This window comes from Hyperolius riggenbachi, chromosome 3 (assembly GCF_040937935.1).
Source record: "Hyperolius riggenbachi isolate aHypRig1 chromosome 3, aHypRig1.pri, whole genome shotgun sequence".
NCBI lineage: Eukaryota > Metazoa > Chordata > Amphibia > Anura > Hyperoliidae > Hyperolius > Hyperolius riggenbachi.
In genome coordinates, this window is record NC_090648.1 from 286,926,593 (window position 1) to 286,991,442 (window position 64,850).

Below are 64,850 nucleotides of genomic sequence, written 5' to 3' on the forward strand. Positions count from 1 at the left end.
TCTAAGCTCCTGCGTCTGCATAGTAGAGTGGACTCAACAGAGATCGGCTAATTCCGCCTATTTCCGAGCGGAGAGCCACAACTGGAGCTTGAGCCAGAAAAGGTAAATATTGCACAGCCTGACAAATTGTCGGCTGTGCGTTCCGTGAGCTGCAGCAAGACCGCCGTGGGACACAGGAAGACGGGGGAAGCCTTGATAGGATCCAGAGGCTTCCCCTTACTGAGGTGAGTAGCCCCCAGGGGAACTTTTTTCGTTACAGAGCCTCTTTACCTAACAAGTGGCGCGACCGGCGGAAAACAACCCGCAATCACCCGTGTGAACCAGTCCTAAGATGCCTCTTCTTTGAATGATACTGCAAATATTTAAACTCTAAAAAGGACAATTACTGTAATTTTTAAAGTAAAATGCTGTCTAATTGTTGCATAATATAGACTTCATTTTGTGATGCACCCAATGTTTTCAATAGATGGCAGGTCTGGATTGCTGTGGAACCATGCTGTTGTAATATGGGCAGTATATGAATGGTTTGGCATTGTGTTGTTAAAATGTGTAAGGCCTTCCCAGGAAAAGGATGTCATGCCATATTTTGCTTCATAACCTCTTAAAGAGGAACTCCAGTGAAAATAATTTAATAAAAAAAGTGCTTCATTTTTACAATAATTATGTATAAATGATTTAGTCAGTGTTTGCTCATTGTAAAATCTTTCCTCTCCCCGATTCACATTCTGACATGTATTACATGGTGACATTGTTACTGTGGGCAAGTTATGTAGCTGTTTCTAGCTGCTCTGGCTTTTACAGACAGCTTTAAACAGCCATTTCCTGTCTGTGAACCTTGTTACATTGTGGCAGTTTGCCCAGAGTACCGCGGTATTCAGAGCCTCTTGTGGGAGGGGTTTCAGCACAAAATTAGTCACACAGCGCCCCCTGATGGTCTGTTTGTGAAAATCATTCTATTTCTCATGTAAAAGGGGGTATCAGCTACTGATTGGGATAAAGTTCAATTCTTGGTTGGAGTTTCTCTTTAAGCACACAGGATTGGCCCACACGATTGAAATGTAAAATTTTGATTTACTAGCCCACATAATAGTTTTCCATTTTGCTTCAGTCCATCTTAAATGTATGTTGGGCATATGTTAGGACTGCTCCTTATCATCTGCTCCTTTAATTTATCTTCAGACGTAAAACTACACACAACAAACTCTACAATGTTGCCAAAACTGGAAAACTGTGTGAAATTAATAAAGTACACTCCATGATATGTCAACTCCTGGGAAGAGTGGTTACTTTGTTTTCCACTTTTGAATAATATTTCTCATTGTAGAATTGTTTGTAAATCACTTTTTCTGATGTCTTTTCTCCATGGCATTGTGTTATCTCACACCTGAATATTCTATCCTACCAAAACTTCTGATTTTATATTGGTGGTCCCACTTACTGATGATAATTTAATCAAATGCATTACATTAGCAGCACCTGGCTGCTACTTACCCTCTTAATTCATTTGCACCTATGTTAATTTGATATTTTTTTTTGTTAGAGGAAAATTCTACTTTGAGAAAAACTCAATGCTTTCAGTTGAGCTTTATACTGTATATTGCCAGAACTAATGACAGTTTGCTTACAATGATTTAATGTGCAAATAAAACACACATACAGTATTCCATTGTCTTTTCAGCCAAAACTGGTAGATAGGAGCATTACATCTTAATTCCAGCCTGTGAATTAGTACAAGTATTGAAAATAAATAGCAAATATGCTAAATTGTGCACCTAATTGCTCCAGCAGCAATTTGGGAGTTTCCGGACAGTTATAGTGGGACACTATTCTAGGCAGTGCTATTGAAATTGTTACAAAGATGCAGTTTTGGAGGTTTCTGTTGGGGTTCACAATGTTAAGCTGAGTGCAAACTGAAATGGAAAGATCATTTTCAATAACATCAAACAACAAAAGACTTGCACAGCACATACATGTTACATATTCATTGCAATTTTATAACAAAGTAGATTAATCCTTATAAAAAAGAGAGTGAGATTGAGGTTGCATTTACAGTGGGACTTTGAGTTGTAATGCGACGTTAAAGTCACAACGCAGCATTACAACGCAACAAAAAGTGGTAACGCACATTAACGGTGTGTTACCGTTGCATACAGTAGGTACAGGAAAGCATATTTTTCTTTGCTTGTACTGCTGCTAATGTAATGCATTTGATTAAATTATCATGGTAAGTGGGACCACCAATATAAAATCAAAAGTTTTGATAGTATGGAACATTCAGGTGTTAGTTAACACAATGCCAAGGAGAAAAGACATCAGAAATGATCTTACGGAAGCGATAGTTTTTGCTCTGTAGTCTGGAAAAAAATATAAGGTAATTTACAAACAATAGAGTACAGTATGCTTTCCTGTACCTGGTAACGTGTGCGTTTAGAGGTAACGCACTGCATAATGCTATACGTTACAATGCGATGCTAACGTCGCACTGTGAACGACCCCTAGGATAAGCATTGCAGTGCAGTAAGCTGCGTTATAAGACTTTATAACGCAGATTACGCAATATCCCACTGTGAATGCGACCTGAAGCACAAAGGCAAAGCTATTTTTTTCAAACATGATTGCTACATGTTTGATTTGACCAATGAGATTGCTCTGTTATTGGAGTGCTATGATTAGTTCCTGATATAACCAGTCTGAGGCTATTAATGGCAGACTGGTGTAAGCCTTTAAAGTAGCATTCTGACATATGACAGCCAGAGTGCTACCAGGGGCAAAACAATAGTCCTTGTGACTCCTGCCATTGAGTGGGGCTAAGGGGGCCCAGTCCTGAGCCAAGGAGAGCATCGCAGCTGCAGTGTAATATATTACCTTCATCCAGCAGAGTGACAAATCCTCCTCACTGTAGCCACTATACAGACTATCTCCTTGTGGCTCTTCATGCATGTCACTTAATGTTCACAAGTCACAAGTCACAAGGAAATAGCCACCGTAGAGTGTACAGTGAAAAGAGGAGCGAGGAAGACATGTCCTCTGCTGGATTAGAGGTGATGTATGATGCTGTCACTGTTCTGCACCCCTCAGCCCCACCCCATCCTAAAGGGGGGAGGGGGCACTAAGGCACTGAGATCTTGTGGGGGGTGGAGGGTGGGGTGAAACAGGCTGGCCCAATTGGCAGTGTTTTGCTGGGGAGAGCCTTCTGGTATCTACACTGCTATTGCTGTAAACTTGATTGCAAATTCATGAAAAATGCAGCAGGACAGATGTTTGTGATCAAGTAATGCAAATTACATTGGTGTAGTAACACCCAGCGTTTTCAATTCACCAGTGATTACATCGCAATCTGCTGCTAGTGGAAAGCAACCCTGAGCCCACACTTGTCACACATTTATCACTTGCTGCTGGATTCCTTCATGTGCATCCACCAGCTTTTGTTCTGCACAATGAGAGGTCATTTATAAAGATTGAGGGAATCCACACAGATTTGTATTTTGCCCTTATTGAGACTTATGTCTGCAGCATACTCCTTCAGGTAGAGTGATTGCTATAGGATGCTCATGCCTTTAAACAGCAGTATTTAGAGTTTTACGATAACAGTACATCTATGAGGACAGCTGCATGTAATGTATTAGCGGAGTGCTGGCATTTCTGCCTGTGATTCATCCATGAAACCTCCAATTGTGTGTGTGTGTCTTTCAAATGATGCATGTCCCCCATGGGGGGTTACACTTTATTGCTAATTTCTCCTTGTCACAAACCTAATAGCTCCTACTTTCTGTTGAGGGCTGCTTCAATAAACATCTGTTACTTATGATGACAATACAAACATCACTGGGCAAACAGTGCATTATCCATAGGCAACACAAGCATGTACAGCTCAAAAGGTTACAGCCAGCAATGAACATCTCGGAAACCCATACAGATAAATGTACAGTATCAGTATAAAGAAACCTGGAAATTAGAAATCTGGATTATTATTATTATTATTATTATTGATTTATAAAGCGGCCAACATATTCCGTGGCGCTGTACAATTATATTTTAAATTACCGGTAATTTGAAAATTATTTTAAATAAATTTAAATATTAATATTAAATATATAATAACCTAATCAAAGTCAGCTACCATCAGGTGTCATATATAATAATAATAATATACAGTGCATATACAGTATATAATTAATATTTACATATACCTAGAACAGTGGGATTATATTCTAGATTATAGTCTAGATTTCTCCTTTAGGATAATTCTGCATGTCATCTCACTGCCCATTCAATTCTATGTGCCTACTGAATTGTAACAGCTTGCATCATTCTAACTCTGAATTGTAACAGATTGCATCATTCTAACTCTAGGCTCTGAATGAGTGTCTATGTTCAGTCTGCATTGCAGTTCACACGCATTTTAATATGTGCTTTATGCAATGCACCACTGTGTGAATCCAGCCTGAAGGTATCTCTGAATGCTACACAAAGAATGTCACACATTTTTATGAGCCCATCGATCCCCTGCCCCTGAACATAAAATACAGGATTCTCCCGATAGTAAAAACAAAATGCTATCATACAGTATGTACTGGTGATTTTATTCATTTAAAATGGAGCTGTCCAACATTCTTAAAATTTCAAAAGTATTGAGGAATGATAATTTATGTAATAGAAATCTGCATTTAATATAATATTAACGTTGAATTCAAATGTGCAAATTATTGGATGGTTGGATATTATTAATAGTCCGTTGTACAATATATGTCTTAAACTGAATGTTTATTTATTGCTAGCAAGAAAATAGCTAAAACATGGATTGTGGTCTTTGTGGATCAATTCCTGCATATAGTGGCTGAATAAAAGCTTTTACTTATAATCTAAATTTGGAAAAAGTGTATGTAGTGTATGATCATAGAGGAATTCCAAGTAAATAAATTCTTACAAACTTGTATTGGGGGGCTGATCTAGTGATCTGTTTAAATCCCGAACCATGTCTTTACATATAATTGTATTTTCTTTACGTCTCTGTTATTATAGAAAATGTAGTTCTGTTTCTTACATTATTTTCATTTTCTTTTAAAAACAAAAATGTCCATGTTCCTTTTTTTATTATTTACAAGCAAATAACATTTTTGGGGGAGAAAAAAATGAGTTAGCCTCAGTAAAATGCATTCCACAGTGTTCTGTCATTTTAGTCAAATGGGTTTGTAAAGTCAAAGTAATAGTTAAAGTGAATGTTTACCTACTTAAAAACCAGAAAGTCAGATACTCACCTAAGGAGAGGGAAGGCTCGGTCCTAATGAGCCTTCCCTCTCCTCTCCCGGTGCCCGGTCCCGCGCAGGATCCCGCGTGGCAGTATTTGACCAGTTCGGTCAAATACTGCCACTTCCGCATGCCGAAGGGAGGTTTCGGAAGCCTTCGGGGGCACTCGGGCTCCCGAAGACGGGCCGCTCCATACTACGCATGCGCGAGCGCCCTCTATGACGCACTCGCGCGTGCGTAGTATGGAGCGGCCCGTCTTCGGAAGCCCGAGTGCTCCCGAAGACCTCCGAAGTCCCTGCGGCGGCGGACGCGAACGGGGGAGCCAGCGCAGCACCGAGGGCACCGGGAGGGGAGAGGGAAGGCTCATTAGGACCGAGCCTTCCCTCTCATTAGATGAGTATCTGACTTTTTGGTTTTTAAATAGGTAACCACTGGCTTTAAGCTAGTTGAGTTCCATATTGCCCAGTAATACCAGCCATTACATAAAAGCGCCGATAGGAACGCTTGAAGGTGAATGGGCTGAGACAAGGAGAGAAAGTTGAAACATTGTAAACTAGGCATTATATCTAATTATTATTATTATTATTATTATTATGCATGTATGTAGCACTGACATTTTCCACAGTATTTTACATATTGTTTAAAGCGGACCCAAACTCTTGCACGGCACACAATGAAAAGTCTTTATTCCACATATAATTGCTAAAGAAATGCACTTTGTGTTCTGTGTTTGTTTAGGCAGATACACGTTTTAATTAGTTCTTATCAGCATTTGGGGATAGTCTGCAGTATAGCTTTGAGAGGCAGCTCTCCATAAGGGAAACACTGAGGCTTAACTCTTTCAGTGCCTTGTCCAAATATGAAACCAAGATAAACATAATTTTTCCATAGTTGGGCTGTGGCAACTGCTTCACAATGTCTCTGCTCTGGAAGGTGGCATCATATAAATGTGTGATATGGGCCAACTACACATGAGCTGGTATTTCTCACTAAATACATTCTACAGCAAAATGAAATGTCATTTAAATTGAAACATAAATTATATTTGGCTAATTGATGTTATTTTTCTTCAGTCAGTTAGTATAGCTGAAAAGGTTGTTTCAGACTCCTTGCATGTCCCAGTATCCTAAAGTATTATCTATAGCTACATACTCACGGGGGACAATTGTCCCCCGTAGCATGCGCGCACGCGAACAGGGAGCGACAGCTCCCTGCCGGCGACAGCTGTCCACACGTCTCGCCAGAAAGGCAGAGACGCGGCGGAAGCTGTTTGTGAATGGAGCATCCCGCGGCCGGATGCTCCATTCACTCGCGTAGGTCTCCTGTTGCTAGCCCGCGTACTCACGCGGTACTAGCGACAGTTCCGGCAAAGTCGCGGCGACAGCTGTAGCCGGCAATTGAACATGTCAATCGCCTGGCGACAGCTGCGACGGGCGACGGTTCGGGGTGCGCGCGCTATACACAGGGGCGACCTGTCGCCACAACACGCGCGTGCCACGTGGCTGCGGCGATGGCCGTATCCCGTGTGTATGGAGCTTATGTCAGCTTCTCTATCCCAACAGCTTCATGTCACTACAAATTAGTATAGGATCATTACTCTTGTCAGGCGTGGGAAGGCTGTATATGACACAGCAGTATATCTCCTCCTCTGAGGGCGCCACCTCAGGACTACTAGCCTCCTTTATTCAGCACTAGAGTTGGGCCGAACCTCCGATTTTAGGTTCGCGAACCGGGTTCGCGAACTTTCGCGGAACGTTCGGTTCGCGTTAAAGTTCGCGAACCGCAATAGACTTCAATGGGGATGCGAACTTTGGAAAAAAAAAAATAATTATGCTGGCCACAAAAGTGATGGAAAAGATGTTTCAAGAGGTCTAACACCTGGAGGGGGGCATGGCGGAGTGGGATACACGCCAAAAGTCCCCGGGAAAAATCTGGATTTGACGCAAAGCAGCGTTTTAAGGGCAGAAATCACATTGAATGCTAAATGACAGGCCTAAAGTGCTTTAAAACATCTTGCATGTGTATACATCAATCAGGTAGTGTAATTAAGGTACTGCTTCACACTGACACACCAAACTCACCGTGTAACGCACCGCAAACAGCTGTTTGTACTAGTGACGGCCGTGCTGGACTGGTGCGCACCATGGCGAGAGTGCAGGTTTTGGTGGCTTTACAGCCCATATGGTCGGCCTGGCTGATGTAGCTGAATGACAGAACAGTGACTGTCCAGCTGATCAAATTTGGTCTGACCACAATGAAGCAACGACCTTATTATCTTTTGTGTGCCCCCCGAGACACTCATCTAGGCGCCGGTCATTGCTTCATTGTGATACGCAAGCCCCTTCACCACGGCAAGGTAATGATCACGAAGGGGAATGGGCGCATGTACATGCCTTTTCTTTTGTTGTTGCAGCTGCCCTCAGTGCAGCCAGAAAAATTAGGCAGTCATGTACACGCACCATAAAAATTATTACAGCGGCCGCTGCTAGCAGCGGCCTAAAAAATTCAGCAATCCGCCTGGAGTCCCGGACCCTGTTGGTGGTGGCGGAGAAGGTAGTGAAGCGGCCTGCAGGCAGACATGCTGTGTGGAGGGACTGGGAGCGACTTAGTCTTTTTGGGGCAGGCCAGGCAGCCAGTCACACGGCGTGCAGGCAGAGATGCTGTGTGTGCGGGGACTGACTTAGTCTTGGGGCGGGCAGCAGCCCTCCGGGATCCATGCCTCATTCATTTTGATAAAGGTGAGGTACTTAACACTTTTGTGACTTAGGCGACTTCTCTTCTCTGTGACAATGCCTCCAGCTGCGCTGAAGGTCCTTTCTGAGAGGACGCTTGCGGCAGGGCAGGAGAGAAGTTGGATGGCAAATTGGGACAGCTCTGGCCACAGGTCAAGCCTGCGCACCCAGTAGTTCAAGGGTTCCTCATCGCTGTTCACAGCAGTGTCTACATCCACACTTAAGGCCAGGTAGTCGGCTACCTGCCGGTCGAGGCGTTGGTGGAGAGTGGATCCGGAAGGGCTACGGCGAGGCGTTGGACTAAAGAACGTCCGCATGTCCGACATCACCATGAGATCGCTGGAGCGTCCTGTCTTTGACTGCGTGGACACGGGAGGAGGATTAGTGGCAGTGGTACCTTGCTGGCGTTGTGCTGTCACATCACCCTTAAAGGCATTGTAAAGCATAGTTGACAGCTGGTTCTGCATGTGCTGCATCCTTTCCACCTTCCGGTGAGTTGGTAACAGGTCCGCCACTTTGTGCCTGTACCGAGGGTCTAGTAGTGTGGCCACCCAGTACAGCTCATTCCCCTTGAGGTTTTTTATACGGGGGTCCCTCAACAGGCAGGACAGCATAAAAGACGACATCTGCACAAAGTCGGATCCAGTACCCTCCATCTCCTCTTGCTCTTCCTCAGTGACGTCAGGTAAGTCAACCTCCTCCCCCCAGCCGCGAACAATACCACGGGAAGGTTGAGCAGCACAAGCCCCCTGCGACACCTGCTGCGGTTGTTCTCCTGCCGCTGTCCCCTCCTCCTCCTCCTCCTCCTCCCCCAAAGAAACACCTTGCTCATCATCCTCTGAGTCTGACTCGTCTTCTGCACACGACCTCTCTTCTTCCTCCTCCTCCCCCCTCTGTGCTGCCGCAGGTGTTGAGGAAACAGCTGGGTCTGATGAAAATTGGTCCCATGCCTGTTCCTGCCGTAACGGTTCCTGGTCACGCTCATTCGCAGCTTCATCCGCCACTCTACGCACAGCACGCTCCAAGAAGTACGCGTAGGGAATTAAGTCGCTGATGGTGCCCTCACTGCGGCTCACCAGGTTGGTCACCTCCTCAAACGGCCGCATGAGCCTGCATGCATTTTTCATCAGTGTCCAGTTGTCGGGCCAGAACATCCCCATCTTCCCAGACTGTTTCGTTCTACTCCAGTTGTAGAGGTACTGGGTGACGGCTTTCTTCTGTTCTAGCAGGCGGGAGAACATGAGCAGGGTCGAGTTCCAGCGAGTGGGGCTATCGCAAATGAGGCGTCTCACCGGCATGTTGTTTTTACGCTGAATTTCTGCAAATCGTGCCATGGCTGTGTAAGAGCGCCTCAAATGCCCACAGAACTTCCTGGCCTGCTTCAGGACATCCGCTAAGCCAGGGTACTTTGCCACAAATCTTTGAACCACTAGATTCATGACATGTGCCATGCAGGGTATGTGTGTCAGCTTCCCCATATGCAAAGCGGCAAGCAGATTGCTGCCGTTGTCGCACACCACGTTGCCTATCTCCAGGTGGTGCGGGGTCAGCCACTCATCCACCTGTTTCTTAAGAGCAGCCAGGAGAGCTGCTCCAGTGTGACTCTCCGCTTTGAGACAAGCCATGTCTAAGATGGCGTGACACCGTCGTACCTGGCATGCAGCATAGGCCCTGCGGAGCTGGGGCTGTGTAGCTGGAGAGGAGAACTGCCACTCAGCCAAGGAGGAGGAGGAGGACAGCGAAGAGCATGTAGCAGGAGGAGAGGAGGTGGCAGGAGGCCTGCCTGCAAGCCGTGGAGGTGTCACAATTTGGTCCGCCGCTTTCTGCTTGCCATCGTTCACCACCAGGTTCACCCAATGGGCTGTGTAGGTAATGTAGCGGCCCTGCCCGTGCTTGGCAGACCAGCCATCCGTGGTCAGGTGTACCCTTGACCCAACGCTCTTCGCAAGAGATGACACCACTTGCCTCTCAACTTCACGGTGCAGTTGGGGTATGGCCTTTCTCGAAAAATAAGTGCGGCCTGGCATCTTCCACTGCGGTGTTCCGATGGCCACAAATTTACGGAAGGCCTCAGAGTCCACCAGCCGGTATGGTAACAGCTGGCGAGCTAACAGTTCCGCCACGCCAGCTGTCAGACGCCGGGCAAGGGGGTGACTGGCCAAAAGTGGCTTCTTCCGCTCAAACATTTCCTTCACGGACACCTGACTGCTGCTGTGGGCAGAGGAGCAGGAACCGCTCAAGGGCAGAGGCGGAGTGGAGGAGGGTGCCTGTGAAGGTGCAAGGGAGAAAGCGGCAGAAGCAGATGATGCACCTGAAGGAGGAAGAGGAGAAGGAGGGTGACTTTTCTTTTGTGTGCTGCTGCTGCTTTTGCTCAGGTGGCCATCCCATTGCTGTTTGTGCCTTTTCTCCAGGTGCCTTCGTAAGGCACTTGTCCCTACGTGAGTGTTGGCCTTTCCACGGCTCAATTTTTGTTGGCAGAGCGAACAGATGGCTTTGGTCCGATCTGAGGCACACACATTAAAAAATTTCCACACCGCTGAGCCACCCTGGGATGTGGGCACTATGGGGACCTCAGCAGCTGATGCTGAAGGGCAAGTTGGCTGGCTGTACATAGGTGGCGATACATGGTGCCGGACTCTGCCACCAGCTGTTTCTGACGAAGAGCTGCCCCAGCTTCTTTCAGCAACTTCTCTCCTCCTACTACTCTCTGACTCCCCCTCTGAACTGTCCCCCTCTTCATCTCCTCTATTGGGAACATACAGAGGATCCCTATTACCGTCATCATCGTAGTCATCCTGCCCAGCTTCGCTTGCCTCAGACAAATCCAAACTTGCACCATCAGTAGGTCCTTCATCCTCCTGACACGTTACATCCATAGTGTTGCCGCGTAACTCAGACATATTAGCTGGTGAAAATTCATCTGGCTGTAACAACAATGGCTGTGCATCAGTGATTTCAACACTAAATAATTCTTGCGAAGTGTCAAATGCAGCGGAAGTGGTGCTAGTAGTAGCGCTGGTGGCTGAGCAAGATGAGGTGTTCTGTGTCGCTAAATACTCAACCACGTCCTGACAATCTTGGGAGGTGATGGGACGTGCCTTCTTCCGAGCACTGTACTGTGGGCCAGGTCCACACGAAATTACATTTACACGACCTCGCGCAGACCTGCCGGGTGGCCTTCCTCTGCCTCTGCCACTACCTCTTCCTCTTCCTCTACCTGTTTTGTCCATATTGGGTATGCACGGAGTGGTATATCACACTGCGTGCACTCACGTAGGTAGGTGGGTTCACTTAACTGCACAGGTATGCGCACTGATGCGGTGGGTTCACTGAACAGAACAGGTATACAGTGGCGGGTTCACAGAACAGGTATGCAGTGGCAGGATCACTGAACACAATAGGTATGCAGTGGCGTGTTCACTAAACAGGTATACAGTGGCGGGTCCACTGAACAGAACAGGTATACAGTGGCGGGTTCACAGAACAGGTATACAGTGGCGGGTCCACTGAACAGAACAGGTATACAGTGGCGGGTCCACTGAACAGAACAGGTATACAGTGGCGGGTCCACTGAACAGAACAGGTATACAGTGGCGGGTCCACTGAACAGAACAGGTATACAGTGGCGGGTCCACTGAACAGAACAGGTATACAGTGGCGGGTCCACTGAACAGAACAGGTATACAGTGGCGGGTTCACAGAACAGGTATACAGTGGCGGGTCCACTGAACAGAACAGGTATACAGTGGCGGGTTCACAGAACAGGTATGCAGTGGCAGGATCACTGAACACAATAGGTATGCAGTGGCGTGTTCACTAAACAGGTATACAGTGGCGGGTCCACTGAACAGAACAGGTATACAGTGGCGGGTCCACTGAACAGAACAGGTATACAGTGGCGGGTCCACTGAACAGAACAGGTATACAGTGGCGGGTCCACTGAACAGAACAGGTATACAGTGGCGGGTCCACTGAACAGAACAGGTATACAGTGGCGGGTCCACAGAACAGGTATGCAGTGGCAGGATCACTGAACACAATAGGTATGCAGTGGCGTGTTCACTAAACAGGTATACAGTGGCGGGTCCACTGAACAGAACAGGTATACAGTGGCGGGTCCACTGAACAGAACAGGTATACAGTGGCGGGTCCACAGAACAGGTATGCAGTGGCAGGATCACTGAACACAATAGGTATGCAGTGGCGTGTTCACTAAACAGGTATACAGTGGTGGGTCCACTGAACAGAACAGGTATACAGTGGCGGGTTCACAGAACAGGTATACAGTGGCGGGTCCACTGAACAGAACAGGTATACAGTGGCGGGTCCACTGAACAGAACAGGTATACAGTGGCGGGTCCACTGAACAGAACAGGTATACAGTGGCGGGTCCACTGAACAGAACAGGTATACAGTGGCGGGTCCACAGAACAGGTATGCAGTGGCAGGATCACTGAACACAATAGGTATGCAGTGGCGTGTTCACTAAACATGTATACAGTGGCGGGTCCACTGAACAGAACAGGTATACAGTGGCGGGTTCACAGAACAGGTATACAGTGGCGGGTCCACTGAACAGAACAGGTATACAGTGGCGGGTCCACTGAACAGAACAGGTATACAGTGGCGGGTCCACTGAACAGAACAGGTATACAGTGGCGGGTCCACTGAACAGAACAGGTATACAGTGGCGGGTCCACTGAACAGAACAGGTATACAGTGGCGGGTCCACAGAACAGGTATGCAGTGGCAGGATCACTGAACACAATAGGTATGCAGTGGCGTGTTCACTAAACAGGTATACAGTGGCGGGTCCACTGAACAGAACAGGTATACAGTGGCGGGTCCACTGAACAGAACAGGTATACAGTGGCGGGTCCACAGAACAGGTATGCAGTGGCAGGATCACTGAACACAATAGGTATGCAGTGGCGTGTTCACTAAACAGGTATACAGTGGCGGGTCCACTGAACAGAACAGGTATACAGTGGCGGGTTCACAGAACAGGTATACAGTGGCGGGTCCACTGAACAGAACAGGTATACAGTGGCGGGTCCACTGAACAGAACAGATATACAGTGGCGGGTCCACTGAACAGAACAGGTATACAGTGGCGGGTCCACTGAACAGAACAGGTATACAGTGGCGGGTCCACAGAACAGGTATGCAGTGGCAGGATCACTGAACACAATAGGTATGCAGTGGCGTGTTCACTAAACAGGTATACAGTGGCGGGTCCACTGAACAGAACAGGTATACAGTGGCGGGTTCACAGAACAGGTATACAGTGGCGGGTCCACTGAACAGAACAGGTATACAGTGGCGGGTCCACTGAACAGAACAGGTATACAGTGGCGGGTCCACTGAACAGAACAGGTATACAGTGGCGGGTCCACTGAACAGAACAGGTATACAGTGGCGGGTCCACTGAACAGAACAGGTATACAGTGGCGGGTTCACAGAACAGGTATACAGTGGCGGGTCCACTGAACAGAACAGGTATACAGTGGCGGGTTCACAGAACAGGTATGCAGTGGCAGGATCACTGAACAGGTATGCAGTGGCAGGATCACTGAACAGGTATGGAGTGGCAGGATCACAGTACAGGTATGCAGTGGGCTGAGGGCTCACTGAACAGAACAGGTATGCAGTGGCAGGATCACTGAACAGGTATGGAGTGGCAGGATCACAGTACAGGTATGCAGTGGGCTGAGGGCTCACTGAACAGAGCAGGTATGCAGTGGCAGGATCACTGAACAGGTATGCAGTGGCAGGATCACTGAACAGGTATGCAGTGGCAGGATCACAGTACAGGTATGCAGTGGGCTGAGGGCTCACTGAACAGAACAGGTATGCAGTGGCAGGATCACTGAACAGGTATGGAGTGGCAGGATCACAGTACAGGTATGCAGTGGGCTGAGGGCTCACTGAACAGAACAGGTATGCAGTGGCAGGATCACTGAACAGGTATGCAGTGGCAGGATCACTGAACAGGTATGCAGTGGCAGGATCACAGTACAGGTATGCAGTGGGCTGAGGGCTCACTGAACAGAACAGGTATGCAGCCAGGAAGAAGTTAAGCCTAACTAATCTTTCCCTATATGAGAGACTGCAGCAGCTCGCCCTACTCTCACTAATGCAGGCACACGAGTGGCCGTAATGGCCGCCGCTGCCTGCCTTATATAAGGGGGGGTGGGGCTCCAGGGGCTAGTGTAGCCTAATTGGCTACACTGGGCCTGCTGACTGTGATGTAGAGGGTCAAAGTTGACCCTCAGTGCATTATGGGGCGAACCGAACTTCTTCCGCAAAAGGTTCGCGTGCGGTATCCGCACGCGAACCACCTACGTTCGCCGGCGAACCGTTCGGCCCAACTCTATTCAGCACTAGAATGGAATTCTGTGATGCAAACATCCTGGTCTGAGTAATCAGTTTTGCTGATATGTCAAAGTGATACTAACGTGAAACAAGTGTCATTGGTCAAGGAGATGAGAAGCAGTAAGGGAAATCTGACAATCTACCTCTTCCTCACTCAACATTATAGAAAACTATTTATTGCTCTTTCACACTAGATATTCTGCGTTTTACAGACAAGACCATAGTTGGCATTTTCCAAGGTAAAATAAAAGTCCATAGACTTTCATTTTACCTTTCGCACCTAAAGCAGCTTTTTTGGGCGTTGTGGTTTAAAGTTCCCCGGAGCTTTTTCAAAGCTGTTTACAGCCGAAGTCGGTTTTTCGCGTTTCAATGATAGTCAATGGAAAAGGCCAACTACAGCTTTTTTACAGATTTTTTAAAGCGTTTTACAGCTGATTTGTTGACTTATTTTTAAAGTTTCATATGAGCACGTTTTCATATGAGCTGTAAAACGCTATGAAAAAGCTTTGAAAATGCTATGGAAAGGCTACAAAAATGCTGACAGCAAAAGGCAGCCTTTAAACCTTTTCTACCGCAGCCTCTAGTGTGAAAGATCTAAAATACTTCCTGTCTGGGCGGATAGCCTTGAAAAGTAGATGTTTTTATCACATCTGTAACAACGATTACTTTCTAGAGCTGTACTATGGACACATTTTAAATATCTTTTGCCAAAAACATCAAAATCATCTTGGGTGATAGTTTATCCACAGTAGTTGCACAGACTGAAGAAAAAGAAGAGGGGAGAGGGGACATAAGAGTAGGGCCCCCACTAGCATATGTTAAAATGGGTACAAGATCTACCCAATATAAGGATATTGGTAAACCAAACGGTAACGCTAACGTACCCCTATACCTAACACTAACCTATCCCATGACTACCAACTCTATGGAGAGCTGCTATCCTGACTTCTTTCCACTAACTCAAACTCCACTGCTGCTAACAGGACTGCACTCCATAGCAAATCACCATCTCTATCACTGCTAACTGGAGCTCAGCTACATAGTAGCCATACTCCACTCCATAGCTAATCATGGCCTTTCCTGCTGCTAACCAGAGTTCAGCTACATAATAGTTATACTTCATAGCAAATCACTGACACTTCCGCTGCTAACCACAGTGCAGCTACATAGTAGCCATACTCCATAACAAAACACTGACACTCCTGCCACTACAATAACATTGTAAAGTGCTTTTATCCCATAGGACTCAACGTGCGTAGATATGTCTCAGATCAATACAGGGTTTCAGGCTGGACTGTGTTACAGAGGAAATAGTCAGGTGTTCATAAATGCCAAACTAAAAAGGTATAGGTATAGGAAAAATGTAATGTAATTTTTTTTATTATTGGAAAAATGTAATCAGTTAATTTACTTCAATGTTTCAATAATCATCTATTGGACGTAGTAGAAAATTATGAACACGTTTTAGAAACATTGAATTCTGTAAGGTTGATTGGCTTGAATTTTCAACAAATACAATCAATCAAGAATATTGATTGAATGTAAAAGATGTCAGGCTGTCCTGCTGATCCTCTGCCTCTAATACCTTGAGCCATAGACCCTGAACAAGCATGCAGATCAGGTGTTTGACTGAAGTCTGACTGGATTAGTCGCATGCTTGTTTCAGGTGTGTTACTCAGACACTACTGAAGCCAGAAAGCATGCAGCTAACTGGTATTGTTTAATAGGAAATATATATGACAGCCAGCACACCCCTCTCAGTTCAGGTGTACTATGAGGCTGATAGTAAAAAATCAAGGTTAGCATTAGTGTCGCATTTAAGTTAGTGTCAGAGTTAGTGTGAGGATTAAAATCAGTGTTTCAGGTTGTACGAGGGTTAGTGTAATGGTAATACTGTGGGGGTTAGTGTAATGGTTATACTCAATGTTAGGCCACAGTTTTTCACATGATTCTCAGCAATGGCACGTCCAAGCTGATAGTTGCCAAAAACAACAGTACATGACATTCACTGATGGGCATCTCTCTTGCAAGCCATTACATGTTTCCTTTAGCAGGGGAAATTATATACATTGCATTAAAAAAATACCCAAGCAGCAGCAATAAATCCTCATTTTACCAGTGCACTGAACAGACTGACAGGCCAGCAGACCAGTTGAAATCAATCACTGTGGATCTGTCCCAGTGACATAGCTAAGGAGTTGTGGGCCCCGATGCAAGTTTTACAATGGGCCCCCCAAGCAGTCTATACATAACAATTGATACAGCGCACCAAAACCGGCCAATGGCAACTACAGTGTCAGAGGTGCAACAAGGGGATGGGCAACAGTTTGTTAATGATTACCAATGATTACCTCTATTCAAAGCATCTATAGAAGTGATTATTATGAGCACAGGACCAATAGAGAGCTAATACTGTAGTTGAGGGATTGCCCTTCAGGACCCCTCTGGCCCAAGGGCACCGATGCGGTCGCAACCTCTGCAACCCCTATTGCTACGCCCCTGATCTGTCCATTATGATGTACAGTACATCCTGGTCCTGGTGGAGTGATAGGCTCAACTCCAATTATCAAGTATGGGCATTTTCTACACGTTTTTGATCTACTTTTGCCAATATGCATAATTAGATTGCAGCCACTAACACTTGGGGAAGTGGAAAGAACCTTAACATTAAAACATAACATTATATTTATTATGCAGTCTGGCTCTGCTAAGTATCATGAATATTGTACATGAGCATTGAATGCCTGTTAAATATAGTATATGCACTACCGACAGATGACTGTTTTCAAATATAGGTCATTCTTTATATATATGTGTGTTCAAACAGTATGTACAAAATAATAGGAGGACTGTGCTGTGTGCTTTCATGTTAGACATGTATTTTCTTTTTCAAAGTGCAGATGGTATGCTTAGGCAGGTTTCCCATTAATATGGCCTATATACTGTATGTTTGGCTCTTAAAGGGGATATTAAATATTTCCATATGCTATTATAATGAAGCAGTTATACAATACAAACAGTGCAATACTCCAGCCTGGATAAACAGTGAGGTTTCATTCTGAAGGAGCGCATACAGAGAACAGAGAGCTGGGCCTTTGATAGTTTCTTCATTCTGTTCTCATGGCGGGGACACAGGAGGACACAGCCGAGTGACATTGATTTAGGAGCTGTTACTTGTGATCTTTTCAGATGTCTTATATTGTTTTCTTACCTGGTGTGGCATGTCATGCAGTGAACATTTACTGAATCAAAAGATCCCCAGCTAGAAGTGCAGCGTTACATTGTGCAGTGTCTGTCAGCCAATATCACACTACAGTTTCATTTTGAAATAACGTAGACTACCTGTTACTAGTCTAATCCTGTATTGTAATACTTAAAGGGAATCTGAAGTGAAAATAAACTTATGATATAATGATTTGTATGTGTAGTACAGCGAAGAAATCTATGCAAAAGAGCTTATCTAAGCTCTACGACTAATTAAGTCAGAGAGCAGTGCTCTTTTCTGAAGCACTTATCTCAACCTGTCTCTGTTTCTTGTTTGTTTAAGGTTTTACTGCACAACTAATGACCTTTTGATCTTTTCTGCTCTGTTTGATAGTTTAAAATACAGAGTATAGTTTGTAAACTGAAAGTATTACAGAATGATGCAATGTTACTAAAAAAAAGCTATATAACTAAAAAAAAAATATAAAACACTTTTCTTTGCTATTAAGGTTCTATGACTACTATACATGCAATTAATTATATCATACATTTTTTTTTTACTTCAGTGTCACTTTAACCACTTAAGGACAAGCAGGTGTATTAAAACGTCCTGCTAGAGCCTATTAATGGCTCCAGGACGTTTTATGAGTTAAGCAGCGCTGCTGCCGCTGTGCACGTGCACGCGTGCATGCTTCTGCACGCTCCCGTGCATACACGTGCGTTCCCACGAGCGTGCACGTGACATCAGTTAAACAAAAACCACAACAGAAAAAATACACCTTTATTTCCAAATAATATATTGTCACCATACTTTGTACTAGGGACATAATTCAAATCTTGTGATAATCAGGACAAATAGGCACATAAAATCTGTGGGTTTTATGTACAGTAGCAGTGTATATATTAGAACTATAGGGAATGAAATTGGAGAAATAGTGTATTTTTTCTTTTTTTGTTTTCCTTGCTTTTCCCTTTAAAATGCATAGAAAATAAAGTAATTACTGAAAACAAATATCAACCCCAAAAAGCCTAATTGGTGGTGAAAAAACAAACAACAAGATGTAGGTCATTTCATTGTGATTAGTAGTGATTAAGCTATTGACATATGAAAGAGATGAGCACTGAAAGTTGAAAATCGCTCTTCTCCGTTAGGGTAAAAACCGCTTTGGGGTTGTAATGATCCGCTCAGCTGTCTGCACAGGCAGACAGCTGTTTGACCATTCCTTAGGTCTGAGTGCTGCAGGTCTTTGGAAAAGAGACCTGTCTTCACTTTGCAAGTTTCAGAGTTACTCTGCTGGTGAGGAATTTGCTTACACTTGTCATGCAAATGGCTTAGCTGCTTCCTTTGATGGCTTGCAGTATAAATACCTTTTGCTCTCAGAATTCCCTGCTGGTCATAGAGGTTTGTTCCTGCTAAACTCACCTGGAGTGTCAGCCATTGCTATCTTAGTATAGTTAATTCTTTGGGAGTGCTCCTTGCATTCCTATTTAGTGCAGTCAGCTAGTGTATATTTGTACTGCCTATTCTGTCTTGTCTGTGCGATTGCAGGTCGCCAGCGGTTGGCGATAGTGAATCGTTCTGTCTTGAACTTAGATCGCATTTGCCCTAGCGTTAGAGGCGGTGGATCTTTCTAGTCCATTTCTTGGAGTATAACCTCGGCTGCGGTTGCTGCTGGTTGCTCCTTCTGTCTGTCTTGTTGTGTGGACCGCACTCGCTCTTGCGGAAAAGCAGTGGATCCTTTTCAGTCTTGTTCCTGTGTGCGGATCGCACTTGCTCTTGCGGAAGAGCAGTGGATCCTCGCTGTCTTGTTCCTGTTGTCTGTTTGTCCAGAGTAAATGCTTGCTGTTGCCTGAGGTAAGGCAACCGATTAGCAAGCGTTTCTGTTATTTGTTTGTTTGTCTTTCTGAGTTCATTTGTTAGTTAGGGTGGCACGCTTATCACTGGGCGCTTAACGCGCAGCTGTTGCGAATGAGTGCGGTGTTCACGTTTAGCTAGCGTTTGTTATTTTCCTTGACATTCTGATCATTGTTATTTGCTATGTCTTTCTTGCTACACTTGTGCTCTGTCTAATTCGGTCTTGTGTCACTATTGGCAATCACCACTCTTGCGATTGCGTTCCCACTTCGTTTCCGCTATTGTGTGTTCACCATCGCTAGGTGGCGACTAGATTGGTGGACGCACATACATTCTGTCTCTGTGCTCTCTCTCTTTAAGGGCTATCTTGCCCTGCATTGCTTCAATTCGTACAATTCCCACCTGGCATCTGTGGCAGTGCAGAGGCTGTGTTCGTCTGCACTCCACAGCTCCGTCTGCCAGTGGGAATTTCCCTCTACAGGTGCATAGCACCATAGCTGGGTTCTGTCAAATTACACGCTTGTGGAGGATTTCCGCAGTGTCAGTGTGCATTCTGTGCGCTGACCACGGAAATAATTCCCCAATCGTTACAGGGGTGAAGTGGTTAAGGAAACATAAATATTAATGCAATATTAAAATAATTTGCAGCCAATATATATACAAGGAGGCATTTGGATTAAAACAATGAAAGATAATAAAAGCTTTAAAGCCAGTTTAGGGTCCTATTTTAGTCATACATTCTGTTTCTCTATATTTTAAAGCTTTGAATTGTTTTTTTTTTTTTAAAACTTTCAAGCATTTCATTGTTTATTGTCAAAGTTTAGCTTAAACATAAAATGGAAATTCTACTTGGATTTACAACTGCTACTAGGAAAGGAGAAGAGGTGACATCTAATTACTTTTATATTCACTGCCTGGCAAGTACATAATTATAGGTAATTCCCCATTAAATGTCAGCTGAATGTTCACCCGGCACTAGAGTAGAATTGCTACGGATTCTGCAGCCCATCACCAGGAAAGCAGGTGTAGCTAGTGACACACAACAATGGTATCTCTATCATGTGATATGGCTGGGGTGGTCTGGAAAACTGCCTAGCCAGTAAAAAAAAAAGATTATAACTAGCCATTTACTGACACCGCTAAAGCTTCCTCTTCCTGGAACTGTTTAGCTGTAGCCTAGTTCTCACATGTTTAACGATCTAAAAAAAACAATGATTAATCAATCAGTTTCATATATATAAGGATAATTGGTTTTAGGTGGTGGTTGCTTCGCTTCTTCACACCATGGCATGCCGCAATGAAACTGATTGCAGTTCAATACGCGTTGTGACTTTTTGGCTGCAGTGTGGTGCGATTGTTCTAAATCGCACTGCAACCACAGCGCACCAGTATAAAAGGACTGGGGTGCGGCGGCATAGCTAGCAAAGTTGCCCTAGTATAGAGAGTTTAGTTGCCCCAGTGTGGCTAGCAAGGATACCCCAGTATAGATAGCATAGTGCCCCAGTATAGCTAGTATAGTGCCCAGTATGGGTAGGTAGTGCCCCAGTATAGCTAGTATAGTGCCCAGTATAGCTAGTATAGTGCCCAGTATGGGTAGGTAGTGCGCCAGTATAGCTAGTATAGTGCCCAGTATTGCTAGTATAGTGCCCAGTATGGGTAGGTAGTGCCTCAGTATAGCTAGTATAGTGCCCAGTATGGGTAGTGTAGTGCCCAGTATGGGTAAGTAGTGCCCCAGTATAGCTAGTATAGTGCCCAGTATAGCTAGTATAGTGCCCAGTATAGCGCCCCAGTATGGATAGGCAGTGCCCCCCGAGGCCGCCGCTGCTATTACCTTATCCATCGGCCACTTCCTCTATATTCCCCTCTCTCAGTCTCCTGCCCAGCGTGTAAGTGATTCACAGCAGCGCGCCCCGAGTGTGATGACTGATGAGGCAGGAAGCAGGAAAGAGCGCGGCTTCCTGTAGCGGCGATGTGTATCGCCGTTACCATGGGAACCGCTCTCCCTCTCCTGCTTCCTGTAGCGTCATCATACAGCAGCGCGGGGCGCGCTGCTGTGAATCACTTACACGACGGGCAGGAGACTGAGGAGGAGGGAATACAGGAAGCTGCTTCCGGCTAAGGTAACACAGCGGCGGCCGCGGGGGAGCGGGGGCAAGAGGACAGTCCTGGGGCCCAACTGCGAACGTCCCACGGACCAGCAGTGGGCTTGGACCACAGGTTGGGGACGCCTGTTTTAAGGATACCATAGTGGAAAATAAAATCATAACGGCAGGAGCAGGCATGTTTAGTGGGCTCTCCTCATGCCCACTACTCCCCCCTCCTTCTCTGTCCCCCTCCATTACTCAGTAGCGACTCCCCAAACTTACTTCAAGGTTGGGGTGGTTGCAGCTTTCCTGCGCAGGTGCTGCTTGGCGAAGCATATCCTTGTATGCATTCACGCAGCTGGAAGGAAGCACTCTGTGCAGGTGCACTACGTAGTTGTGATGTCACAACTACATACTGCGCCTGTGCAGATTGCTCCTCGACGTCTGTATAGCAAACTGCGCAGGAGCGGGGAGCGATAGGGAAATACTGTATCCGAGTCAGCCATCCTGACCTGGGAGGGGTTGGGGCCTGGAACAGAGTGTTTAGTGGGCATTCAGAGGCAGCTACAGTCTAAATTAAAGCACAGACCACCTCCCAGCAGCATCATTAACATTAAAAAGGGATTTTTTTTTATGACGTCCTCGCCTTGTGGACCCTATTTAATGCCAGCGTGTTGGAGGGGAGGGGCCCGGGCCCCCTAGAGGCCCTGGGCTTCTCACTCTAGTGTCAGTTATCCCCCCCCCCCCCCCCCCGATGGCTGCCCTAGTTAAAGGCCCATACACACGTCGGATTTGCGCGAACGACGGGTCGTTTGAACGTTCCGTCGTTCGCACGTTTCCGCATGAAATCCGGCGTGTGTACAGACTATCGTTCGGGAGATAAGACTGGTTACCAGCGATCCGCCCGGCGGATCGTTGGTAACCAGTCTTATCTCCCGAACGATAGTCTGTACACACGCCGGATTTCATGCGGAAACGTGCGAACGACGGAACGTTCAAACGACCCGTCGTTCGCGCAAATCCGACGTGTGTATGGGCCTTAAGGTTATTGAGGTTAATTGATACTGGCCGAATCAGTTAAAGTTAGGTGAGCAAAAAGGAAAGTGAATGCCAAGAACCCTATGCTACTTAAATAAAAAATCTGAGGTTATCCCCACAATGAGGGAATGGTTCGAAAGGTGCAGGGCATTGAAGAAACAGTCATGACTAGAAGGGACCAATTTGATAAATATTATACTATTTGGACAGTCTGGATGGACTTCAAGGATGAATATTAATGACATATGTCACAAGGAGGGTAGATATTTTAGTTAACTGTAAACTTTGCAGCTGATATGTTTATGTTTTCTTTTTCTTGTTGTTATACTGGTTATTTTCTGATTGTTATAGACATGTCAATATAGCTGAATGGTTTCAGATAATGTGTTAAACTGTTTAGATATGATCAGTACCTGGTTGTCAGGCTATTGAAAAGAGTGGCAGAACTGTGCTTAGAAATGGACTCTATTTTTCCTGTTTACTATGGTGCTGAATGAAAAAAGCATTTAAAGGTTTTTTTTGGATATACTGCCAAGCAGACTGTAACCGATGAAGAGCCCACCTATGGGAAATCATAAACGTGCATATGCTTTGATAAACCCTGATGTATCACCTTTCTTCAAATAAAAGATTATATTTAAAAAAAGGAAAGTGAATGCAGTGAGGAACAGGAGGGAAGGCATCGATATAGGTTAGATAACACTCTGCTGCAGCCAGCACCCACCAGCACAGGTGAAACTGAATTTGATTCTCACCCTGAATATAGATAAATGTGGGTAATTTAAAATGGTTCACCATCAGACATGTCAATGGAATTGTGAGCACCTGTATTATTTTTACCTATAACAATCATGAACATGACTAAAAAGTAGCATATTTTTCAGACTATAAGACGCTCCTGACCATAAGACACACCTAGGTTTAGAGGACAAAAGCCAGTGTAAAAAAAATATAGGAAACCTGGTGCATCCATGGTGAAGGGACATCTTGTGTTTTATGCCCCCTTTGTACCTCATGCCCCCTTGTGTCTCCCTGTGTCCTCCACTGACTACTTGTGTCCTCCTGCGTTTCCCATGTGTCCTCCTTGTGTCCTCCTCTATGCCCCTTTGTGTCCTTCTTGTGTCCTCCTCTATGTCCCTTTGTGTCCCCCGGTGTTCTCCGTTTGTCCCCCTGTGTACTCCTCTGCATGGGCACAGTACAGGGAGTCCCTGCCACAAGTACCCATCAGGCGTTAACTCCCTGCATTTGGACTATAAGATGCAGTGACTTCCCCCCCCCCCCCCCCCCCACTTTTGGGGGAGAAAAAAATGAGTCTTATAGTCCAAAAAATACAGTAAGTAGAAAAAGTTAAAGGAATCACCAGGCAATTTGACAAAAATCTGTTTTACTTACCTGGGGCTTTTTCCAGCCCCTTGCAGCCGTCTGTCCCACACTGTCATCTCCACAGTAAGGGTGAAAGCGAGGTCGCCCTTACTGCGCCTGCATCAAGCGTTGCTGTCAATCATGGCCACGTTGTCCACGGTTTACTACGCAGGCGCAGAACTACTGGGGCAGCAGCGCAGAGCGGAGGTGACATCGTGGGACAGTCGGCTGCAAGGGGATGGAGAAAGCCCCAGGTGAGTAAAGCAGATTTTTGTAAAATGACCTGATGATTCCTTTAAGTTCAGCACACTGTTTAGCAAGGTAAATCCAGCATAAACAAATTGTTCACTCACCCTTCTACAAGGTAGGCTTTTGGTTGGACGTGCTCCCTAGACAAGCATTCAAAGGAAATAATAAGATTCACAGTTTCCAAAAAGGATCTGGGAACTTCCACAATATGGAGGCTTTATTGCAACTTCAAAAGCACACTGGCAAAGTACAACATAGTATAGAGTTCAGTGGGTATAGCGGAGAGGGTGCAAGGCAAAAGACAGGCCAGCACTATGTCGGTTTCATGTCAAGAAGGATGCTTGATGGATGCAAAATGGCTGTAGTGTCAGCACGTCTTTTGCCTTGCACCCACTACCGCACTTAGTGCCCGGATCCTTTCTTCTTGAGTGACTAAAAGGTAAACCTGATTTCAATATTTATTCAATAGATCTTATCTGTGTCATGCTCTACATACCTAAATAATGTTGCTTAATTGTGGTTAACATTGCTTAATACACATTGCTGTTTAATCTTGATGGCCAGAGATGAAGAATGTATTGTTTTCATTTTATGTAGCCTGCCACTTTTCATTTTGAAAATGACATTACCTGTATCTAACACTCTGTTTCTGACTCTAATTTCTGCCTCTAAGCTCTCAGACATAAACATGTTTACATAAGCATGTAAAAGGATAAGGGCAGGCTCTGAAGATACTGCTGCGGACTAGCAGTGAATTGACAAGTAGAATGTGTGACTATCTGATGAATAGGACTTCACAGATACAGTTTAAAGGTATGTACCTTATCTTGGCTCAGGGCAAAATGCACAGATAAAAAAAGACAGTTCAGGTTTACTTCAAAGAAGAACCATGATGAAGTGTAGTAGAGTGTAATATTTTATTCCAGACACCCACTCTTATGTTAATTATCTTGGTTTCAGCATCAGAAATACTGTCTAAATCTGCATATTGCTGTATATTGGTATCCCCCCTTCCCCAATGATGCTTACTCTAGGCTATGCTGTCATAAAACATTCTTCTCCCAGTCAAACAAACACAGTGATGCACCGTGCCAACAGAAAAGCTATCACTATCTGTGATAAATTAAAACAGAAGTTTGTCTTCTTAATACAGAAGGTATTTGCGATTATTCAGGTTGGAGTGAGCTTTGAGGTGTCCCAGAGTGCATCGCTGCTAAATATGCAAATCATCCCTTTGTTGTCCATGTAAGCTAAACACACCTCCAGAACCGCTGCAATGCAATGATGTGTCAGCTTGTTAATATTACAGAGTCAAACCAAATGGACGATGGACGAACACTGGCTAAATAATTTAAAAAATTTATATTGTACAAAATAAACAATTTTATTCATTAGGCTATATTCAGTAAAGTTCCTCTTTAAAGGACAACTGAACTGAGAAGAATATCTTTTTAAACAATACCAGTTGCCTGTCAGTCTTGCTGACCTATTTGTCTGCAGTGCTATTTGTATAATGACCAAAAACAAGCATGCAGCTAATCTTGTCAGATCTGACAATAATGTCAGAAACACCTGATATGCTGCATAGTTGTTCAGGGTTTATGGCTAAAAGTATTAGAGGCAGAGGATCAGCAGGATGGCCAGGCAACTGGCATTGCTTAACAGGAAATACATATGGCAGCCTCCATATACCTCTCACTTCAGTTGTCCTTTAAAGGGACTCCGAGCTGTAAATAGAATCAAAATCGGAACTTACCTGGGGCTTTCTCCAGCCCACCGTAGGTCGGGAGGTCCCTCAGGCTCTTCTTCCAGGCCTTCACTCAGAAATGGCTCCCGGCGACACTGGGCCCGAGTGTCGGGCTCCTTCTTCCTGAAAGGTGATGTCAGTCGTCACCATGCCGGCGGCCGCCTCATGTCAACACGGCGGCCGGCGTGACAGTACGGCACATGTGCGATTAAACCGCGCATGCACCGTACTGTCACGCTGGCCACCGTGATGACGCGAGGCGGCCAGCGTGGTGATGACTGACGTTACCTTTCAGGAAGAAGGAGTCCGACACTCGGGCCCAGTGTCGCCGGGAGCCATTTCTGAGCGAAGGCAGGGGAGAACAGCCAGAGGGACGCCGAGGGACCTCCCGACCTACGGTGGGCTGGAGAAAGCCCCAGGTAAGTTCAGATTTTGATTCTATATACAGCTCGGACTCCCTTTACGTCTCTGAACTTTACTGATTCTGGACATAAGACAAAAAAAAGACAGGATTTTGTGCTTCAGTAGCCACAAAAGAGAGTAACGTGTGCCTTAGATGGATGCTAATCATTTCCCACCCTGTTGTTTCTTATCTGTATGTTTAGCATTGCTTGTAACTAATTCAGAAATGCTCTGTTCAGTGTGTTGTTTCTAAATGTTTTTTTTTTTTTATTTCACATTTCATCAACACTTTAATTTTAGCCGCATCGTCTTCCAAGATAGATTTTCCTTTTATGGACTTTACTAAGGATGCCTTTATGCCTCTGGGTAACATTACCCTCGATGATTAGAGACTACTTAAACTCTTCAGTGTCTAAGCCAAGTTCAGCTGCAGAAGGATTCTCTTTGAGATTTTTGTTTGAATCTGGTTCTCCTATGTTACTTGCTCTCTTCTGGAGTCTGGGCTCAATCTTTGCAGCATGTTTTATTAAAGGGAACAAAGCTGTTGGGTTATTTTTTGGCAGTTATGTGTGTTACATGTTGAAAGCTCTAAAATGTTTCTGGGAAAATGCAGTGTAACCTAAACTGGCTACTATGTTATTATTGCTTACTGTATACTGTATATTTTTTATATTGTATTTTTGTTGATATTTTGGTATTAAAGTTACTCCGCAAAAAAAAAACCTTCAGCTCTCACATTTTTAATGTGTACAGTATTAAGGTTCTTTTAAATAACCCCCTTGGCGTTATTATTCTTTTTGGATTTTAGGGTCTAAAAACAGTGCAATTTTTTTGCATGGTTTTAGATCCTAAAACCTGGAAAAAATCATGCTGCTAGGGAGTTCTGCAGCAGTCCAGCACTCACTCACCTCCCTGAGCAGCGCTGCAGTTTTCCCTCTGTCCTCTGGGTGGCGCTGTAACCCTATCGTGAGATTACTGGCTGTTGTCATGACCACAGACAGCAATCTCACCAGGGGGAAGCAGAGCCTCAGAGGAGAGGAAGAAGAATGGCGGCCGACGTCGGGATCCCCCGAGAGGTGAGTTAAAACACCTGCTGCGCGCATTGCATAGACCTCCCAGTAGCTACCAGGAGTTCAGCTCGGGGATACCGCTCCTGGCATGTTTTTTCCACCCCAAGCTGAACTCGTGATTACCGCTAAGGAGGTTAACAGTGCACAAAGTGTTGTACATTTTATGTGTGATGCAGTACAAAGCTAAAGACCCTCTGACAATGCATTGCTCTCACCTGTGCTCTAGTCATGATGACTGTAATAAAAACAGCCATCCCTAATCCACATTAAGTAAACTAAATGAGCAAACACCTGTAGTTAAACAGGGCTTCATTGAGCTAAACAGGGAAACAATGCATGTGCATGTACATATAGCCAGCCATCACAGTGCCAGATAGTGGCCAACCTCCTAATCAAATTTTTAAATAAATGTGCACAGGCTGGGCAGTATGATGATTGGCTATGTCCCTTTTGATGGCACTGTGTATGCAGGTGCAGCGTCACAAAAGTGATTTTCTTTTGTGAAAAGTATTGAATAGAGAGAACTATAAAATATCAGGCACCGCGTCTTCCTGCTATGCTCCGCCTTTTTTATTGGGCTCCTCCCTGCTCCCAACTTTACTCTCATTGATGCAAATCGTGGCTTTTGGCGCCTAACTCTAAACCCCCTCCTGGTGTCACCTGACCCTTAACTGTGCTCTCCCCCCGTCGTGCCTCAACCTTAAATCCCCCAGCCGCATAGCCGCAATTTGCAGCAATGAAGTGCAATGGGTGCCTAGAAACTTCAGCAGATTTGATTTTATCTACCCAACTTTTGCTTCATTGTGGTAGTTCCCGGTGCCCAAATTTTCCTTCTTTGCCTCTAATTGCAGCTTTTATAATGGGCACCTATGGCTGAACCGTTTTTTCTGCTGATGCTCCTGCGCCCTTATTTACTGTTTTGCTTGTTTTTCAAATCTGTGCACATCTTTTTTCATCTGTCTTCTGTATACATCTATTCCCTGACATGTTTTTTCTTTTCTTTTTCATTCTTCTATTCTTAGGTTCTTTTATACTTCTGTTTTCTGCCTTATTTTCTTCAGTTATTCGAATAACTTGAAAGAAATGTGCCCCGTGCCATCTATCTAGAGGTATGAGTGGTAATATACAGGTTAGTGAATTGCTAAACAAGCATGTTTGGCCTCGTACTATGCATACACCTGGCCAGATTTTGGCATGCACACCTTTACAGAGCATTAGTAAATCATAGTAATATTTGTCATGCACTTTACGTCTACAGTCTTTCCGTTTACTTATTTATTTATGAACCCTCATAACTGTCGGTGCTGAAAGAGTCCAATGGGAGGAAGGGGGAGTAGGAGGAATTTACTTCACTGCATTGTATGAAAACATCTCAAAAGTAAATAGCAGGTCCCGGGGCTATGCAAAACTGTGGCTACAAACACAAAACACAACCGTGTTTTAAGACTGGGTGCCGTGGAAATAACTAACTAACTAAACATAGGCAAACACAGAACATTTATATCGCTCTTTTCTCCTGGCGGACCAAAAGCGCCAGAGCAGAAGCCAGTAGGGCGCGCTCTATAGGCAGTAGCAGTGTTAGGGAGACTTGCCAAAGGTCTCCTACTGAATAGGTGCTGGCTTACTGAACAGGCAGAGCCGAGATTTGAACCCAGGTCCCAGTACATTACAATGAACTAAACCCTGCCTGATGTGATTTACAAAAGTTTGAGTTTAGTGAAACTTGTTGAATTAAACTGGTATTTGCCTCAAACATCCAAAAATGTGAAAATGCATTTCTGTACAATGCTGCGTGGATATTTGAACTGAACACAGATTCAGTTCACCACAATTTATCTTCAATAAATCACCCACACACTGCAGAGAGTTTACATCTTTATTACTGCAGTGGAGCACTTTTCACAAGTGTCTAGTTTGTAATAAAGTTCTAATAATACCATGAGTTCATTCATTATTGGCTTTACTGATGCTAGAATTTTACTCTTCCTACCTAACAAAGTGAATTACACTGAGAACTCTGTTACATTGCCATATATGTAGAATTTATTGTAAGCTTTGTCTTGCACTTAACACCTTGGAAGTTTATTAAAACTAAAGCTTTTGTTAACATAACTCACCTACCAATCACAATATGAGCATCAGGTAGTCATCTGTGTACACTGTGAATTATTGAAGAGCTGTGCATGTGCTGCGGAACAAATAGTGTTGACATTTCTCTATTTTAAGCCCTGGTAATTTTCCACACATTTATCAAATACTGAACACTGAAACATGTTAAACCTTTTATTGTGCACATCTCTACCTTGTACAATACATGCGGTATGTGTTATACAATTTTGGTATGTTTACATCAACATCAGCATTTTCTTTACACTTCATTAAAAAAATATATTAAGAGTACATCACAAATACTGCAAAGCTCACTTGTTAAATTGGAGGTGGTTTACAAAGGTTTACAGCCCCAGATAACCTATCTTTCTTCAAAAAAGTAAAGGTCATCAAGGGTGAACTGCAATCAGTTAACCCAGTTAGCTGTTTGAAACTGATGGGTTTGTGGCTCCAGTGACCCACCTTCCAGCCTCACTGTATTTATCTTTTAAAGATGTTTTTACCTAAAAGAAAATATTTTCTAATATGTACATTAAAACACAAGAAAATCTATTTCAGTCGTATATTTAGTGTAATCAGTTGCTGTAAATGTGGCAGGAGTTATTTTTTCCAAAAGATTAGAAATGACTGTCACAGTTTAAATTCACAAAAATATGTTAAAAGTTTGTAAAGATGCATCTAAATGTATTATATGCCAAGTTATTATACGGACTTCAAGTTGAGTTATCTAGATAAAAAAGATATCCTGCTTTTGATGTCGTTTTTATTAATACCTTAAAGAGAACCCAAACTGACTCAAATTATTTAAAATAAGCACATGATGTAAATGTAAATGAATATTACATACTTACCTTGACATTTGTTCCTGTCAGAAGCTCACCATTTTCCTCAAACAAGGATTCCTTCCAGCTCTGACTAGATCTAGTCAGATTTGAAAGCCTTAGGGACCTTTTCCACAATAGCAGTTGCTGTCAGTTATAACTGAAAGGACAACCGATGTGCAAGGTAATGTCCATGTTTCCCTATGACTCTATTGGGCAATATTATAGGTTAATGGGTTGCTGACCCGGAAGCTGTTAAGGGGTCATCACCATTTTTAAAATGGAGGACGGAGAATTTGATCAATCACAGTGGACAAACAGGAGGAGGGAGAGGAGAAAGAGATTAAGTTAACTACGAGGGAGGTAAGTATGATATGTGCAAATTTGACATAAAGTGAAGGGAAGTGTCCACAAAAGTGGATCCAGGCTGCAATTAAAACCATGAGAGGAAAGTTTCCACTTTCTCCAAAACCTTACATGTAGTTGGAGTTCCGGTTTAATACAAAGATTTAAGGTTTATACTCTTCTAGTCTTGTATCTACGGTAGTAACTCACAAGAAGGGGATGTTTATTTTGCCACCAGGACCTTCCTCAATCATTTTCCAAAAGCAGCAGCACCCACACTGGGAAATGTTTGCCCCCTTTCTCTACATGATCTCTTCCAATGGCAAGGATTGTTCATTGACCCATGCACCAGGCAAAATAATTGCAATCTTTGCTTAAGCTGCTTTAAGGCTTGTTTGCCCCCTTAAAACCAATGGCAACAAACATAACCAAATAAGTTTGATTTTGAGTTCATGTATTTACCTGAAAACTATTTCAGAGTACCAAAAAGTTAAAGCAGTATAATATTTTAACTAGCGAGAAGACCAAGTTGGGTCAATTCTTGTCATGTCACAAAAATTTGACCAAGATTATAATAATACTGGTTTTCTTATGATTGCTATGTCAGTGAATTTTTCCATACAACAAGAGCACAAAAGGCTTATTTTTTATCATTTACATTTTATTGGGACTATCCTAGTTTTTCACCGAGAAGTCAATGGATTTTGCAGCAAATCTGGCCAATCTAAGGCAAAAGAATATTGCCTTGAACTGATTGAACTTAGTGAACTGGTCCTTAACTTATGAGTTTACTGCATGCAGTATAACTCACCTGGAAGTGAAAGCTGCCACTCTCTTGGACCAGTGGTTAGCATGCTTTCCTTCACTAACTCCAAATGATTTTGTTTCACTTTGTTACCTGCAGTATTCATTTTCAGTTAGTAAAGCCGTTCAGAAGGTTCTTTACATATTCACTGTTGTGTCCTTACCATGACAATGCTAACTGTGTAGAACCACATGATGAACTTTCATTATATGCCTTGTGCATTATTGAGGCAAGGTCTGACATCACGTCTCCACTACACAACTGAGTGGGGACTCTGTTTTGGCAAAGCACAGGTTTCATCATAGATTTGCAGTGAATTGGTAAGAGAGTATGCCTTACTTTAATGTGTGAAAATACAGGCTGAAGCGAAATAAACTAAACTTGAATACAAAGTTATGGAGAGATTAATGCTAGAGAGCATTGCATTTCACTTCCTGGTACAAAGGAAGGGACCTTTTTCAATTCACAAACAGTAAACAAAATGATAACATAACAGCAGAATTGAGTATGGGGTAAATATTCACCCTTCGCTTCCTTTGGAATAGCTTACCATACTACAGAATCTAGACCAAGCAGTGACTTAGTAAAAAGAAGTGGAGCACTGAACAGGTGATCATTTTAAACATCCAATGGTGCAAATGAATTAAAAAAAAAAATAGGAACTTCAAATTGGATTTTTGAAGGAAATTTATATTACCTTTAATAGATCACCTAAATTTCTGTATACCTCATTGAATTTTGCAACATAGTATACTGAAAGGCACTTCAAATATGTGTATATTTTTTATTTCAAACATAAATGATATAATCACAACATTTGGTTGCTACCTAGATTTAAAAAACAAAACAAAAAACCTTTTGGAGAAAGCAGTATTTTGATGATAGTATTTTGGTCAGATCCCTAAGATATGGAGATCCCCTTTGTTCAGGATTGTTGCTGGTTTCAGGACAGAGATTTCATTGTTCTGCATCACAGTGATCAAGTGTGGATTTTCAGAAATCCATATAGGGCAGTGTTAATAGCATATTTAATTGTGTGATCATGCTAGTAAAAAACAATCACGCATTGGCCCATATGCAATTCACTTTTTCTCTTCAGTTTTCTCCTAGGAGATCATTTTCAACTCTATTTAGAATAACTTTTCAGCACTTTGCAAATGAAAAAGTACCAAAAAGTAGATAGAAAAGTACTATCAAAACTATTTAATGTATTTTCTTGCTTTCTGGTCATTTAAAAGGCATTTTATTGACAAATTTGAGAATATGACTTAGGAGAAAAAGTTAATTGCATATGGGCCATAATGTCTGCACCTTAGTCCTTATTAACATCCTTTTGGGCCATTGTATTACATAAATACATCTGAACTTTTATCTAGATTTCTAGTCTACAGGAGAAGTGAACACCTTTTTCTACTGCCAATGTCCAATCACTCTACTGCACCTCACTTCACCTTTAGCCAATGTACCCTAATATTTGCAGTGGCTGGTTTCTATTTTCTCTTCTCTAGAATGATATTTATTAAGTCTAACTAAGCCATACAATATATTACATTTGCAGTAAATATAATAAAACATACAACCATTTCAATAACCTTACTATTTAGTTTAACAAAGGCAATGAGTCCTGAATTTGGAATTATAAAGTAGATGAATTGCTTTGCTAAAGCAGAAATATGCTGAAAAAAATCATTATAGACTAGCCTTAGATACATCACATTGATCCTGTCTCTTATAATTTGCCAGCATGAAGCACAATATAAAATAAAATGGGTTGTGTAACTAACTAATTCCCATTGGCATAATCTCATTAAAAGCAGTGACATGAAAATCATATCCACAAGTCATTCTTTACAGTGAGGAGCATGCAAAAATAACAGCATATAGAAGTATGAAACCGGCGTAATAAAAATGCATCATAATTAAAATATCAAGATGAGTGTCAGGACAAACTAAACAAAAAGGAAGGAAGAGTACGTACAATGTTGGATTTTAAATGTAATTGTTGCCAGCAGGATTGCCTAGACCAGGGATGTTGAACTCCAGGCCTCAAGGGCCGAGGTCCTCACACATTTCTGACGCAGCTCAAATTAATTGTTGGAACTGAATCAGGAAAGGTGTGGCTCATCAAGTAGAACACATTTCTCTGTCCATCCTATACACTGGCATGGATTTGGGCCTTGAGAACTGGAGTTTGACACCTGTGGCCTAGTCATAGCATTATAGAGCTGATTAGTAAACTATATAATATTCACAATGCTCTCATTTAGGTTTGCCGCTTTACAGTGTCTGATCTTTCTAGTACAATACATGTATGTAAACCTGAAAGGACAGAAAATTCTTTGGAGACTTGAAAGAATCAAAAATGACAAGAAATCTCCCATTTTCTACACAATGACAACTGAGCTACTATGATCTATTTTACATTTAGAAACTAAGATTTGGCACATATTGTGATTATGAACACATTCCAGGGCTATTTACCAAAGGAGATGTGATCAATCTTTCACAGTAAATCCCTGTAAATAAATCACCCCCCGTGACATTTCCGTTACAAAAAAATCATAATTACAAAATTGTTAGTTAGCCTTCTGCATTAAGCCCTTTGTATAGGACTGTTTTCCTTTCAGACACCATGTATGTTATACTTTTGCATTTAAGAATGCGGAATCTATAATAAACACTATATGCTTTTATTTGTAAAAGTGGTATATGTGTATATATGCATTTTTGACAAAGAAACAAACTTTTTGTATAGAACAAAGAACACTTTCAGTAATTCTGAGTGACAAGTGGTTAGGTTATGCATCCACTGTTTATTCAACCCTCTTTCTGCTGCAGTAGGCAACAAAATAATGAAGCTTCACCACTGACAAGAATTATGGAGCTTCTGATAAATATCTTTATATACATTTGTTAAACATTGACAGCTTCGCTTGGTGTAGCTGCATGGTTACTTCCCAAATATCTGTCAACTTCAGACTATGGATTGAAAATTATTTTGCTAAACTACACAGCTTGACAGAGGAATGATATAATAATATCATCATCAAAATCTTGTTTTGTTGATCACATAGATGCCCACTTATTGCTTACTTGAGTTTAATGATAAGCAATGAATGATAGCAACATGTGGATAACAAAATAAAAATACAGTATTTCACAAAATGCCACTGAGTGGCGTGTAGCTGGTAACAGAAAAAAGATTACTCTTCTCAAAAAAAAAGACAAAAACTTTTAACTTAAATCTTCAAGAACAATAAAGATTTTTCCCCAGGATACAAACTCTAAAGAGTGATCTTATGTCAGTGCTCTTACGATAGTAACATGTAACTGACATACACTTGGTGACTATAAGCTCTCTTCAATTGTCATCTATACTTCTTTGCGCACTGTGATTCGAACAAAGCTGAACACTTTGCCAATGGCTTCAAACAGTGGGTCACAGAACGTATGGATACAGATAGAATAGACCCGGCTGATGCACTGAATTTCAATCAGGTAGCTCTTTATGCATGGAACCACAGCCCAGATGTGCAGGAATGACAGGATGGCAAAGTAAATTCCCCAGACAAGCGCCAATGGAATTCCAAAAATTGCAGACAATAAGCGGTAGAACCAGTACTTAGTCACAGTAAATGTAGTGAAGCTTGCTTTCCAGATCCCATCAAAACTGTGGGTTCCCTCCGGTTCAGCAATCACATCTTCAAAGTCAATCTGTAATAAAGGAAATATAAATCTTTAAATACAAATGTTATTGCTTTATGCATTATCTTATAGCCAGTAAAACTGCAATGATTAAAAGGTCATCATACATGAAAGAAAAATAGATTATGTACAATGTATCTTTTTGTACATCCATATGCACTACAGAAAATACTTTAGGTACCTATTTTTATGTGTGTAATGTGGCCACATGTTAATTCATTGAGCTGGTAAGCATTGTGCAAAATCCTGTTTGTGAGCATTGCACTTCTTGAACTTGAAATAGAAGACACTGGCCACACAAGTTACACATGTTACTACAATTACAATGCAAAATGACCAGTTAAACAAGGTGATCACATCGATGCAAGTGAACTGTAAACTTAAGACCCATTAATAAATTAATTGTTATTATTTAGTCTTACACACACAGCGCTTTACAGAGTACATAGTCTTGTCACTAACTGTCCCTCAGAGGGGATCACAGTCTAATCTACCTTACTCATATGGCCATCATACTGTAGTAGGCTGGGACCAATTTAGGGGTAAGCCAATTAACTTTAACTGTATGAATTAATTCATTTCATGCAAATACCATCACTTTATTAAATGGGATAAATGGAAAATGTTAAACAGACTTATTTGAAAGCACCTGAAATTGGGCATATTAGATTCTTTTGCCATGATTTCATTAAAACAATCTCTGTGGTCAACTTAATAATAAGTAATGTCTTCTGCCTAGCAAAATAAATTGGAACTAGCTAATTTTAGCCTATCATAGTGCTAATATACTTATATAAGACTGTTCTTTTTTATTTAGGAAAATGTATATGGTAATGACCAAACTGGACACTTAAACACATTATAGTCTGGAGTGAATAAGCATGAATAAGAATCAAGCACGGTCAGCATTCTGTCTGACCCAGAAGATTAACTAGACAGGAAAATAGCTGCAGTTTCATAGCAGGGACATAAACATCTGTGACAGTCATTGTATAACCATCTATATAATAGGGAAATGTTGGAGGTTGCATGTTTTAATACTGATGCCAAAAAATACCAGAAGTATTTAAATATTCAAGTACCAGATCAGATGTAGGTTCTGTAGATTGCACAGAAACCAGAATACCACAATTCTGTTTTTTGTGCTGGTAAAAGTAGATTGAACCTGTTCAAAAGGAAAGGAAAACCATGGGTTTGGAATTTCTATAAATCTGTTGTTTTAAACCAGAAAACATCATCACATAGAGGATCCTTTTGCTTTCTGTAATATTTATGTTTTCAAGACATTTTATGTTGGAAAATTAGGAAATAGTGTAAAAGAATGAATGGAGTAATACTTCCATGTACTTAACGTTTAAAGTGAACTCAAAAAGTTTAAACAAAGAATATGATATATAAGAAAACTCTTGTCAAAGTTTCAAAGTACCTGGCTATCAATTATGACTTGTGTTGGACATGGTGATGTTATCTAAAGTCTAAAATCTAGCGGCACTAATTCAAATTCTGGTCAGAAGCAAAATAATTAAAGCACGCCTGACCTGAGGCAACACTACCTAAGTTAAGCACAGATATATGTTCATGCTGGATCTACATACTTTTGTGTGTTGTCTGTTCCTCTCCTCATTTCTCCTAGTCCCCGTTATCACTCCTTCAAAAATTTTATTTTTAGCTTGGGTCAGGACAGGAAGTGACATGCTTGCTGTGATGTTCCCTCCCATTCTCTCATCTTCCCCATCCCATTTACTTCCTTTAAGTGGAGGAAACGGGAGGGTGATAAGAGGGAACATCACAGCAAGCCTACTTCTTCACTGTCTAAAAATTTGACTTTAGCAAAAAGTCATTTTTTTCAAGAAGTGATTATGAGGGCCAGAAGAAACAAGAAGAGGAATGGACAACACACAGATGTATGTGGTTGCAGCAAGAACATAACTCTGTGCTTACCTGAGATTGCTTTGTCTGGGTATTTAACTATGGCAGATACACAGAGATAAATTGGATGGATTTCCCCAAAATCTATGACAACATCTTTAGAAGGAAGAAGAATATCCAAACCAAAGTCTCCCAAATTAAAGCAGCAATGATTGGTTGAGGGAAGCACTTGCATGTCCATTTTCCAAACCTAGCAGCCATTCATTGAGACCCTTAAAAAGATAGTTTTGAAAAAATGATGTAGTAATTCATTTAAATTCCACTTCCTGTTGAAGCAGTCTCCACAGATTCAGACATTAGCTAATTTTGCCTCTGGCTATATTTTGCCTCATTTCTACACATAAATAAACACAACATTGGTTGATGATGATAACAAGTCCAAAGTTTTCATCCCGTGTTCATACAATTTCACATTATTTATTTCAAAGGTTACAGAATTGCTTCTCAAAATTATACAGCAGGAAATCATTTAAATGTCATTGCCATAATCATCTACAAAAGTTATACTCATCTCATATTAGATAAGTAAATCTGTATAGCAAATAGAATTGCAAATAACCCGGTGCACACGTGGGAACGACTTTTTGCCTGCAAATGACTTTCTATCCAATTTTAAAGTTACGTCTCAGACAGACAGCTCCAGAATTTACATATATATTTTCCTCCCATCAAATCCTTAGTTTGATAATATTTTTCCTGATGATTTACTGAAATGAGTATCCTTCAGTTAGTTAACGAAGATGGTCTAAGGGCCTCACCTCAATCAGCACAGGTAGTAACTCATATATAATCAGAATAAGATGGCACATTTTGCCCATCAGCAATGCAAGGCATCTTAGAAAAATTATTTAAGTTTGATAGAGAGAGTGAGTAGTATAAAACAAGCTGTTATATTGGGTGAGGGAGCTGTCATTTCCTAGGAATGACATCAAAGGAATTCTTAGATGAATTATTCCTTGGAATTGCTACTGATGTTTTATTAGTAAGAAACCTTTACATATTTCAATTTATTAAAAAATCTTAATAACATTCAGACATGCCGAGCCCTCCAAAATGTCATCTGCATTTTAATATCCACTTAGTGGAAGGAATTGAGCAAAGCAATTTTGAACTAAATACAAACTTTTATTTACTAAAATATGCCCCATCTAATAAGACCTGTATATATAGTATTTATCAATAAAATCTTTAGTTCTAACAACATTTTACAAAAGAATTGCCAAAAACTAAACGTATTAAAATGGCACAATTTTTAGTAGATTTGCATATGCTCAATACTGGAGAGGTGAGTCAATGTGGGTACTTATCCTCCAACATGACAGAGTTATTATATTAAAAGTTAGGAGTGCAAGAAAGGCGACCAGTATTTATTTCCAGTTGTACACAGTTTTAAGACCTTGTGAAGTCAGTTTTCTGGTTAATATCCATTTAGTACTAAAATGGTATTTAAATATAGAATGCTGTGCTGCAAAAAGCTACTCCACCGACATATCTATGGAGACTACACAAATTCCATTGACTGTACAGTGCGATATTAAACATCCTTTATGCTAAATGTAGTTTATATTGGCCTCTGACAGTCAGTTGTATCATCTGTAAACTTACCAACCTCTGCCCTTACACTCTATAAAATCCAAACTCTATAAACTAAACAATGGCACACTGCCACCAAAGTATAAGAGGTGAGGAAAATGAACATCAGAAACAATTAGACCAGGAGGGGGTCCTTTGTTTTTCTCTTCCAGAACAATGTTGGCTGTTGATAAAACAAAATCACAAACACTAGCTTTAAAAGTCAAAGGCTCCCACCACATTCTGTATATGTTAGTAAACTGAACACTTTGTAGTTGTAATTTCTAATTTTAATCAGAAATAAAATATGGTTTGAGATGTTCCTATCCCGGACGGTAACAGGACGCCAACTAAAAAAAGAATATAAGCCAAGCTATGCTGCTGATCTACTTATCTTTGTTACAGGCAATGACGTAAATCCATGGTGTTAATACTAATACATGAAGTGCTACGGTACATATACTTAAAGTGAACCTGAGATGAAGGGGAAGAAAAATGTTATACATACCTGGGGCTTCCTCCAGCCCCCTCCACGCAGATCGCTCCCTCACTTCCTAGATCGCCCAGTAGCAGCCATGTTCTCCATGGCCAGTAGAGCGTGCCAGCCCAGCATTCAGCACAGAACGCTCGCAGCCATAGTAGCAAGATGGGGTAATGTGCTTGGCCGCACTGCACTGACTGGCCCACGACTGTGAGCAGTGAACGGGGCTGCTACTGAGGGATCTAAGAGGCTTTGGACAATGGCAAGGGAGCAATCTGCGTGGAGAGGCTGGAAGCCTCACATATGTATAACATTTTTCTTCCCCCTCGTCTCAGAAACACTTTAAGTGTGCTGAAAATGCCTCACGATGGAGCCCTAAATAATAAAAAATACTTGCATTATTAATTTGAACTCATTTTAACTTGCAAGCCAGTAGAACTCAGTATAAACCAGTACCCTGGGCTTGTCCTGAAAAGCTAACTGCAGTGTGTGTTGATATTCTCTGAAACTGCTCACACTGCTTACAGTTGTAAGACAGAGGCGCTTAGCTGAGTTATAGACCTTACTGTACATGCGCCGTCCTTATTGCCTGAAGAAGCGGGGTCAATCCTGCAAAAAGCATTGTATGATCTTGTGGAGTGTATACATAAACTGCTTTATTGATATTACATCAAAAATTATCTTGTGTCTGCTTGGAGGTAAGTCCACCATTGCCTTCTCTATTTTGTAAACTTTTTAGATACTTTTATTCTTTTGGCGCCTCTGTATTCCTATAAAATTACAGTTGTAAATTGACTCTGTAAACTCATTACCAACACTCTGTTGAAGTGTTGATATCATCTATAAACACTGAGGATCGGAGTGCAGGCTGACGATGACTCATTGTTATAATGTAAACAACTGCGCCACAAACTTTTTTTGCAGATTTAAAATTTTTTAATGTGTACCTGAACTTACTTGACATTTTTTAAATAAAATATATTTTTATGTTCTCCGCTGATTTATGCTTAGCTGCATAACCTTACTTTGCCTATTTGAAGTCTTAAATATTCTCATATCCTGCTTGTGGACTTGCCACCAGATTGGATATATGAGGACCAGGACAGCACAGGGTCATGTTCTTGTCTGCATTAATACACACCTTTATGCTATGTTAAGTTCCATTGTTTAAGTATTCCCAATTTTTGCCTTTAGGATGACAACAAGTCTGCAGGCCTGAAATAATTTCTTTGTTGCTTCTGAACAGTCAACAGAAAAATTCACTCAATCGTTTAACAACTCAATCATCTTTATCAGGTTGTTTATCGGGAGTGAAGATTGGATGGTGCGTACCAGTTCTAACGCTTTTATTGCTAAATTGCTAAGATAGTATACGTCTATTTAACTTTGTGTACAATACTATCTACTAAAGAGTTTGAATTTTTTGCCTGGAGATCATTACACTAACGCTGTAAAGTACTTTATAACTACTTGTTGCTTTACTCTACTGGACTTATGTATTTATTGTGCAAGAGATGCCACAATCAAGCTAGAATTAACCTTATTATTTGTAAGCACCGCTGGTGCACGTCAGCGGCAGAAGGCAGAGACCCAAGCTGCGGCTCTGACTTCCGGGGCTCGGCAAGCCGCTGACGTCACTGGAGCGCAGGAGGCTGCGCAGCTCTCATTGGACCGGTGGAGGACGCGTTCTCAGTACGCCGTCTGCCGATGTAAACAGTAGCCACGTGGGTGTATTGTGTGTCAGCTGATCAGCTGACACGCTGAGCATCTATTGTTTGTGTTCAATTCTGTTTGCTTCTGATTGGTTAGTCCTTGTATGTAAGCTTGGTGAGCACCCCCAGCCATCGCCCGTGATAGCATTTTGCTTTGGCTTGTTGCTGGGTGTGCGCTCTCTTCCTGATTGATTTCTGTTGCCAATTCTGCTTGTGTCCTGACCTTGATAACCTCCGATTGATTCCTGTTGCCGAATCCTGCTTTGTATCCTGACCACACTACCTCTGATTGATCCCCTGTTGCTGACTTCTTACTGTTAATTGGATTTCGATTGAACGCTGCCTAATCCGACTATTGGCTTCCCTCGACTACGATATCTCTAGAAGTATATCTGGACTGCTATGTCATCCTGGGACTCTGTCTCTACAGTCACCTGGTTCATTCATCTGGATTTTATCATCTTCTAAGCCACAGGTGGCTTTATATATAGGTGTATTTGTTAACACTGTGCCCATTGCATTTTTAGTTACAGGTTCTGTCGGTGGAATACTATCTGTCAGTCTGTATGCTACATCTACCTGCAGGGTGTATTGTAGTATTGTTCTAGGTAGGAGTTCTCGCAGATGTTACCGGCGGGCTATAGGTCAGTCATATGAGCATACAGCCTGACCTATAGTCATTGACCAGACAAGCCTGACATTAATATTGTTTATTTATGTAGCGCCAGCATCTTCCATGTCAACATTTTTACTTTGTTCATCAAGATTCATTGTTTTTCCACTGGTACGTCCTTCTTAAAGTATGTACACACCTTCTGACTTATGTCGCGTGTTCACCTAGGGCGACATTGCTAGCTTGCCTGTACAGACATGTAACCGTGGATGTGTTCCGTTGCTATGTGGGGGGTGGAGAGACGATGGTGCAGCACATGTGCAACATCACGTGGTAAGCGGGGAATGGGCAATCAGCCGTTGTGTGGGTGTTGATGAGTCGTGCAGATTGCTCAATGGTTGGGGGCCGCTATCCGCTAAGGCGGTTCGATTAATCTGCAGGGAGTCTACTCAACAAAATGCCAGATCAACCGATTTTTGATCAATTTTGACTAAAAATCGATCGAAAGTATCGATCAAACAGGATGGAAAATTTAAAACAATCGGAGGCGGGGCAAGAGCATTGGCAGATCGATGGCCTATAGCTGTGCAATGCATCGAACAGTGCAATTCTGCAGTTCGATCGATTTTCAATAGATTCCCTGCTGCAATCGATAGGGAACTGATGTACGGTGTATGGTAGGAAATATACTAGGTGGAAATCAATAAGTGTATGGCCAGCTTTAGTCATCACTAATGTTCACATAATCCATACGACTAAAACAGTTTTCCTTAATAATACAATTTCAGCAAAATGTTTACTAAAAACCACTAACAAAAGTTGTTGAGCATTATTTTGGGCTATCATACTGCCACTTGCTATAGTTCAAAGTGAATTACAAATCTGCTAAAGATGTGAAACCTTTTTTTAAATTCAGTCTTTTCTTTATGTTCTTAGATGAGTTCTAATCTAGAGATAAACCAGAAATAGAATATAATAGTCTCGCACCTTCTAATGCTGATAGGGCAGCTGCATTACCTGAGTTATATTTTCCACCTTTTGACTCAACTGAAAAATAATGAACAAGAACTATTTTGAGTTTCTTTAAATCTTTCAAGCTACATAATTATGTTCAAATATGCTCTTGATTCCCTTTCCAGAGAGGAAACAGCATCCCAGAATGTTGTAGAGAACTTATTTGTAAAATAGTTAATTCTCAGAAGAAGGCTAACCTCAGTTTGTCATTGTGGTGGAAAAGTTTGCAATTATTTATCAAAAACCATATCCCACAGATCCATGACATCCAACAGTTCCTTCAAAGGGCAAGAACGATAAGGTGTGATACATTTTCCGTCATTAAATCATGGACATTTCTGTTTACACTTAAATTACAAAGAAAAATGCTCTGTCATATCTTTGGCTTGTTAGTAAGTCTTTGCTGTCAGATGCAGTTTAGAACATTGCCAGTACTGTCCCATTACGATTACTTACTTCCCACTCAAATCTGGCCTGAATCCCAAAAATAAATGCTAGGTCCTGGGAAAACTATCAAGCTGCGATAACATCATAGTATTGCCTGAATTTCATTTTGATCATATACTGTATACACTGTATACCTCAATAAAAATAAATAGTCAAAGCTCTCCACCCAACATGCCACACAAAACTCTCAGTTTGTAGATAGGTCACACAACTGTTCTGCATATATTTGATATTGTGCCAACCACTGCATCCCTACACATGCTGCTGTGCAGCTCCCCCTTTTCTCTATGTACAGTAATGCAGCATAGAAGCATGCAGGCCCAAATTTACTTCACAGGAGCCTATAGGAAGAGATGTTTTTGTGCCCTAGACTCCGCCCACAAATCCTGACCCCCCCTCCCTGACCACCAAGCTGCACTGAAAGTGTGCTGGCTGGCATAGCAGTCATCTCTTCCTGGCCTGGAGTAGTTAGCCAGAGGTGCCCCCAAGTATTAGGCAGCTAGAGTTGACCCCAAGTATAGGTAGTTGAAGGTGCCCCCAAATATTAGGCAGATGTATAACTCCAGTATTAGGTAGCCACAGATGCATCCAAGTATGAGGTAGCTAAGGGAACCCCCCCCCCCCCCCCCCACTAAAGGTGGCCCTGAGTGTACATAGCTAGAGAAAGACCTCGAGTATTAGGTAACTAGAGTCGGCTCCCTAGTATTAGGTACCCCCCCTCCCCCCCAGTATATATGTCCGCAATATTAGGTAGCCCACACTACTAGTATAAGAAGCCAAATGTGCCCCAGTATTAGGTAGCCCTTGTGGTATAGGCAGATATGTCCCCTCCCTGTATAGGAAGCCAGATGTGCCCCAGTACTATCTAGGTCATAGTTTAGGTAGCAGATGTCCCTCCCCCAGTATAGATAGCCAGATGTGCCCCCAGTAATACTTATCCCCCCACTCTGCATGGGGAGGATGGAGGAAGGGAGGGAGAGGGGCATTCAAGAAGGGGGTGAGTCACCTATCCACAATGAGGTGCCTGTAGGATCGAGCCTCAGTACCTTGATGGTAAATTCAGCCCTGGAAGCCAGACAGGCACTTTTCAGTTCCCCATAGCTGGCATGTGCTTATCCTGCTTCTGTGCTTCATTGCTGTACAGGGAAAAGCAAGCACATTACTTAATACAGCAGAACATTTTAACACGTTAGGGGGAACATACTGGTGACGCTAGTTAGGGGGCATATTTGCAGACATAATGGTGGCACTAATCAGGGAACCGTAGAAAATGAAGTAATGATGGCATTTGTAAGGGAGACAAAATGGGGGACATAACTAGAGGCATTACGCTCCCTAACTAGTCCAATAATTTTCTCCTGAAGCAGGTGATTTTGGTGCAGCAGCACTAGTTGCTACTCAATGCCTAGATTGCAGCTCAATTTGTGACTAGTGTTGTTATTTTAGGCCTGGGCTATGGTATAGTGCAGCACATGGGCTACAGTGTTGCCAAACTCAGATATCAGTAGGGATGGCCCATGGATCGGTCATGAGTTCCATACACCACACTGATCATACAGCCTCCTTCAAGTGTCAGGGATTCCTGCCAATCACTCAGTTTGGGCAGATGTGGAAAAACCAGCAACAGTTGTCCCTGATCTGTGCAGCTAATTAGTTCTGCAGAAACGTGAAGCTAAATTTGTCTGTTATTACTGAAAAATAGTGTACTACAAAGTACAGATTGTCATGCTAGAAAGCTAGGCTTATAGTCAATTATAGTCAATTATGTAAATGCATACTGTAGATGTCTGCAAACTGAAATTACAAAGACACGTAAGTAGCGCTGATACATGTTTAGAGTAAAATTTTAATTTTTGGAATTTCACTCTTAGTATTATGTAATCAATGACAACATCCTTCTATATGTTGGATTAGATCAGTTCTCATTCTTTCACTATACTTGAGCAATCATTAATGAACTATAGTACTTTGAGGATGCTACTCTGTAATAGATTCATAGGCCTGGTTGTAAATGTCATATAAACCAAACATCACAGGCAGAACTGGATCAAAATTAATACGGAAAAATGATTTCCCTCCAAATTAGGTTATAGTTTATGCCAGACCTGCACAACCTTGTCAGCTAGTATACGCAAATCAAAGCGCTTACTTATAACAGCCAAACTTCAGAACACAGCTGGCCACTAGTGTAGCAAAAATGTGTTTGTTTAACTTGCATTCCCTCTATTCACTTGTATGTATTCCAACATTGCCTTCTAGAGCAGTTTTGAGCAATGGGTGCAGCTTTATGACTAAAATGATATGCTTTGGGAAAATTGAAGATTTCGCAGAAGGCTTCTAGGCCATATAAACCCCTCAATAAATACTTCTTGTGTAAGAAATGTTAAAGAAATTTTGAGCATTATTGCTCTCCTTTTTGAAATCATGGAGCATGAATGATGATACAGCCACAGCTCTGGTCTTCTCAGCAAACCTGCCTATGAAGAGATACATTCACTTTCCTTGCCAGTTTGTAAGCCATCAACAGACTCTCCCAACGTCCAGAGCCTTGATTTTGTTTTTGGGTTTTTTTTTTTTTTACTACAAAAGTGAGATTTATTATGGAAAAGGCCAATTCCATTTTTTTAACATGAGTATTGAAAAGAGAGGTACAAATTAGAAAGTGTTGGTGGCTATTGCGGTCTGTGTCCACATTGGAGAGATTGTCTCTTACTTCCTCTCCCTGGGATTTCCATGGTTTTAAGAGAACCCCAGGTGAAAGACGTATGGAGAATGCCATATTTAATTAATTTTAAACAATGCACATTGCCTGGCTGTCTTGCTGATCCTCTGCATCTAATACTTTTAGCTATGGACCCTGAGCAAGCATACAGTTTACATATTTCTGACAAAAATCTGACAAGATTAGCTGCATGCTTGTTTCAGGTGTGATTCTTCTCACAAGATTCTTCTGACCAGAAAGAACAGCAGGACCGCAAGGTAACTGGTGTTGTGTAAAAATATGATCGCATTAACGGGAAAATGGACGGAGCCATGTATCGTGAAATCCTGAACGACAACCTCCTTCCCTCTGCCAGGAAACTGAAAATGGGTCGTGGATGGGTGTTCCAGCACGACAATGACCTAAAACATACAGCAAAGGCAACAAAGGAGTGGCTCAAGAAGAAACACATTAAGGTCATGGAGTGGCCTAGTCAGTCTCCGGACCTTACTCCAATAGAAAACCTATGGAGGGAGCTCAAGCTCAGAGTTGCACAGAGACAGCCTCGAAACCTTAGGGATTTAGAGATGATCTGCAAAGAGGAGTGGACCAACATTCCTCCTAAAATGTGTGCAAACTTGGTCATCAATTACAAGAAACGTTTGACCTCTGTGCTTGCAAACAAGGGTTTTTCCACTAAGTATTAAGTCTTTTATTGTTAGATGGTTCAAAAACGTATTTCACTCAATGCTATCTTTTATTTAAGGTTATTTTTTCGATTTTCCTTTTGATGTGCTATCTGCCACTGTTAAAATAAACCTACCATTGAAATGATACTGTTCTGAGACTTTTCATTTCTTTGTCATTGGACAAACTTACAAAATCAGTGAGGGGTCAAATAATTATTTCCTCCACTGTATATATATATGTCAGCCTCCATATCCCTTTCACCTCATGTTTCTTTTAATATGGAAACTTGAGGAACCAAAGACAGGAAATGAGGAGTGGTAATACCGTACTAATAATGCACTCTTCAACCCTAGATATTTTATTTGTTGCTGTCTCTGTCATCCTTTCCTGGAAATTCTCATTGATGGAGACATGGTACATCAATAAAAAAAATCTGAAAATATTTTCAACTCCTTACCCCACAATTCGAAATTAAAATCCTTGTTTCTTGAATTGGGCTTTAATTTTTGTAGAAAAATAATACAAACATTGCATAGATTATGATTTTTTTTTACAGAAAAGGTTTACATGATTCATATATTTTGCATTTAATATGAATTCAAGGACTGAAACATGTTTATTTATTTTTTTTTAACTACCGGTACTTTGAGGATTGTATCACTGACTTTATCTCCACTGGATCCAAACTCGCACTTCCTGTCTTCTAGACAAGGTTAGAGTCCAGGGCAGATTGATGTAGTCAGCACTCTCATCTCGATGCATTATCTTCCAGGGTTTGGATCCCAACCAGGACATGATCTAAATGGAGCATGTATGTTTTGCCCAGTTTGGTTTTCTCTCATATCTCAAAGTCTTATAGTTAAATTATATATATATATATATATATATATATATATATATATATATATATATATACTCACAAAATTGACTCTAAAACAGGGTAGAGACCATGAAGTGTTCTCAAACTGTAAATACTGATGTGGATAGATACACATCAACTTTAGATCATCCAATAGAAGTGTAATACTAAAGTGCTACAGGCTTAGCGATTGGAAAAAAAAACCTTCATTTACAGTCTGTGTAGAGTAATTTAGTAAAATGGAGTACACTCATAATGAGCAATAGGCTTTGAATTAGGAATGAAAAAAAGTAAGCTTTCGGCTACTCAGCCTTCTTCAGTTCTTGTATATCGAGCCTGAAGAAGACTTATTAGCCGGAAGCTTGCTCTTTTTTCCTTAGTTAGCCAATGAATGGTGTCATCCTTTTCAAAACTTCTTGCTTCGAAACCTCAAAACCTCTTGCTTTTACTGATGGCTAACACAGTACAATACTCCACTGCTACTAAAAATCAGGTTAGTGAAGCCATATGCATTCAAACATCTAGTCATCTGCAAGAACTTTTCCTTTTTAAACCGTCATACAAGACAGGATGACTGAAAGCACCAGTAATGCGTGTGCCAAGATTTTGCTGTGGCTCCATGTACTGCTGAATAAACTGGCACGAACTTTATGCAGAGGGCATGGAGAGCATTGGGCACTGTGTACGAAAATAATGCAACTACTCAGACCAAATCCATTAAATATTCTCAATTCAAACGAGTTAGTGGCAGTCTAGCTAGCCTAGACATACATTGTTCAGATGAACCATGATACAGTATGCATATGGCAAACACATAACTAAAGTTAGAAAAAGAAAGCCAGTCTAGAACACAGAAGTGTTGTAGTGTTAATGATTACAGTCTTACCTTTTAAAATGACCCAGTGTGGACATGTGGTGCATAGAACGTGCCTATTTAATGAATGCTGAATGACCCTTGTATGAAGTCCTCCTGAGTTACTGTAGTCAACAATTCACCACCCATTGTCTATCAGTGCAGCTGAGTTAACACAGTTTCCCTCTATCTACTTTGCTGCAGGGAAAGTTCTGGTTCTGATACTTTTGCACAATATTTTTTACAACTGTGTTATTTTAGTTTCATAGACTTTTATTTGGTAGCAGCTTGAGTATACAAGTAGTGATAGAATATACATACCACAGGTTTTTTTTTTTTGCGTGTCACATACAGTAAGGCTAGTTACACACCGGGACGTTGCGTTATAGTGGACGTTATGGTTGCATAACATCCCCTAACGCACTGCCTGCCGGTGTTGGTAGAGGACGTTGAGTGAGCCGCGTTAAGCGGCTCTTTCCGCATTAGGGCAGTGAGAGTGGCGCTGATTGGCCGGCGGGACCACGTGATGCGGAGTGAAACACTCCGCATCACCTGGTACCGCCAGCCAATCAGCTGCCACCAGTGCAGTGCATATTGAGTAGCCATGTGCGCGGCTACGTAGCAGCCTCTCCCCGCCTCCTCTCCGCCCCAACACTGAGCATGTGCAAACAGTCTAACGCGGCTTAAGCCGCTGGAACGCTATAGTATGCTGCACGTTCTGAAGAACGTGCAGCGTTACATGTAACGCAACGTGGGCAGTGTGAACAGCCCCATTGACTTTGTCTTGCTGTGAGTTGGGGAGCGTTACAGGCTGCACTAACGTGCGCCTGTAACGTCCCTGTGTGGAAGCAGCCTAAAACTAACAATATATTATAGCAGTTGTAGTGGGATGTTCGGTTCAAAACTGTTACAGTGGTACAAAGTTATCAAATGCTTTGTCAGGAATTCTATGTTACTTTAGTAACGGAAAAATAAAAACAACTAAACTCAACAAAAAAGAGTTTAGTAACATCAATTAGAAAGAGCTGTAAGTTTTTAAAAGTAGTTTTAGGATTCACCCGTACCGTGCCAGGAGTGGAATCAAATGCAATATATCACTTATCAATTTCTTATTTGTAAGTTGCAGAGCAGCCTTTTAGAAAGATTCCAAGGCTTTTTGAACACCAATAGAGGAGGCAGTTTGGGTCCATGGCGACCATATCTTTTCAAAATGTTGGGTCCTGTCCAGCAAATTGACTTCGATTTTTTAATTTAGCATAGTAGTATGGATACGGGCAAGGACACAACGATACGACAGGGTTCTCTGCAGCCACTGAGATGCTATGTAGGTTTTAGTGGTGCTCATAATGAACTGGATGAGTTTATGTTGGGCATAAGAGATCTCATGCCAGAATGAAGCCACTGCTGGACATCAACAATGTTATTTTAAAAGATAAAGCATTGCTATTCAAATGACTATACTAAATGCTGGCATTAGGCATTGTTCTTCTTTAATATAGGGATCCACCCAAATATGTGGCAGTGCAAGCAGTTGGTAGCATTTCTGCATGTTTGCAAAGTATTATTTGCTTAAAATACAGATACATTGATAAACTGCACATGATCATGACCCTTTGTCTAAAATATAATGGCCTCAATTCACTAAGCTTATCTCCTGTCTTTAATTACTCTTCTGAGCTGTTTCTACAGTTATCATCATGGTCATAACTGTAGAAACAGCTCAGAAGAGTTATTAAAGACAGGAGATAAGCTTAGTGAATTGAGGCCATTACCTTTAATGCATTTCTCCAAGGCAGTGCACAGAGCCATATAAAGTATTACTTTTTACCTTTGTGAGGAAAACAGGCATCAATAACTGTTTTTAGCAAACAATTGCATTTCTGATAGCATCATTTAGAGTGAGAGAAAAGAGCTTATTTAATCTATACACCGCACTATAGAAGCCAAACTATTCCTGATACTGAAACCAGTTATGATTGTATCTATGAAAAAATCTGCTGCACCGATAGACCAGTTCTTTAAGGAATAATGTGATAATGATTGATAATGTCAGGATTAGTCAGGGCCCACCAGCTTTTCTGTTCTTATACAATATGACTGAAATAATCTGATCCAAAATATTGTTTCCTAAAAACTGTACTGTTGGCACCATTAAATTCCGAGGTACACACATTTTTATAATACAAAAAAAATGTACTTACCTTAAATGCAACAGTTTGGGACTCAGATCATCAGTGCAATATGTAATGCTTCAGTATGTTTGATGCTTTTTGTGGGCTACTGATAGCAAATAGCACTGAAGAAGTTCCTGCAAAAACTCCCAGTACATACCTCTGATACACTAAGGCAAAACAAAAGTTTGCTTTCTTAAAACAGAAAGAATTTGCGATAATTCAGGTTGGAGTGAACTTGAGATGTCTCCCAGTGCATCACTGCTGAATATATGCATATATTCAGCAGTGATGCACTGAGAGACATCTCAAGCTCACTCCAACCTGAATTATCGCAAATTCTTTCTGTTTTAAGAAAGCAAACTTTTGTTTTTCTTAGCATTTTAAAAGGGGGCTTTTAGGACCATTGAGTTCCAATGAGTTCTGGTTCACCATGAGCTTGCTGATTAGTCTATACACTAAGGCAGGGACACACTTGTGAAAATCCACATCGTTCTACCGAATCTAAAAAAACATGTGGAACTGCATATAATGATAGTCAAAAAACAACACAAAACCACTAGTTAAAACACTCCGCAAATTGCACAATTGTGTGGCAAAATGCTGGCGGGGAATTGACTCCCGCAGATGAAAGTGTAATCCCTCCCTTACAGGCATTTTCAAAATGTACCAACTGGAAATTCAGACTGCAGCAGCGTTCATTTTTGTGTTCTACACCAAAAAACATGAAACAAGTTACTTCAGTTTTGGACAGGGTGAAAAGGTGTACCAGAAAGAAAAAAGTCAGGGCAGGTCAAAATCCCTGCCTACCCACTAAGCACACTAACAGCAACAATATACATAAAAAGGATGTACTGTAAGCCCTTTCCTCTCTGTCCAAAACTGAAATAAAAGTTTGGGTGGGGTTGGACTTTAACATACATGGATGCAGTCTGCAAGCATGAAAATCTGCAAAGTTCGTAGGTAATAGATAAAGCACTATTGCACATCTCAGCCATCTTTCTGTTTGACTGTAATACATGGTAACAGAATAAAGAGTGGTGTGGTTTTCAGCTTTGCTCATCATATTCTTATGACACACTGTGTTATTTATTGCCATACCAGATTAGGCGCTTACTGACAGTCCTCCCACTGTGTTGAAACACAGTCTGTGATGTCAAGTAGCAAATTCATTTCTTATCATCCTTTGCTGGGAAAGGAACACTTTCACCTTAAACTGTTATGGAATGCTCAAACCCTCTATTCTAGATTAAACGTTTATCAGCAGACAAGGGCGGGAGTAACATTCCTTTAGTGTTGTCACGAATAAATATGTATTTCTTAGCAACAACAAAAAAAATGAATAATAAATAAAATAAATAAAAGTTATACACACTAATGGAAAGACTGAGCAAAACCATCTCTAGGGCACATGTTTCTGAAAGACAAACTTTCATCTGCTACCACACAAATGCACATAACCAGAAGAATAAGAAGAGGGGTGGTGTAAGTTGTGGCTCAAAAAAGTTTCTTTACAAGCCCACCTACCAGTCAACTCACTTCTGTCTACCTGTTCAGTGAGGAGTATGAACTAAAGGTGCCCATACACTTACACCATTTCCCGCCGATAGACAGCAGATTAGAATCTGCTGTGAAATCGATGTGCAAACGCTGACCGATCGACTGATTTCCATCCACAATCGATAAATCCTGTCGAACTGTCCGCGCGGAAAATTCTGCTCGATCACCGGCAGGTCGGGAGTGCGTTGATAGTGGCATTCGAATGTCTGACGACCGACGCTAGCAGCAATACATTACCTGTTCCACCGGCGCGTGTCCCCGCTGTCCCCTCTCCGTGCTGGGCTCCAGCTGGCTTCACTTACTTCCTGTTGCCCTCTACTATTTAAACTTCTTCGACAGGAAGTAAAGTGAAGCTGAAGTCCAGAGCGGAGAAGAGACAGCGGAGACCGGGGGACTCGCGCCGGCCGGATCAGGTAATGTATGCAGGGGGCAGCAGCAGCTTCACAGATTGTGAATCAATTTCATAGTGAAATCGATTAAAAATCTGTTTGCAGTGTAGGCAGCCAATAGATCCCTCTTTGATCAGATTCGATCACAGAGGGATCTATCTGCTGGTCGATCTGGTGGCAATCGACCAGTGTATGGCTGCCTTAATGTTAGGTACCCACCATACAATTTTCTGTTAGATTTAAGGTAGCCATACACTGGTCGATTTTCCATCAGTTTCGACCAACAGATAGATCCCTCTCTGATCGAATCTGATCAGAGAGGGATCGTATGGCTGCCTTTACTGCAAACAGATTGTGAATCGATTTCAGCCTGAAACCGATTCACCATCTGCTGAGCTGCCGCTGTCGCCCCCCGGGCCCCCGCATACATTACCTGAAGCCTGGTCCTGGACATCTTCTCCGCATCAGCTTCCGCATCCCGGCATCCGGCATAACTTTCTGTCACTCCAGTGACAGCGGAAGTTCAAATAGAGCGCCCTCTATTTGTACTTCCGCTGTTACTGCAGTGACACAGGAAGTTATGCTGGATGCCAGGAGCCGGGAGGTGATGCGGAGAAGATGCCGGGAGCCAGCTTCAGGTAATGTATACCTGCGTTGGTCGTACGCCGCTAGCGATGCGCTTCTTACCCGCGGCGATCGACGGTAATTTTCCGCACGGCGCGATTGACGGGACCGATCTATTTCGGGCCGAAATAAATCGAAAATTAGCGTGTTGCGTGAACGATTTGACAGCAGATTCGATCCCAGTGATCGAATCTGCTGTCGATCGGCGGGTAATCGGCCTAGTGTATGGCCAGCTTTACCTGTCAGATAGATAATTTCCAACATGCTGGAAATTATCTACCTAACCATCTATCTGCCTAGCAATTAGCATTGTTCTACTCAGCAGGAGATAGCCAGAAGACAATGCACCAGAGATAATGACCAGTCTCTACAGAAAATAATCGAAAGGCCCGTACACACACTAGATAGGCTGGAACGACGGGTCCGTCAGACCCTCCCGCTGGGCGGGCGTTCCAGCGACAGTACAGCGTGTGTACAGTCTGTCTGCAGACTGATAAGGCTGTTCCTGAACGATCCGCCGGGCGGATCGTTCAGAAACAGCCTTATCAGTCTGCCTGACAGACTGTACACACGCTGTACTGTCACTGGAACGCCCGCCCAGCGGGAGGGTCTGACGGACCCGTCGTTCCAGCCTATCTAGCGTGTGTACGGACCTTAAAGGTGACCATACATTAAAATGAGTATGGGCAGATTCGACCAAGAGAAAAATGTATCTCTAATCGAATCTGATCTTGCCGGGTAAGCCGCATACACGCTAGCGGCTCATAGCGTCTGACGTCAGACGCTATGCACCACCAGCATGTATGCAGAACCTGGCGAGATGGACGTAGACAGCGTGGAGGCTGACACCAGACAGGTAATGTATAAATGCACTACACTACATACATTTATACATTGCGGCGGGGGTTTCGTCATCTCGTCGCTCGTTTGCAATTTGGCCGCCGTACCGCCGCGCACCCGATCAAACAACTTCGGCCTAAAATTTTCCAGCATGCGTGCGGCCAATTTCTGTCCCGAAATTGGTCGCTTTGTCGGTCGGGCATGCACTTGGCAGCACCACTTTTCATCCAATTCGATTATAATAATCAAGTTGGATGGTCGGTTGGTCAGCTAATGTATGGCCCCCTTAAAATCGGGTGTGTGTACAGTCGGTCGTTCAGCTGATAAGACTGGATCATTGAAATTGGCGGATCATTGAAATCCAGTCTTAGCTGAACGACCGACCGTACACATGCCCGATTTGACGTCCAAACGACCGGACATTCAAACGACCGGTCGTTTAGAAAAATCTGACGTGTGTACGAGCCTTAACAGAAAATTGTATGGTGTGTACTAGGCATTAGTTAGCCCCAGTGGCTTACAGTGAGGCATATGTGTTAATTCAGCACCAGTGGTTTAGGTGTGGGTGCCAGATTTTGGACATTGGAGTCACTGCTGCTTTGAGTATCAGCTTTTCCCTTATTGTTTGTCCAATCTCTTCACGTCCCGATGCATAACTCTAATCTTCCCCTTAAAAACAATATCTAGTCTTAAAGCTACATATAAGTGGTCTATTTCTGTTGCCATAAACAATGAGTGAGCATTAGTGTGTTGGTTTTAGGCAGGGCCGGGCCGAGGCATAGGCTGGAGAGGCTCCAGCCTCAGGGCGCAGTGTAGGATTCATTCAGCTGTCAATTCCTAATTGTGTATGAAGCAGAAAGAAATAAGAAAAGGGGATACATAGCAGTGACTGCAAGCCAGATAGCTAGATATTAAGGTGTTGGGGAGGTTGTGGGCCCTGTGGCGCCTCTTCGTCTAATAGCAATCAGTGTGTGGCGGCTGGGGTGGGAGGGATGGAGGGGCGCACTTTGCTGTCTCAGCCTTGGGTGCTGGAGGACCTTGTCCCGCCTCTGGTTTTTGGAACAAGGACTGAACAGACATGCTGTTCAGTGACAAGCCCATCTGAGGGCCAGTTAGCCACATGACTATGCTCTGTAAAGCACTGCAGAAGATGTCAGTGCAATATAAATAGATTATGATAATATTTTGTGATGTATTTGAAATTGCAACAGCATTTCTCCTCAGAACACCTTAAAAGCTTCTGTAGTTCAAGCTGCTTCCCCTTCTCTTCATCAATAGATGTTAGTTCTTTTACCTCCACCGGCCAGTTTCAGAAACAATATTATGTTATTTAAATCTCCAAATGTGTATACAGATTTGGGCACTTATTAATATACTGTTTAAAATAGTCTTTTTTTGTATAATGATGTAATGCTTGCAAAATAAAAAAGGAAACTCCTGTTGACAAAAATCACATCACAGATCTTCATGTCTTCCCTGGAGGCCGCACAATTAATTTGAAATATTTACTTATTACATTCATATAAAAGTTTTCCTGAACGTGGGCTTTACGGTTTCAACAAGTGATGTCATTATGATGTTAGGAAATGCTTTTTAATCGGTTTGGTTACATACTAATTAACGTATGGTTTGAGAAGGTATACAAGTAATGATGGGTTACATACGTTTGTATGGTATAGAAAGTTAAACTGCAACACACACATAGCTATTTAGATATGTAGTCCCAGGACTCTATAAGGAAAACTCTCTTTAAAATGATTACTAGGGAGGTATGCTTTCATTACACAATGAAAGAAAAATATGATCACACATTTACCGTATTTAGTCACAAAACTGAACCATGCAACAAGTAGTTTTGTGCATGTTATTGCATACCAGTGCTTTTTTGATACTATGAGATAAGGCTATTAGTTGCTATAACAACCATAGCTACATTACAGACTGCAGTTGCTATATAGCAAGACAATGCATCTAAAATGATATTTCAACCATGTGAATCCAGTGAGTTTAAATAATGCTCAACTTATTATACCTTTTAAAAAGCCAGTTTCACCAAAAGTGGTTGCAGTGCTACGTAACATACAAAGGGCACAAACTGAAACATGTGGGTCTATTTGTATTTTTTTCTACTAAAGTAAAAAACGTGTGACAATTTTGGTTGGGGAATAAAATATTGGCTATATAAGAGTCTGGCTTACTGGCACTTTATGAACTTGGGTGCTGAAAAACATTGGCTGCACCTGTAGGTACTGTTCTACCTGCTGTAGTGCTACGGAGAAAAATATGAAATAAAAGCTAGAAAGAATGAAATATTGTCACCAGCAGTAATTTCAATTATGACTTTTACCAATTTATTTTTTAAATGCTTGGGATGGGCGACAAGTCATCCTTCACCCTCCTTAGCATTGATCAGTGGGATCTTGTCGTAGTACGCAACAGCGGCTGATAAATCTTTTGCAGTATCACTATGACCCATGAATTTTGCTACTATGCTTGAAGCAAACCCGACGAGTAGGCTCCTCCTCCAGAGGCTTCCCATGTCCTGGAGGCGTCCGCCACTGCCTAAATGCTCTTGAAGACTGTGTCAGCGGCCCCCTTAATGCACAAGCCTCTTGTGGATGAGATTAATGCGCAGGCCCAGCCATGCTCACAGGCACAATACGATCGCACTCGTGCCTGATGAGACCACGTAACATATGCTACAAGCTTTTGTCAGATATATTCTAGGGGTCCACGTGTGGCAATGGATTGGGCTAGCAGGATGTGGGATCCTCTAGAGGCTTCCGTATTCTAAGGTAAGTATCTCATTATTTTACCTCGTTTTGGGTACAATTTAAGTCCCAAAGGGGTGATTGCACTAAGCAGTGTAAAGTCTTACTGCACGATGAGTAGAGCAGAATGCAATAAATTACATGCATTATGCTCTACTCATCGTGCGTACGACTTCTTGCTGCTTAACACAGTTTAATGCATACACCCCTTGATCAGCAACAAGCAAAGTGGAAGTTGAGGAGAATTAACTAAAGTGCCCCAGCTATTGAAGTCCAAGAAGAGACATTACTGAAACTTAGCAGAGGCTATGGGACACTTCACCTCTGCTGGAATTTTGTGCAAGCTTGAAATATGTGTCTGTTCACTACCTCAATACTGTTCTTCCTGGAGATAACCGCCCCCCCCCCCCAACCGCTACACACACACGCGCGCGCACACACACACACACACACACACACACACACACACACACACACACACACACACACACACACACACACACACACACACACACACACACAGTCAAATACAGCCCTCAGATAAACTGATCCTGGAGCTCAATGACACTTCACATTAAAAGCACAGTGAGCATAATACCACAAACCTGTAACTGTTTTAGGGATCTGTCTTACATTTGTGGTTGACAGGGATAGACTGTTTTCTTGCATCTAATCTAACATCAAGATGGCTGCCATGTGCCTCCAGATAAAAGGATTAAGTAGCTAGATGCCCCTATGTCCAAGAACTAAGTAGCCACGTGCCTCCAGATATGTGACTTAAGTAGCCATGCACCCCCAGAAAGCCATGTGTGCTTCCAGATGGCAGTAATAGGTAGCCATTGTGCACCGAGACAACATTATTAGGTAGCCATGTGATATCAGTATAAGGCAGAAACTGGGCCCACAACTATTAGTATGAAGATCTATGTGCCTCTAGATAGCAGTATTATGCAGTCATGTGTGCCCCATATAGTATTAGGTCGCCCTATGAACCCCCCAGAGTGAAGTATCAGGTAGCCCTGAATGCTCCCAGACAATGGTAAAAGGTAGCCTTTCTGCCCCTCAGATTACAATATTGGGTAGCCCTGTGTGCTCCCCTGACAACCAGGCAGCCTTTGTGCCCCTTAGACAGTAGTATTACGTAGCCCAGAGTACCCCCCAGATAATATTAAGTAAGCTTTGTGTGCCCCCTCTATAGTAGCATTAGGTCATTTTTGTAACCCTCAAATATCAGTATTAAGTAGCAACCCCCCCCCCCAGCCCCACCCACACACACACACCAATGCAGTGTGTGTATATGTTCAGTTATACCTAAGAAATTCAAATGGCTTTGGAGCCGGTGTAAATTACTAAGACTGTCAACCTAACTGACACCTAACCTAACTAGCAGTCAACTTGGAACCTCAACCTGAGTTTATTTACTCATTTATGTGTTTGTACACAACAGATTCATATAGATCTTAGTGTATGAACATTCTATTTTGATGATTCATTTTAATAGCTTTTGACAATTAGACAAACATCCTCTGTTTGGGGTAGAATTTCTTTCCCTGGGGAGTTAGTTGCCATGGAAATGCAGTCGAGCCTTAGTGTAAAATTAATGTTTTCAAGATAAGACTGTTTTTCATTAGAATCTTTCCATAAAAACATTCTACCACTTCTATAGCGCTTTTTATTCTGGCCTGTTTTTTTCCTTTTGCTTCCAAATAAAAAAGATCCAGTACATTTGCCTGCAGCTGCCTAACAACTGTTTGGGAAAACTCTGCTCATACACATGAGGCTCTGCAGAAAATTGGAATAAGTAGGTGTAAGTGATTAAAAATAGAAATGAGTCATCTTAAAGGAAAACTACAGCTGAGACACATGCTGACACGTAAAAGAGCTTCTTGTTTCACTTAGAAAGTAACAAGGACAATGCTGAAGAAGTAAAACCTAAATTAATCTGAATTGTTTATGGCAGTTAATGAATTTTAGGTATATGCTGTAACACAAAGGAGATATCATTATTACCTTATTAAATAGAAGGTCCAGGATAAATAAAAAGTAAAAATCTACTTACCTGGGGCTTCCTCCAGCCCCTGGCAGCCGTCCTGTGCCCTCGTCGTAGCTCCGGTGGCTCCCGGTCCCCTCCGCTGCAGATGCCGACCTCACTAGGTCGGCATCTGCTTGCGCTTCTCCATGCGGCTCAATGACGTCATCCGGACTGTACTGCGCAAGCTCAGAACCACTGCGCCTGCGCAGTACAGTCCGGATGACGACAGTGTGCCTCCTGTACTGGAGGGGACTCCGGGCCACCAGCAGGGGAGGGCACAGGACGGATGCCAGGGGCTGGAGAAAGCCCCAGGTAAGTAGATCTTTACTTTTTCGTTTCAAGGGTGTTAATTGATAAAAAAAAACACATAACATCATAATCACAATTTCCCCACACATGGGGATTACAAAGATATTGCTTTGTCAAATGTAATTGTTAAATAAAGATACTGCACCATTAATGTCTAATACATTGAAAACTAAAATAGAAATATCTAACTTAGTGAATCTTGCTATTTACCATAAACACTCATATTATTGTTATGTTCCGAATTGTTCAAAAGGTACATAAAGGGAGAGGGAGCGGGGTAAGGAGAGAGGGGTAGGGGATGGGAAGTTCTAATACAGGCAGGCACCACGAGTGGAATTACCACAACATGCCGGTGGTGCATATTTTTTAAAAGCGCAAGTATAGGGGGGAAGGGAAAGTGTGGGAAAGGAGGGGGAGATTGGTGTACAACCTATCATATATTTCTGACCGGTGTTACTACACTGATTTTATTGGTAGGCTACTAGGCTTGATCTATCAATAAAGGCCCTCAGTTGGTCCCATCTATTGATATATAGTTATAAACCATATTAGCACATAGGAGAGGATTAAAAAGTGTGTAATGTGTAGGAAAGGCCCTGATTATCTTGCCAGTCGATCCATGGCGACCAAATATTAAAGAAGAACTCCATCCTGTCCATTAACTTTGCACTGATATGCTCAGATAGCATTGTTTGGTTAAGGCCCAGAAAAACTAGATCAGACCGAAGAATAGGTTTCTTCCACTGAGCCGCCAGGTATTTTCTAGCTTGGGCCACAGCAAATTGGATAAATTTATGTTGCTCTGAGGATACTCCAGAGGGTCTATTCCCAAGCAGCATTATCGTGGGGTCTAAGGGAAAGTCCTTACCCAGGATTAGTTTAAGACTATTCCATATACCTTTCCAAAACACAACCGCCTTGGGGCAGCTTCACCATGTGTGAATCATGTCACCTCTCTGTCCACACCCCTGAAAACACGCATCAGAATGCGATAAGTGAAACATATAAAGTTTAGATGGGGTGTAGTAGATACGATGCAGTAATTTTAAAGATGTCTCTATGGAGGAATAAAATAAAGAATTTTTAGTGAGAGTTAAGCAACAATGTGCCCATCTCTCATCAGTTAGAGTACTGCCGCAATCGGTCTCCCAGTCCAACTGGGCCTTCAACTTTGGTTCCGAGTTGGAGTGCGAGATCGTCAAATACAGTTCAGTTATAAGTCCACTATCCATAGGGCAATTCTTGCATCGAACCTCAAATGGAACATAAATAAGAGTATCATGTTCACGATCTAGAGTCTGTAGAAATTTAAAAATCTGAAACATACGAGCATACTCCTCCACAGGAACACCGTGATCAGCTGCAAATTGAGTCTGGTTAGTCAGACGAAATGCTGACATAAATTTACCCAATCTCGTAAAACCTCTTGATATCCACCATTGGAACTCGGCCGGTCGCTGGCCCATAATAAAATCAGGATTGCGGAAGATATTTGTCATACACGAGACCGGAGCTTGTAGTTTATATTTAAATCTGGCCGAGTCCCACAATTTTAGTGAATGAAAGGAGATTGGAGATAATTTGTTAATTAGGTGTTTAGGATATTTAGTAGCCCACATAATTCCTGGGAGGGATAAGGGCTTAAGGAGTTGCGTTTCTAGGTCTACCCAGAGCGGTGCTGCCTGGCCTGCGTTAAAAGCTGCCAATGGCGCTATCTGAGCAGCCAAATAGTAGTTCACAAGGATTGGAGCATTTAGTCCCCCGGAATCTTTACTTTTTAATCACCCTGGACATTTCCTTTATTATTGATCTTCAGGGAGAGTGAGCACCTGAGAGAGATTATAAAAATATCAGAGCTGAAGGGAATGACGTACGCTAGCTAGCAAGCTCTCTCTCACGCTCACGCATGCACAGTGCAGAGCTGCCCATTTTTGGAAGCGCTCAGGCCCCCGAAGACTTCCAAAGCCTCCTGCAGCAGGGAATTCAAATGGGGACCCAGCACTGGAATGAGTAGACTGTGAGTGGAGCGGCAAGGCTCTATAGGACCCCCAGAGCCAGGACTGGGACACTAAGGGCCCACCGAGGAAGTTTCAGCCTGGCGGCAGATATCCCCACAAAATGCAAATAGATTGGCGGCAGATATCCCCACAAAATGCAATCAAATTGGCGGCAGATATCCCCACAAAATGCAATCAAATTGGCGGCAGATATCCCCACAGAATGCAAACAGATTGGCGGCAGATATCCCCACAAAATGCAATAAAATTGGCGGCAGATATCCCCACAAAATGCAAATAGATTGGCGGCAGATATCCCCACAAAATGCAATCAAATTGGCGGCAGATATCCCCACAAAATGCAAAAAGATTGGCGGCAGATATCCCCACAAAATGCAATCAAATTGGCGGCAGATATCCCCACAAAGTCAGGTCCCCTATTAGTGGGGGCCCCCATGCTGGAAGGGGGTGCAGTGGGCACAGAGCGGCAGGGAGGGGGGGAAGCTTCCCCCCTCCCTCACCTGGAGCTCCCCCCTCCCTCACCTGGAGCCCCCCCCCCCCCAGTTTAGGGGGTGTTCACAGGTATCCAAAGTTAGGTAGGTCTAATATCCCCCCAGCTTGGTAGGGGGGCAGTGGGCACACAGAGCGGCGGGGAAGCTTCCCCCCCTCCCTCACCTGGAGCCCCCCCGTTTAGGTAGGCAGGCCGCAGGCGCAGGTCACAGGTGTCCCACAGCGCAGGAAGGGGGGCAGTGGGCACACAGAGCGGTGGGGAGGGGGGAAGCTTCCCCCCCTCCCTCACCTAGGGGCCCCCCCTTCCGCGCTCCTCCTCCCTCCAAAATTTCAGCCAGCGGCAGCGAGCGGGGAATAGCTTACCGGCATGAAGACATCAGTCATCAGAGGAGATCCATCGCTCTGCGTCCCGCTGGCTGGTCTCCGTCTCTCCTGCAATGCACTGACCAATCACGCTCTTGCAGTACTTCCTGTGAGAGCGTGATTGGTCAGTGCATTGCAGGAGACGGATACCAGCCAGCGGCATGCAGAGCGATTTGATCTCCTCTGATGACTGATGTCTTCATGCCGCTAAAGCTATTCCCCGCTTGCTGCCGCTGGCTGAAATTTTGGAGGGAGGGGGAGTGCGGAAGGGGGAGCGCGAAAGGGGGGGCCCCTAGGTGAGGGAGGGGGGGGAAGCTTCCCCCCTCCCCACCGCTCTGTGTGCCCACTGCCCCCCTTCCTGCGCTGTGCCGGCTCTGGGGCCCCCAGGAGGCGGGGCTCACCGATTGAATCATCGGCAGTTCGGTGGGTCAGTCCGAGGCTGCCCAGAGCCTTCCCTCTCCTTAGGTAAGTATCTGTTTTTTTTTTTCCACTTCCCATTCACTTCAAAAGGAATTTTATTGATAATATCACCTAAGAAAAAACTTAGGAGTTGAATCAGGGTCAGTGTGTTGTGGGAGAGGTCTGCTAGGAGGACAACTATTTCTTCACGCAATCAGACCCTGGTAAAGATTTTTTCTCCTGTGTGGCAAAATATGAGATAGGAGTGAGAAAATAGGCAGTGTCCTCCGTTAAAGAGACACTGAAGCGAGAATAAATCTCGCTTCAGTGCTTATATTCAGCAGGGGCATGTGTGCCCCTCCTAAAACGCCGCTATCCCACGGCTAAACGGGGGTCCCTTACCCTCCAAATCTCCCCCTGCAAAATCTACGTCCAACTTGGTCATAGATTTTGCTGCTCTTGGGGCAGGGCTAACGACCGCAGCCCTGCCTCTCAGCGCCGTCTATCAGCGGCGCATTGCCGCCTCTCCCCGCCCCTCTCAGCGAAGGAAGACTGAGAGGGGCTGGGGAGAGGCGGAGGTCCGCGTCTGATAGACGCTCGTGAGGCAGGGCTGCGGCGGTTAGCCCTGCCTCAATGCGGAAGCACTGCCCGGGACTGCACGAGGGGATTGGGGAGGTAAGGGACCCCGTTTAGCCGCAGGATAGCGGCGTTTTAGCAGGAGCACACATGCCCCTGCTGAATATAAGCACTGAAGCGAGATTTATTCTCGCTTCAGTGTCTCTTTAAAGTAAACCTAAACGGAAGTAAAGAAAAAGAGTTTCACTTACCTAGGGCTTCTACCAGCCCCCTCTGCAGCCATCCTGCGCCTGCGCTGTCCTCATAGATCCTCCCGTCCCCCACCACTGCTTAGTTTAGTTTTCTGCCGACTCACAGTCTGCCCTGGCCACGCGCATCCCTGTTCATGTTCCCATGATTGTCCTGTGCAGACGCAGTAAGAGAAAACCTTGTACTGCGCAGGACACTCTTGCCAAAAGTAATGCGAACGAGGATGCGCGTGGTCAGGGCAGACTGTGAGTCGGCAGAAAACTAAACTAAGCCATGGAGGGGAATGGGAGGATCATTGTGGACACAGGATGGCTACAGGAGGTAAGTGAAACTCTTTTTCTTTACTGTGGTTTGGGTTAACTTTATATAGAATTTTAACAAACCACCTTTTAAACAACATTAGAATAAATAAAATGTCACTGATATAGTGGCTCTGCATCACATGGACCCATATTAAAAACGCCTATGGACCAGACAAACCGATACATGAAGTACAGGGGTGGAGAGTAGGCAGGAAGACAAGGCATGAATTAAAAACTGTACCAGAACAGAGGCTTTTAAATAACTTACATAAAAAAGGTAAGAATTGACATAAGATAAAATACATTTCAGATTTAAAATATAAGCTCCACAAAAAAGACTTTCTTTTGGATCTGTGTTCTAGCTGCTCATGTTCAGTTGTCACAATGACTTTTATCTGGGAGCTGGTGGTTTGGGAGATGTGGAATTTGCCTTTGCCACTGAGGAGAGTGGGAAGCTGACAGTACAGAATCTAGGGCCTATTGTCCCAGGCACAGCCTTGTTTACTTATTTAGCAAATATTTTCAACCAATGTCAGACTTGTACAGCAGCACATTTGGAAAGAATGCAGCTAATGAGGACGGCTATCTGCTCTGCAACTAATATTTGCTTGTGAAATTTGTTATAGTACCAGCACTGCCTGCATCATGGTGTAATAGTTGTTAAAACCGTGAGAGAACCTCATTCCATACTACCTATATAGCTCCTGAGGACAGAAACACACGTATGTGTTTCCAAAGGAAGTCATTTTCACATTTTACCATCAGTGGTATGGAATGCTTTTAAGGTGCTGTTATAAGGTGGATTTCAGGCACACCGCTGGATACAGTTTATCTTTCACAGTAGATTTACATGTGTTCACTTTCCACAGACTTGTGATATATTTTCACTTGGGCAGAGAGGGTGTTTTCAGAGTTTCCATGCAGCTGCTTGACAGCGAACTGAAACCATATTACACAAGCTCTGTGCTAATGCCATATGCTGGTGTAATGTTTTCTATGCACAGTTTGTGCAGGTGGCCCTTGTTACACAGTCTGGAGACCTTGTGGACACCAAACAAACTTGTGCATGTTTGTACAGAATGGAAATGACCTCGATATCAGGTTCTGACTATGCTTCCTCCTAATACATGAAATACCATAACATGGCTGTACTTTCCACAAAGAACAGCATATTATAAGCTGGTCCTCAGTAACCACTGATAGGGTGCAGCAAATCTCCTTTAGGCCTCTTGCACACTGCAAGTGATTCCGATTCCGAATCCGCTTTTTAATCAGTTTTTACATCCGATTCAGATTCCGATTTGCAGTTTGCTCCCTACACACTGCAAATCGGAATATGAAATGGATGTAAAAACTGATTAAAAAGCGGAATCTGAATCGGAATCACTTGCAGTGTGCAAGAGGCCTAAGTTTGTCATGCTAAAGTGGACCTGAATTACAAAATGTAATACTAATTTTTTAAAACGTGATACATTGTACTACTGTGATGAAAATAAAGGAATACATGTTTCAATTTACCTTTCAGATGTTGTCATTTTAATATTTACTGTCTGGTGGAGTGTACCTCCATATGCTGGTTGGCATATGTCAATTGCCAGCCAGCTCCTTCCTCCAGCCCCTCCCTCCTGACTATGCTTATTAGTTGTGGGATTGTACACCTACACAAGTGTTTGTCTTCCTCTGACACTATGTGGCCCTGAGCATTATTATCTTTTATCAGAAAACACAGAAAAAGAT

The 64,850-nt window shown here is 42.7% G+C and overlaps 1 protein-coding gene across 1 annotated transcript; it reads right to left on the reverse strand.

The window, feature by feature from the left end:
* Nucleotides 1-29,635: 29,635 nt before the first annotated feature.
* On the reverse strand, nt 29,636-60,216 carry LOC137562304 (uncharacterized). The gene is made up of 2 exons (XM_068273639.1): nt 59,876-60,216; nt 29,636-35,181 (listed from the first exon to the last, which is right to left on the reverse strand). The coding sequence occupies exons 1-2, from the start codon at nt 60,214-60,216 to the stop codon at nt 34,818-34,820; spliced, it is 705 nt and encodes a 234-aa protein (XP_068129740.1). The 3' UTR covers nt 29,636-34,817.
* Nucleotides 60,217-64,850: the final 4,634 nt, after the last annotated feature.

What these genes read in the sequence shown, in the direction of transcription:
- LOC137562304 (XM_068273639.1), bottom strand. Translation starts at nt 60,216, where the DNA reads ATGACAAATATCTTCCGCAATCCTGATTTTATTATGGGCCAGCGACCG. An exon ending in GAACCAAAGTTGAAGGCCCA is followed by an intron (nt 35,182 to 59,875) that starts GTTGGACTGGGA and finishes TTGTATTTAAAG; the next exon opens with ATTTATATTTCCTTTATTAC.